Source organism: Dama dama, chromosome 14 (assembly GCF_033118175.1).
Source record: "Dama dama isolate Ldn47 chromosome 14, ASM3311817v1, whole genome shotgun sequence".
NCBI lineage: Eukaryota > Metazoa > Chordata > Mammalia > Artiodactyla > Cervidae > Dama > Dama dama.
In genome coordinates this window covers 75177646-75238593 of record NC_083694.1, presented here as the reverse complement: position 1 = coordinate 75238593, position 60948 = coordinate 75177646, and the positions used below count along the sequence as shown (strand labels likewise).

Genomic DNA, 60948 nt, shown 5'->3' with positions numbered 1-60948 from the left:
ACCCTGACCAGGCACCATGGTAACCACCTGCATGAGTGATCTAACAACAGGAGGGCCTGGGAAGGAACTTGGAACCAACAAGCCCTCACCAACCAGAAGAATTTGGAAAAGGTCACCAGTCCATACATCCTACCACCTCCCAGAATCCTCCTGGCTGGAGTCCCTCTTGGCCGAATGATGCCCGCCCCCAGGAAGCACCCTGAGTCAGAATGATCGGCCAGAGACAACCCAGAAACTAACTCCATCAGCATAAAACCCGAGCCTGCGAGCCACAGGCCAGAGCGGTTCTCCTGGGCTCCCTCACCCTCCTGCTCTCCGCCCGGGCGCCCCTTCCCAATAAAGCCTCTTGCTTTGTCAGCACATGTATCTCCTCGGATGGTTCATTTCCGAGTGTTAGACAACAGTCTGCTCTTGGGCCCTGGAAGGGGTCCCCCCACAACATTAGCGCAGGTGTGTCCTGACACCCCCTCCATGACCACTCCTTGCCAGGTGACGGCCAGTGGTGCGGAAAGGCCCTGGGGTTTTCCTAATTGCTTTTCTGAGTGGTTCCTGAGGATGCCTGCCCCCTTCTACCTGCCAGCAGGGCTCAACGTAGCCTGGAGGCCAGAACCCCAAAGTGGTGTCTGTGGGTCTGCGTGAAGAGCTAGAGTCCTGAGAGACTGTGGGCCCGGGGCGTCTTTCCAGACCAGATGCCACTCTGCGCCTTCTAGGGACGTCGGTACAGGTTGGGGGGGCGCTGCCCAGGTAACACACCAGCTCGTAGTCTCAGCAGCTCCTCACAATGAAAGTTCATTGCTTGCGGATACCCTAAACCATGTGCAATTGTGTGTGGTGCCCGGGTGTGCAAAGCATCCATCTACAAGGGATACTTGTGCATTCTGCTCGCATTTCATTGGTCAAAGGAAGTCACGGGGCCACAGCTCACACCAGAGTGAGGACACGCCGGCCTGCCCTGTGCCAGAGGCAGCGAGCCGGAAATACTTGCTGGAGACACTAATGACCAGACACTAGCCAAGTGACCTCTGAGCCCATTTCCTCTTCTGCAAAATGAGGACAATGAGTGTTTGCCTCACAGACCATGAGGAGTGAAAGAGAAAGTGCATTAACACCTTCCACAGGGGTAGCCCTGGGGCAGGTAAAATAAAGTGGAGACGCCCTCCAGGTGGCACCTGGGGAGGCTGAACCTGGGGCATCCGTGCTCTGCAGGGGTCTGGCGTGCCCAGGGGCCCTCCCGCCCTGCAGACACCTACCTGACTCCTGGCCCCTCCACCAACGGAGGCTGGAGATCCTCCCCACCCCCAGCGATGAGGACCGCTTGGGCAGGCAACCGCAGCACACCCCCTGCACCCAGCCTCACACACATTCATCTCCCACTTCCTGTCCATCTTACGACAGGTTGGTTCTCTGTCCAATCAGAGGATGGGGGCTCGTAGAAGGAGAGATGGGAAATGAAGGAAATTCATCTCCATTCTGTGCGGAGCCTTGTGCGGGGTGCTCCGCCCAGGTCACCCCATTTCCAGCTCATGACAGTCCACGATGAGGGAGAGGACTGTCCCCATTCTGGGGCGGGGGGACGGACGATGGGCACAGCTCCCTAACTTGCCTGGGTCACTCAGCCCAAGTGGTCTAGCCGCATCTCTGTGACTCTGGCTTCCGGCTGTCTTCTGTTCCTTTGTGCAGACTCGACTCTTCTGCAAACCATGAGCTCACACTGGCAGTCTGGTGTTCAGCCTGTGGGTCCCACCACGCTGTGGGGGGCACTGCCCCCTCTGGGGTTTCGGGTGCCAGTTCAGCAGCTTGCTGCGTGACCCTGGACTCATCTCTTCACCTCCCTGGGCCTCAGTCTCCTCACCTGAAAAGGGCTCTTGCTGAACTAGATGACCTTAGGGCTGAAGGCTGAGGTTGCCCACACCTGCTCTGTCTTAGAAAGCACTGCAGAGAAGGGATGAAGCTCCTGTGTTTGAGGTTATGTGGTGCATTAAACCCTCATCTACATCTGAAACCAAAAATAGTGTGTGTGTGTGTGTGTGTGATTTTTTTTAATTTGTAATCCACAGCACTTCTCTCTCTTCCTTGCTATTTATAACAAATTCTGGTTTCCTCTATGGCCGAATCTGTCTTTCTCTGTAACAGGGGAAGTCAGGCTGGGCCCTCCCTAAGCGGAGGTCCCCATATCTGTACACTAGTAGGCCATGTCTGGGGTTCACAGCTCCTGTGGGCAGGCAGGACTGGGCTCTGTCTCCAGGTGGGCTCAGGAGGTGCGGTGGGCCCACCACCAGCAGGGTGGGCTAGGGCCTGTTCTCCCAGGAGCCCAGCTGGGCAGGGCGGGGGGCGGGGGCGGGGGGGCGCTGTGGCCGGAGGCCGACCACCCCCACCCCTAGAACTCCAGAGCAAGGCTCACACTTCCTCCCACAGCCAGGGCCTGGTGCTCGCCTAAGGAAGAATCACAGAGCAGACTCAAGGGCAGGCCACCCCTGGGGAGCCTTCTAGGGCCTGTTACTGTCGGGCTGCTATGGAGAGCAGGGTTGGGCAGGAGAGATCTGGGCCAGATGGCTGCCCCCGTCGCTGCCCGAGTCTAGTACTATCACCACAGTAGCGTGGGAGACTCCTGCCACGGACAGGCCCCCAGGGTTCCATCTGCCCAGACGCCCACCACTCCTGTCAGAAGAGATAATGGAGCCCAAGATGTCCAGTGGGGGGTGGGGGTCTTGGATTGGGCCCAGAACTGAGGCTCACACTGCAGTCCAGTGTGTGTATGTGTGCGCACGCATGCATGCACATTGTGCGCATGCATGTGCACGTGTGTGCCTCGTGTGCCTGAGTGTGCACACATGTGTGTGCGTGACTAGTGCACATGTATGCGCCTGTGTGCAGGCACCCGTGCATTGTGTGCATGTGTGAGACTGTGTGCATGCACGTATGTGCACACACATGTGTGCATGTGTGCGGGTGTATGCACACACATGTGCATGTGTGAGTGTATGCACGGGTGTGTGCACACACGTGTGCATGTGTGTGAGTGTATGCACGTATGTGCACATACCTGTGTGCACGCACATGTGTGCACATGTAGGGTGTGTGCACGTGTGGGTGTGTGCGCATATGTGCACATACATGTGCATGTGTGAGTGTGTGCATGTGTGGGGTGTGTGCGTGCATAAGTGTGTGCGTGTGTGTGCATTGTGTGGGTGTATGCACGTGTGTGCATGTGTGTGGGTGTGTGCATGTGGGGGGGTGCGGGGGGAGATGTGCACAGGCAGCTGAGGCAGAGCAGCCCTGGGGGTGGGAAGGAGGGAAGGGAGAAGAGCAGTGGGAGGCGGGGGGGGGGGGGGGGGGGGGGGAGGGGAGAACACACCCAGGGAAGGAGCGGGGCTGAGCTGAGGCTTGGGGGCACGGAGGAATGCCAGCGCCATCCCAGGCTTCCGCCGACCCTCTAACCAGATCTGCCCAGGCTGTAGTTTAAGCTTCCTGACCACCCCTTGGATCCCCATCTGACCTCCTTGCCTCAGACCGGCAGCTCCAGGAGGCAAGATCTGGTCAGCAGGCTGCCCTGCGGCCCCCTGGTGGCCCAGGAGGGAGCCACCCTGAGGTCCTGACCTCTAGAAAGCCCTAGCATCAGACTGGGCGCTTCCTGGATACTCCAGGCTCAGTACGGTGTGCCCTGGAGGGATGGGGGAGGGGAAAGCGCAGGGTTCTGGCGCCGTTTCCCAGCAGTGAAGCAGTGAAGCTATGAGTCAGAAGGTCACCTACTCTCGGAAGTCTGAGGGGACCTCCAGGAGGCAGGAAACCAGAGCCAGCCCCTGGAGAAGCCGACTCTGCTGGTCAGGAGAGCAGCCTCGCAAAATGCAACGTTGCTGTCTGGGGAGCAGAATTCTCGAGCCCGGCTGCCCAGATCATTTCTCTGGGCATCTGTTTGGAGGTGGCCTGGTGAGTCTGGATGCACTTCACAGTCCTGCATCTGTTGCTTATATGCTGGGTGACACTCAGGGCCCCTTTAGCAAAATTGAAACGAATAAAGATCTTCCTGGTGGCTCAGATGGTAAAGAAACTACCTGCAACAGAAGAGACTCGGGTTTGATTCCTGGGTCAGGAAGATCTCCTGAAGGAAGACATGGCACCCTCCAGTACTCTTGACTGGGAAATCCCGTGGACAAAGGAGCCTGGCAGGCCCCAGTCCCTGTGGTCACAGAGTTGGACTTGACTGAGCAACTAACAGTGCTCTGCTACTAAAGCCAGCTCACAGGTGATGAGCGTGACGTGAGGACATGCGTGTAAAGTGCCTTGTTCATGTAGATGGTCCATAAATGTCAGTGTCCTCCCCAGTTCTCATCTTGGTTGGAAGAGCGTGTCCAGGGTCTGACTCCTCAGCACTCTGCTGGTCTCCTGCTCCGGGATGGGGGAAACACTGGCCCCAGAGAGCTCTTCCTCTTGGTTCAAATGCTAGTGAGATGTGCTGGGTCCTGCCAAGCCCTCCCCCACCCCTGCCCCTCCTACCCAAGGACACCCGAGGTGGTGCTGCTGTTTTCCATCAGATTGGGGTAGAGGGTGTTGATTTGCCCTTGAAATCTGCCCTTGAAATTATCTTTTGCTTTTTGGTCTGACCAAACCAAACTGGGATGTGGGCTATGGTGGAGCAGTTATTTTGGTTGGGTGGGGGAGGGGAAGGGAGGAGGATGGCACCAAAGATGCGCCCTCCACCCCTAGCCTGCGCCCTTTTCTAAATCTCTGACGTGGTTTCATCATACGAGGGTGATGCAAGAGGCTGGGAGTCAGACTCCCCTTCTTCCCCTCCCCCAGCATGCGCCTTCCACATCTGGAGCTGCAGCTGGGTCCTCCTCTTGGGCTTGGTCCAGCAGAGGGAGCTGGTTGAAGTGAGGGGAGGGCGGGCAGCTGGTGAGGGGCCCCGTGAATAGGCCCAATGTTGGGAGCTGGCGGGCAGGGAGAAGGGGCTGGTCTCCGAGGCGGGAGAGGGACTGGAAAGGCAAACGTGATTTCTTCTCCACCACCACCCAGTGCTTCAAGGCCTCAGGGATCCCTTGTCTTTTGTACCCAAATGAAGGCAGCTGCCCTCCCCACCTCCTCCCCCTCCCACCTCCTCCCATCTCCCCCCAGCCTCTACCCAGGTGCCTGGAGCTCAGGGCTCCCTTTGTTCCCTGTCTCCCTGGGGCAGCTCAGGCCTCCCACGCCGACCCTCTGCCCCCACAGCCACAATTGGCAGTGTGAGCAGGGATAAGGGGGTGGGGGGCTGGGGGTGGGAGTCATCTGTAGGTCATAAAGGTCACTGGAGCCCTCGTGGTCTCCAAGAACGGAGGAGCCATCTAGGCTAGGAGCCTGGCCAGGAACCAACCCAAAGATGAACTTAAAAACGCTGCAGGGTTGTAGGGACAGGGGATTTTAGTTAGACACTAGCGAGAATCCCCCCTCAGTAAAGGTTGGCAAGTTCACCGGAATAAAAGCAGAAGAGAGGCTTTCCCGGAGCTTTCGGAACACAAACCATCAGGCTCTGTGGGACGCTCTGCAGGGAAGCGCCGGGCCGGGACACCCGGGTGCTTACCCTCGCTTGGCCACTAACTCCTGCGTGACCTTGGTAGTTCCCCTCCCTGCGCCCGGCTTCCGTATTTACGGGCGGGCGGGGGGGGGGGGGTCACACCGAGGCCGAGGGTCTGCGGCTCTGGGGTCGAGGCACCGGTGTGATCAGCTCTTGGGGCTATGTCCCTCCGAAGACCCAAGCAACCTCTCCAGGCCCCCAGCGAGCTTGTGGACCCGGATCATCGAGGGGTCTCTTTAAAGGCTTCCGCGGCGCCCCTGCTGCCGGGTCGGGCCTTCGATTGGCGCAACGGCCTCGGGGGCGGAGATCGGGGCGGGGCCTGGGCGTCAGGGGCGGGGCCTCCGCCGGGCCGGCCCCCGCCCCCTTTGTTCGCTCGGCGGCAGGAGGCTCGGCGCGGCCCGAGGTGCGCGCGCGGGAGCCGCGCGGTGGGGAGACCGTCGCTCCCCGGCTGTCCACTGGCCCAGCGTCGCCGCCCGATGGCGCGAGGGGGCGCGCGGGCCCGGCCCCGGGGGCCCTCAGCCGGCCGCGGGTGAGCCCTCCGCGGGCCGCCCGCGAGCATGTCACCTCCAGGAGCTGCAGCTCCCGCCCGCAGCGCCCGCGCCCCCGCCCTCTGCAGCCGCGGCCGCCGCCGTCGCCCCGGGCATCGGCCCCCAGGCCCCCGACCCTGATCGACGCGGGCCCCGGCACTGCAGTGCCATGGCCGGCCAGGGGGACTGCTGCGTCAAGGTGGCCGTCAGGTAGGACGGGTGGCCGGGGCGCGTGCGCGGAGGGCTCGGCTTTGTCTTGCGTGGGCGCGGGGCGGGGGTTCGGGGGTCCAGGGACCGCCGCTCCACCGGCAGTCCGCGCCCGCGGAAGGCCAGCCGGCCGCGCTGGAGGGCGCCGCGCGCTGGCCGGGCCCCCGGGGGAGCGGCGTCCCCGCGGGCGACAGGAGGGGCTTTGTTTGGGTGGTGATTCCGGGCCCCTCTCGGGAGCCCTTAATGATCAGAAAATCGAATAAACAAGGAAATCCGGTATTTCACACCCAGCTCGGGCCCAGGCGGGAGCGTCTGTGTGTTTCCTCTTTGCCCCCCCACGGGCTGCAGTCTCACGCGGGGACACTGGGTGGGGGACATTTCCCCGCATCCACCCAGCCCGCTGATCCTGCGCTCTCCGCACTGCCGGGAAGGCAGCACGCCGCCCCGGCCGGCTCCGCAGACAAAGATCGTGGAAGGGCTGGGATGGGGCCTTGGCCGGTAGGGAGGCGGAGGCTCTGGAGAGATCCCTGCCGGCCCTGCCCCTAGAGCGGCTGGGCTGGGGACGGAGGAGGGGTGTCAGGGGTTCTCCTCTCAGAGGGCAGGCCGCCGTGACCCTGATGCCCCATCCTCAGGCCCTCAGACAGAATTGAGCAGGGGGGAGGGCCACGTGGACCTGCCTGGGACTTTGAGGGACATCCTGGCGGAAGCGAGGTGGGCAGAGAACAGGGCATGGTGGAGGTGTGTTCTTTGTGTTGGGTGGGGGCGCTCCGTACCATGTCACCCTCCTTGTTCTTGATTTGGGTTTAGTTCTTTGAGACACTCTGTTGGTGGGAGAGTGCCAGCCTGAGACCCGTCACCAACACGGGGAGGGTGGAGAGCATCACCCAGCCCTGCGTGATGAGGGTGCGAGCCTGAGTCTGGGTCTAGGGTGGGTCTGAGAAAGGTCTCTGACTTCCCTGGGTTGTAGGTGACCCAGATTCCAGAATTCCAGGGCAGTCACTCTGAGATGACTGTACCCACCCCCCAGCCCCAGCCACCTGGCTATCCCTCTGCAGTGGAGAGGGCCAGGGGACCGCTGATCACAGTCTGGAGTGGAGGGAGGGAGACCAGCGTGCCCTCCCCCTGGACCGCTGGCTGCTCTCGGAGCATCACTGGCACAGACTTCCTGGCCCTGGACAGCCCGAGACAAAGAGGAGCCCCAAAGATGCCTGGTGGGCTGGCAGGGCGGGGCTCTTGGCAGCAGGATCCTATGGGGGGGTGAGGGTGAGGGCCAGGGGTATGGTGGGGGGGGGAGTGGCAATGTCAATAAGACAGCTGCAGCGGAGTGGGAGTCTGGGCGCGTCGTGAAAGGAAACTGGACCAGGGCTGGGAAGGAGGCAGCTTTCCTTTGGACTCAATCTCACCCAAAAGAGCCAAACCGAGCCCCTGGCCCCACCTCGTCAGGGCCCCCAGGCTAGACCAGGGGTGCGGAGGTGTGGCCAAGCCCGTGGCCTTGGCACCCGTTCGGCTGGGGAAGACCTGGTATTCTCTCCCCACCGCTGCCAGTGGCAGGAGCTTCCCGGGACCCTTCCCACCCGGAGCATCTTCCAGCCCATGCTCCCCTCCTGTGACCGGCATCGTCTCTGCCTCCACTGAGACTGCCTGCTGGGGTCTGGGTGTCCCCGCTCCTTGCCTCTGCCACTGGCCTGGAGGGAGGGTGGGGTTGGAACACCTCCAGAGCCAGACCTTCAGGGCCCCCTGGACGGGGAGGGGCCCCCTGGACGGGGAGGAGCCCCCTGGAGGAGGAGGGCCCACCCACTCCTCCTCTCCCACCCCAGCCCCAGCGCACACGCCAGACCTCAGTGGGCAGCTGGCCGCGGAGGGCAGACAATGCCTGGACAGAGCCCAGCTTATAATCAGAGAGCTGAGGACGGGACTGGACTGGGACTGAGGCTGGAGGGGGAGCAGGTGGCACCACTGGGGGGCTGCAGGGAGAGTTCTCCATTCTTTGGGGTCTCCTTCAACCCCCCAAGCCCACCCTCAGAAATCTCTGGTCCCACTTGATGGACTGGGTGGCAGGCTGGAGCAGTTGTAGACCATTGCTGGGATGAGCCAAGGATCTGGAACTGCCAGGGGCCTAGCCTGGTTGCCCTTTCTTATATCTAACTGTGTCCCCGTGAGAATGACTTATGGCAAGTCCAGGGTCCAACTCTTGAGACAGGGAGGCCAGGAATGGGGCAGACATGGTCTGACATGTGTGCATGCGCGTGTGTCTGTGTGTGTAAGGGCCCAGGGGCCACTAGATTAGGTAAGAAGTGCCAGGCCTGGGGCTCTTGGCATGGTAATCTCCAGATAAGGATCAAAGCTGGCTTGTCTGCAGAGCTGCAGGGAAGGCCATGGAAGGGTCAGACCATAGGGGGCAGCTTTCAGGACCCGCAGCTGTGGGTGAAGGGAGAAGGTCTAGATGTGAGCAGAACCCCAACCCCTGCCCCCAGCCCTGGGCCACCCTGGGAGCCGGCCCTCTGCCCCTGCGCTCTGCCCCGAGACTCCTGGTCCAGCCCTTCCAGCATGCCCTGTGATCCATTTATCCTTTAATCCCCTTGTCCGATAAGGACTCTCTCAGCTCTGAGGCTGGTTAAGGCCAGTCTCTACCTGGGAGGGGGGTGATGGGGAGCGCAGACCTGCTCCAGGTTGCAGAAATGCAGGCCTAACTAGTGGGGGGAGAAGGGGAAGGGGCGGCTATTAAGAAATGCTGGTTGGCAAAGCTGAGATTGGGGAAGGAAGCCGAGTCACGGGGTGCATTTATTTAAGACCCTTTTAAGCCCCCAGGTCTGAGCCCCCAGCACGAGGGGAGGCCTAACCACCCTCTTCTCCTTGCCTGCTTTCCTTAAGCTTCGGTCCTTAGTCTGCTGGGGCGGGGCCGGGAGCTCCGTGGGTTCCCTGGGCATCCATCCCTAGACACTGCAGGGTCAAACCTGAGCTGGAAAGGGGCTGGGGAGCAGCAGCCAGGCGCCCAGGGACAGTCCGAGGGCAGCCCTGCCCTGTCCTCGGGTCCTCTAGCTGCAGTTACTCCCCTGGTTCCAGGCTCCGCTGAAGTCTTAGTGTGTCTAAAATTTTGAATCAAGAGAAATTGGTGGTTTGGGACAAAGATAAGACAGAAAAAACTTAGTGGGGGTGGGGAGGCGGTGTCTTCAGCATCTCCCCCCCCCCGCCCCCCTCCCCCGACAGAGTCCGAGGCCGGCCAGGACCAACTGGTGCCCGCTTGGCGCCTGCTGTCCGGTTCCCAGACCTGGGAGAGGGCCCAGGCAGGGCCTCCCGGGGGTGGTGGAGACCCGAGAGTCTTGGTGGCGGTCTCGTGCAGCAGAAATAGGGCTTATGTCATCACCAGGAAGTGCAGTGTAGTAACCGCAGGCCCCGGAAGCGTGCCCCCCACCCTCTGCCCTAGCCAGCTCGCCTGATTGGCTGTCAGCTTTTGAAGACCGCGCTGGGGTTGGGGGGGGCAGGGGCTGAGGAAGTGACAGAAGTGACATGTGCCTGGCACCCTCCTTCCCTCAGCTCCGGGGACAGAGGGCCGGGCTGGGGCCCCGCTTCTGTTTCTCCTTCTGGGCCTCAGTTTTCCCTCCCTGTACAATGGGATCAGCGGTCTGTTCTGGCATGTCCTTTTGTGAGGAGCAGTGGTCTGGGTGCAGCGGAAGGTGGACAGTCCTTAAAGGCTGACTCTGGAGGAGCTGAGCGTGAAGAAAATGTGAACACAAATAAGCACTTGCTGAATGCGTACCTAGGAGGTGTCTTGCTGGGTTAAGCCTCAGTGACTGTTAGGTAAAAACAATTCACCCGGAGCCCTGGGACTGGTGGCCGACGGACTGCAGGCAGCAGGCGGCGATGGAAGCACTGGGCTGGGGGGCCTGGGCGCGGTCACTTCCTGCGCACTCGCTGGGTGCCAGGCATCACGCCTTCTCGTCCCACACAGGCCCTCGGGAGCCAGGTGCCACCCCACCATGGAGACGGGCTCAGGCTCACCGCGGTGAACAAAGGCCTCTGACTGTGCGCCCAGGGCAGCCTTGCTCCCGACACCCTGCTCCACGCAGCCTGCTCGGGCCGCTAACTGCCTCCGTTTGCTCTGATGCTGCGGGCAGTCACGGCTGTGACTGTGAATGTGGGAGGGCATGCGGGGAGGCGCTCAGGGCTGGGCACAAGCCGCCTGTCTCCACGTGCTCCTGGATGTGGGGCTCCCTCCCCGCCCCCACTGGTGGGAGCCGCCCTCATGCCTTTCCTGAGCTCCACGCAGCCGCCTCTGGAGCCTGCTTTCCTGCCCGAGGGCCGCCTCGCTGCCCTGCAGGGCAGCTCCCCGACAGCCACGTCCCCGCCCGCCTCCTCGCGGGCCCCCTCCACCTTGGGCTCCTTGCTTGCTTGTTTCACCCCCTAGACAAGCAGCCCCCAGGAGCAATGGGGGCCCTGAGAGGCTGTGGGCTGGGGAGGGGAGGCGCCCTCCCTGCTGGAGCGGGGACCGCGCAGGGTTGGCGGCCTGGGCCCGGGGGCTGCTCCTCTGCCTGGGGGTGGGCGGTGGAGCTTGGACGGGTCTGTGGGGCCCGCGGCAGGTGTCCCGTCCCCAGCAGCACCGCCGCCCCACCCTCGCTGCTCTGGGTGTGGAAGGGATGCAGGGCCGTGGTTCACCATTGCCGGACCCCCGCACGCCCGAGCCCCTGTCCCTCCGCCATGGGGGGTGGAAGCCCCCTGTTACCGGGCTCGAGCCGGGCAGGGCCCCTGGGGACCGGGGTCGGGGGCTGGTGGGAGCGCAGGCCTACGCCTGTTGCTGTGCATTCCCAAGCAGGCGAGCGTCCCCAGGGCCCAGTCCCTGCCGAGCGGCCCCCCAGACCCGGATGCCAGCACAGCTCCGGGCTCTGTAGCGTCTCCCGGGAGGTCATGGGAAACCCCTGCCAGATGCCCCAGGACGGGGTGGGGGTGGGGCAGGCCAGCCGGCAAGGCTGGGGCGCAGCTGCGCGGGCTTCCCTGGGCTGGGGACGCCCCCTCCCAGGCCCCACAGCTGGGCCTGCAGGGTGGACCGCAGAGGGGGGAGCGGGCAGCTCAGGACAGGGGTTGCCCCCCCCCCCCCGCCCCGCTCCTCGCACCCGCGTTCCAGCTTCTCCCCCGCCCCGCCTCCTCCCCCAGGCAGGCCTCCTTCAGCCTTTCTGGGGGAGCGGGCCCAGCTGAGACCCTGAGGCCTTGGGGTTGTGCATTAGATGCCTCACGCCCTCCCCCACTGGACAGCCTGCCCGGGAATTCCGCAGAAGTCAGTGGCCAGGACCCAGGGATGAGCTGAGAAAGTGAGAGGTGACGGACATCCCCAGGAGCTACAGGGTCAGAGTCCTGAACCCCAGGCTTCCTGTGGGTCCCCTTGAGTGTCTGCGGCCCTCCCTGGGCCCCTGGGAATGTGTGCAGGGGCAGAAATCAGGCAGAGGGGGCTGTGGACCCCTTTCCCCAGGCCTGGCCTCGTAAACCCATGTCCTTTGACCCCACCGTACAAAGCCTTCTTGTTTGGGGGTGCAGGCCAGTGTTTTCCCTGAGGCAGCCTCAGGAGGACTGGGCTGGGGGAGGGCCTGGGAAGTCACAGGGCTCCGCACGCCACAGCTCTGCAGCTGAGAGGGGCAGCACCCCACACTGGACCTGCCACCCTGCTTCAGGGCGGACTGCCCCTCGCATCCCCCTGCAGGACACGCTAAGTCAGCTGAAGCCCCAGGGTGTCTGGGAGCCAGACTCCCCTGAGACAGCAGGGATGTCAATTCCAGCCGACTTCCTGGAGCTGGCAGGCTGCCCGGGAGGGGGTGGGGGAGGAGGAGAGGATGCCCGCGAACGAACGTGGGTGCAGACCTCCTCCCTCTGCCTCGGAGGCAGGCACCATGCTCTTGCGAGGAAGCAGCCTCCTGGGTCCCTGGCCCCCACTTCCCCTGCCCCAGCCTCGGCTATCTTCACTGTGAATGTGAAAATGCTCCCCTAGCAGACGGCTCTGGCCCTCTGGCAGCTGTCGGCAGGATCATCTTTCCCCGGCCCACCTCTCTCTGGGCTGGGGCTGCTTAGAGGATGCGGCAGGCCAGGCCACAGCCAGGCTGGGTTTGGATTTCAGCTCCAGCATTAGGAGAGTGTGACTTCAGGCTTGTTCAGATTCTCCCTTATGAGCCTCAGGAAGGAGACAGTCCTTACACACGACGTGTGTTCCTGCATGTAAAGGAGCTCCATGCATCGGCTCTCAAAAGATACTGGGTCCGGTCCTGACAGGCGGCTCAGGCGGCGTCAGTGACCATGACTCCAGGGGAGGAGGACTGCAGACCCCCGTTCCCTTCCGAGGGCTCTGCAGCCTCTGCAGGCAGGAGGCTCTCGCTGCTAGCCAGTCTGAATCCCTCGCGCTGTGGCTCAGTTCCCCTCTGGTCCAGCTCCTTCAGTGATGGGGCCAAGCTGGCCCCTGGCCGGTCAGGGCACGGCTGAGTGCCTCGCTGTGCCAGGGAGACAGGGGGTCCTGCAGCTCCTCTGTGTCCCCCACCACAGACACATACGCCTCCACATCGGAGGTCGCGAGAGCCCAGTGCCAGACAGAGCCAGGCGTGGCGTGAGGAGCGGGTCACGGGATCTGGGCAGCCCTCCCCGGGACGGGGTGCTGGGCGTTCTCACTTCTCCAGGCACCCCTGGGCTGTCCCAGTCCCCCAGGCTCCTATTCAGGGTTCCAGAAAGACGTTAGGGTGTCCGGGAGGGACTTACACCCCTGGGCTGTTTCTGAAGGGACTGGTTACAAGGTGGTCTTGGGGGGCTGCGGTTCTTCTCAAAGCCCTGGACGTGGGGCCTGCAGGGTGTCTTGCAGCCTGGAAGACCCTGGAGTGATATGACTCACCTGCCGGCTGGCTCTTCCGGGTCCTCCTCCCGCTCTGACCCTTCAGTCCCGTGGCCAGGAAAGATGGGCTTCCTAGAAGACCTAGTCACTGATTAGCTCTGTGACCTGGAGCTGAGTTTATTTCTCTCTGAGCCCTCATCTGTAAATTGTGGGGGAACCTCCACCTTAGAATGTGTGCAAAGTGTGGTAAGAATCTCCCCCTTAGAACACGTGGTAAGTGTGGTAGGAGTCCCGCTGAGAGTGTGTGCAAAGTGTGGCAGGAATCCACCTTAGAATGTGTGCAAAGTGTGGTAGGAACCACCCCTTAGAATGTGTGCAAAACATGGTAGGTGCTCCCTTGAGAATGTGTGCAAAATGTGGTGGGAATCCCTTGCTTAGAATGTGTGCAAAGTGTGGTAGGAACGCCCTTAGAACGTGTGCAGAGTGTGGTAGGTACAATGACCAGTGACCAGCAGAGGCGTGTTGCTCCTTAAGTGCAGGGTTATTTACTCCTGAGGAATTGAGTCTATAGGGTTCCAGGTACCAGCAAAAAGGGATGTCAGGAATCACAGACCACGCCCCACAAACATAAGAATTTTCTGGGACTTTGGAGCAGTTCTTAGTTATTTTAATATCACAGCCTGATCCTGGCATGGGGTCGCAAGAGTGGGACACGACCTAGCAACTAAACCACGACCTCTTGGAGAAAAGAAAGACTTCTTCAAGTGGAAAGAACCTGGGGGCCACACCCCCGGGAGCCTGGGATAAAGATGCGGGGGCGGTCGGTTAGGGACCGACGGAGGGGCTGGAGCCGGCTCACCGGGAGGACTGGGGTTCACCTGGGGCGGAGCCACACCCACGCGCCCTGCCCCAGCGCCCGGCGGGGCGGAGCCCTGCGGGGTGGTTGGCGGCTTTGTGCGGCGTCACCGAAGCCGGTCGGGAGGGGGCCGCCGCTGGCCAGGCTTTGGGGGAGGTCCCTCCCGCCTTGGCAGTCAGCATCCCCGGGCCTGCCTCTTCGCTGGCTCCGCCGTCCTCTGCTTCCGCCCTGTCCTGGCTCCCGAAGAGCCGGGGAAGTGCTGAGCTCAGCGCTTCCTGCAGCCCCGGGCTCGGGCTTGCCGCCTTTGTGCCCCGCCTGGGGGAACACGAGCCGGTGTGGGGTGCGGCCCGGGCGCCCGCAGCCCTCCGCCGCGAGTGTACAGACGGCTGTTAGAATCCCCAGCCCCGGGGACCCCCGGCGCCGCTAGGCAGTGCGCGGAGGCAGCCGCGCGGGTCCCGGGCTGGACCCCTCTGCTGGAGAGTCCGGGCCTTTTCTGAGCCCCTCCCCGCCCTCTGCGGGTTGCCAAGTGGCAGATAGTCCGGGCTATGTTCTGGGAGGTTCCAGGCCTTTCTCAGTGGGGCCCTGCGCCGCCCTTCCCATGCAGGGCCAGGAGAAAGGATGGAGGGGTTGGGGGAGGGCCCAGGGGAGGCTTCCGGGACTGGGGGGGATCTTCTGCTCAGAAATGACCCCCGCCGTTTGGGTTTGACGAAAATAGGCAGCACAGTTTGCCAGTTTGTTTTCCAAATAGTGCAGTAAATCATAATTTATCTTGATCACTGAGTTTTTTCATTCCCCCTTAAATTTTGCATCTGAGGCGCGAACGCCTCACTCGCCTCACCCTTGCTCCTGGTTGGGCCCACAGCGCCCTGCACCCCTGGTTCCCTTGGAAGACCCTGGAGCCTGGTTCCCACCCCTGCCCACCCCCCCTGCGTCCCGAGGGAGGAACGGCGCTGGCAGGGGTGCCATCCTGCTGCCCTGTGTAGCTGGAGCTGTCTCCTTCCCTCATCTGGGGCTCCAGGGCCACTGCAGAAGTGACCTCGCCCTGGGTGGGGCCAGGCTGGTCAGGAGCTGCCGCAGGCGAGGGCTGCAAAGTTCCTAGAAAGCTGAAGCTGGGAAGAGAGGGCCGGGTGATGCAGGGAAGCAGGGCTGGCTGACCCGCTGGGTGGGGCAGGCACTTGCCAAGGGCCCGTCTTTATCTCCTGGACACGGCCTGGGTTCAGACTCTCCGCCGGGCGGGGTGTGGGAGGAAGGAGCCACAAGGTGACTGTGTCCGCTGGACTGGGGGCCCCCGAAAGCCCAGCACTCGGGTCCACCCTGCCCCACCCAGCTGCCTCCTGCTCCCTCGGTGGTGATGGCAGGGAGCTTATACGTCCGTCTAGGTGCTGAGTGTCCCAGGCAGCTGGAGAAGTGGAGAAGCCTCAGGCTTCGGACTCCCGGCTTGCCTGTACTGACTGGGACTCAGCGGCTTCACGCCTTAGCTTCCCTCTCTGGACAGTGGGTTGAAGTCGCCAGCGCATCACCTCCCTTAAGTGAGATGGTCTGAGGCAGGTGCCCCGCCCAGCACCAGCGCATGAAAGCATGCATGCTTCGTCCCACGAAGCTGCCACGTCCAGTTACTTGTTCACGGCTCGTTCCTAGGATGAACACTCCCCCATGCCCCGTCCGGGTCGGTGGCCTTGGGAATTAGTGACTCATCCTGGGCCGGTGTTCCCTGGATCCCAGCTGGTACCCCATTCTCTGGATGGGAGCACTCACCCATCCGCACCTGCCAAGGACATTGGTGCCTAGAATGGGCCAGCGTGGGGCTGGCTGGCTCTCTGACCCCAGAGGACCCCGCACCAAAATGTGCTGGACCGGGGAAGGTCCCAGGGTGAGTGCCTGCTGACCTTGCAATGCCTGGACCCTCACACCCTGGAGCCCTCACCTCTACGCCCTGACTCCTGATGTCCTTCCAGCTGCCCTCTTGGGCTGGGGGCCTGGTGGGCAGAGCAGAAGCTGGCCTCTTGTTGATGGGCTCCGCCAGGCAGGGCAACAGCTCCCCCTCCGCGGCTCCTCCTGTCTCCAGGGACCCTGATTCGATTTCCTCCAATCACCAACATTGCCATCTGCCTGTGGTAATTAAATGGTATTTGAACCGGATCCAGAAATCCCATCGCAAGCAGCCCATGTGGCAGGGAGCTGGCGCTGGCCAACGAAACTGCAGGGGCCTCAGAGGTGGCCGGGTCCCCCTGGGAGCCCCGGACACCCTGGGCCCCCAGGCCTGAGCTCCCAGTGCCCTCTGAGCTAGCTGTCTGCTCTCCCCTGGGCACACTGGGCCCTGCCCCTCAGCTGCACAAAACACAGGAACGGGGGTGGGGGGGGTGGAGCCCGCCCTGCCCAGGCTTGGACCCCGCCGCCCCTGGTGCCCTTCCTGCCCACCCTCGGACCCCACCACCCCTGGCCGGCACCGTCTGTTTCCTTGTCCGCCACAGGGACCGAAGTGTCCCGCTCGGGCGTGGTTGTGTCAGCCACGGCCACCAGCGGTCCAGGTGGGAGTGCCACGGCCCGGGCGTCTTACTGGCGGGTCCAGTGTCTGGTCTGTAGGTCCAGAAAGGATGGGTGGGGTTCCCAGCGCCCCTCCCAGCCAGAAGTTGGCCTGGGGAGACGGGAGCTGAGCTCTCACTTCAGCCTGGCCCGCAGCGGCAGGGAGCGGGGTGGTCATCTCCATGGGTGTCCGGCCCCTGCAGCCTCGGTGGTGTGAGGACCAGTCCTGGAGAAAGGCCAGGTCACCACCCCGCCCCCATCCTCTTATCCCCCCTCACAGCTGAACGCAGGCCGCATGCCCTGGGGCTTCTCACCGGGCCCTGAGGGGGCTCAGGGCTGGGCAGCCTGAGGCGGAGACAGGATGGCCCTTGGGGGCCAGCTCTGCGGGGAGGCGCCCCGGGCTGGCCCTCACATGCTTTCTTCTCTCCGTAAATGTTGGCTTAGGGTGGGGGTTGCTGACAAGTAGCTCATTGTGAGAGTCTGGCTGAGGGGCTGGCTGTGTGAGCCCACGAGCACCCCCCGCCCGGAGATTCAGGCATCAGGAGGTGCTCTCTGCCAATCCACGCACATGCTCACTGACTCTCTCTCGGTTGCCATGGGGACCTCCTCCAGCAGTGGCTGCTTGCAAGAGGGGCAGGGGCAGGGGCTGGTAACGGCCCTGCCCACTGTCCACGCTGCGCCCCACTTCGCCCTGGGGCCCCTTCTCTTCCTCTCTGCTGGGGAGCCCCCAGGGCCTGGGATGGAGGCCCCTCCTGTGGTGGACGCCCCTGCTGGGGGTCCCTGCCCTTCTCTGACTTTTGCCTCCACCCACCCTGCAGGGTCCTGCCTGGTCCGGCCCTCTTGGCTCCAAGAAAGGAACCAGAGCTTGTGCCTGAGACTGATCCCCTGGCATCAGGGGCGGGCCTTCCGGAGCTGGGGGTACCCCCTGCAGCCCCCGCAGAGCTGGGCAGAGGCACTGGTCTCCTCCGGAACGTAGCCGCCACCGCCCCCTACTCCCCCCACCCCGCCCCCCTCCCGCCGACCCCAGGGAGCAGCCAGGCCTGGCCCTTCCTTCCCTCGCTGTCATTGGACTTTGCCTCCAGGAGGGGCCAGCTGTCTTCACCCCACCCCCGTCTCTACGGACCTGGACTCTGGGACTCCTTGACCAGTCAGGAGCGAGTGTTTTGATGTCAGTCAGACCTGTCATGTTCTGTTCTTGCTCAATCTTGGGAAAGTCAAACTCTCCCAGCCTCTGTTTTCTCAGTAAAAATCCAGCAAATAATACATACCTCACAGGTTTATGGTGAAGAATACGTGAATTCGTGTTAGGTAAAATACCTTTAACGTAGATTCAATACCCAGGGTGCTTATGAAACGTTAGCAGCTGCTGGACTTCCTTGATGGTCCAGTGTTAGGACTCCACCTGCCAATGCGGGGACATGTTTCAATCCCTGCTCCGGCGAGATTCCACATGCCATGGGGCAGCTGAGCCCGTGCGTCACAGCTATGGTGCCCTCGGGCCCCAACTTCTGAGCCCATGGGCTGCAATCCTGAAGCCCCATGCCTAGAGCCCATGCTCCGCCACAAGAGAAGCCCCTGCAGTGAGAAGCCCGCGCTCCGCATCTAGGAAAAGCCCATGTGCAGCCACGAAGACCCAGTGCAGCCAGAATGCATACTTACATAAATAAGAGCGCCAGCAGCTGCTGCTGTGAGCGGTGTGGACATTATCATCACTTATCGTCAGGGAGGCCCCACACAGCCGCCCCCGTGCTGTGCTTCCTTCCCTCTCCCACTCCTGGGAGAGGAGGGGCCTGGGGGCAGACGCTGGCCAGCCGGCCGGGCAGCAGGGTGGCTGCATTCCCACCCTCCAGCCCGTCTGACCCAGGACTCCCTCCCGCCCCCCACTCCCCGCCCCGGGCAGGATCCGGCCCCAGCTGTCGAAAGAGAAGATTGAGGGCTGTCACATCTGCACGTCGGTCACCCCCGGGGAGCCGCAGGTCCTCCTGGGGAAGGACAAGGCCTTCACCTATGACTTTGTCTTCGACTTGGACACCTGGCAGGAGCAGATCTACTCCACCTGCGTCAGCAAGCTCGTGGAGGGCTGCTTCGAGGGCTACAATGCCACCGTGCTGGCCTACGGGCAGGTGAGCGCCTTCTCCGCCTGCGGTCCCTCTGGCCCGGCCCCGTCTGAGGGCGGAGAGCTGCCCGCGGGGCAGCTGGGACGCAGCCGGGGTCTCGTCCGTGGTCCGGGGGGTGCTGGGGCCTGCTGGCTGAGACTTGGGATCTGGCGGAGAGGACAGGCTGGGAGGGTCCTGGGCTCGCCGCCCCGCCTCCCAGAGTGCTGGGTAACGCCCTTCTAACTTTGCCGACACAGACGGGGGCCGGGAAGACATACACGATGGGCACCGGCTTCGACGTGGCCACGGCGGAGGAGGAGCAGGGCATCATCCCGCGGGCCATCGCGCACCTCTTCGGGGGCATCGCGGAGCGCAAGCGGCGGGCTCAGGAGCAGGGCGTGGCCGGGCCCGAGTTCAAAGTCAGCGCCCAGTTCCTGGAGGTCCGTGGCCTTGCGGATAGGTGGGGGTGGGGGGGGGGCAGCAGATGGCGCCGCGGAGGCGTTGCAGGTATGAGGTCCCCGCTGCGGGGGAGGGCCCCTTGCTCTGCGGTGCTGGCGGTCCGCCCGCGGGACCCTGAAGGGGCTCCCTGCCCCCGACGGAGCTCGAGTCAGGGAGGACCTGTGCGCTCCCCGCAAACACGGACGGGTCACAGCTCTGCCGCCTGGTGGGAGCGGTGGCGCCCAATCCTGGGGGCCCTAGGTTGGCCTGGCTCGTGGTGAGGACTCGGGCTCTCATCCCTTCTGGCCTCCGCTGGGCCCTCCCTTCCCTTTCCGGCTGAGGTCCTTCCTGACCCTCCCGGTCTTCTCTGACCCCAGGGCAGGAGGGTCCTCCAGAGGGGGCCTTTCTGGCCTCTGCCCCGCCCCTCTCTGGGAGGGGGTCATGGTGCTGAGCCCCGGGGAGGCAGCTGAGGGCTCTGGGTCCGAGGAGGGGACGCCCGGCCCGCCCAGAGGCCTCTCAGAAGTGGCCCAGGAGGGCCGTGGGCTCAGTGCCTCCCACGAGGCCGGGCGTGGCGAGGCTCCTGCTCTCGGCCTCCTGGCGCAGGCGGCGTCAGTCCCAGGGGTCCCGGCCCTGCGGGGCCGCCGGGTGTGGGGTCACCCTGGGCTCTGACCGTGTCCAGGGTGTCCTCGGAGGGAAGGGTGTGGCCCCAGCCTTCTCCGGGTCTCCCTGTCCACCTCTGCCTCCCCAGCACTGCACCCTCCTGGGCACATGTGCACTGCTGTCCCCTTGGGGGGGCCTGTGCTTTAGGCTTGGATGTTGCTCTTTCTCCTTCTGGACTTTTGCTTTTGATAGAGTCTGCCTGTGTGTGTGTGTGTGTGTGTGTGTGTGTGTGTGTGTACACATGTGTGTAGGTATGTGTGTATGTGCATGTATATGTCTATATATGTATGTATTTATATGTGTGTAGGCATGTGTATGTGTGTGTCTGTATACATATATGTGTGTGTATGTGTGTGTTTGTGTGTACATGTGTAGGTATGTATGTACATGTATATTTCTGTATGTATGGGCTTCCCAGGTGGCTCAGTGGTAAAGAATTTGCCTGCAATGCAGGAGACACAGGAGACCCGGGTTTGATCCCTGGGTCAAGAAGATCCCTCGGAGGAGGAAATGGCAACCCACTCCAGTATCCTTGCCTGGAGAATCCCATGGACAGAGGAGCCTGGCGGGCTATGGTCCATGGGGCTGCAGAGTCGTGCACAGCTGAGTGACTGATCACACACACTGTATATGTCTCTGTGTGTGTGTATACGTGTATATCTGTGTGTTTGTGTGTATGCATATGTGTATGTTTGTGTGTATGTGTGTCCCACACTGTGTATTTCTATAAACTTCTCTTTGTTTTTTCCTTTCTCCATCCTTTTGGCATAGAGAGCCCCAAAGAGCAGTTAAGCACCTAGAAAGCCCACGCCCAAGGGTGACCCACAGGGATTAAATGTTGCCGTGCATCTGTCCTGACAGACAGACAGACACCAAGGCCCCACATCTGCACCAGGGCCTTCCGTTTCCTCTTCCCCTTCCTGTGGGGTATTTCTGTCCCTTGAAGGCCATCAAAGCCTCGGATGTCCGCGGGCTGGGACCTGCCCCCGCCCCACACAGGCCCCTGTTGGCCGCTGGCCACTTGCTAGTCTCTCCTGCTCCCCGCCCCAGCTCCCTGCCTGGTGACAATTCCAGCAGGTGAAACTTGCCCGGCCAGCTGTTCCAAGCACAGGCGTCTCCAAAGCTGAGACCATCTGAAAAGGGGGGACACTCCTGGCCAGGCCGCCTCCCAGAGTGGTGTCCCCAGGCTCACCGGGAGCCAGGTCACAGGCGGCTCTCCATCCCTCACCCCCCCAGCTCAGCTCAGCTCTCCACGAGCCCCACCTCCCCGCTTGGAACCCGTCCCTGCCCCCTCTCCCCCATCACATCACATCCTCTGTCTGCGGGAGGACTCAGTCCTCTTGTTCCCACCAGGTCCTCAGCCCCCGGGGCGGGGCACTCATTGCTGCCTCCGTGGGCTCTGCCCAGGATCCAGCTGCCCCCGCCCTGTGCAGGGGAAAGAGCCCAGAACCGAAGCCCCAGGAGAACCGCGGTGGCCCGGGAGCCTCCCAGGGCCAGTCTCCACGCTTGCAGAGCAGAGCTGGCGTGTGGCTGGAGAGAGCCCCAGGGGCCCCGGCCATGCCCACGTACACCCAGCCCCATCTCCTGCCCACACAGCTCTACAATGAGGAGATCCTCGACCTCTTCGATAGCGCCCGTGACCCCGACGCCCGCCACCGCAAGTCCAACATCAAGATCCACGAGGACGCCAGCGGCAGCATCTACACCACAGGCGTCACCTCGCGCCTCATCAGCTCACAGGAGGAGGTAAGCGACTGCGGAGCCGCGGGGGGCTGGGGGGGGGTGGCCCCGGGCCGCATGGCTGCAGGCCCTGATGTCTGCCCCTCCGCAGCTGATCCAGTGCCTGAAGCAGGGCGCCCTGTCCCGCACCACGGCCAGCACCCAGATGAACGTGCAGAGCTCTCGCTCCCACGCCATCTTCACCATCCACCTGTGTCAGATGCGCGTGTGCGCCCGGCCGGACCTGGTGAGGAGCCCGAGTCAGACATCCGCGGGCGGGAGCCCAGGCTCTGGGCCAGCAGACCCGGACTCAGGCTCACCCTGCCACTTGAGGACTCGCCTTCCTCTCGGTGGGGGAGAAGCAGGCAGTGCACGTGGTCTGATGCTCTGTGTGCCCGAGGCCCCCCAGCCACGCTGCCCCCCAGGGCCTGAGGGCAGGGGCTGGGAGCAGAGAGGCCCATGCTGGCTGGCTTCCCTGCAGGTGAATGAGGCTGTGAGCAGGCTTCCTGATGGCGCCCCTCCTGCGAGCGAGTATGAGACACTCACTGCCAAGTTTCACTTCGTGGACCTGGCCGGCTCTGAGCGGCTGAAGCGGACGGGGGCCACGGGCGAGCGGGCCAAGGAGGGCATCTCCATCAACTGTGGGCTGGTAGGCACGTGGCGGCCAGCACGGCTCAGCCTCGGACCCTCCCCAGGCCCGCCTTGGGCCAGCTGCTGGCCAGGGCATGCCGCTGCCCTGACCCTGACTGCCCGCTGTCACCAGCTCTCACATCTGCCTCTCAACCCTCGGGGAGCCTGCGGGCTGCTGGGGTGAGCGGGCCAGGTCCCCCCTCGGGGCTCACTGGTCCTCCCCCAGTGCCTCTCGAGCACCGGTCTGTCTCTGCAGCTGGCCTTGGGCAACGTGATCAGCGCCCTGGGGGACCAGAGCAAGAAGGTGGTGCACGTGCCCTACAGGGACTCCAAGCTCACCCGGCTCCTCCAGGACTCACTGGGCGGCAACAGGTACCCGCCGACACCCTGGGCCGGGCAGGGGAGCGCAGGGGCCTGCCGGAGGCCGGGTTGGAGCGGGCGGCTCAGTGGACAGGGCCCCGCCCAGCCCTGTGGGCTGCAGGCCTCGAGGTGCCCCCCCAGCCACTACGGTCGGACCGGGCTTCGTCGTCTGCACGGCAGGGAGGGGTGTTCTGAAGGAGGTGCTAGAGCCTGAAGGAGACGCTGAGGCCGCATCACAGCATCACGGCGGTCACCACTGCTGGAGTGGAGACCCAGGCCAGGAGGTGTGGAGCCCCAGCTCCAGGCTCTGCCCAGGTCCTGAGGGCCCCCTGCCTGGAGCATGATCTGCTCCGAAGTGATGCCCCCGCCCCCCGGGCCGGCCCGTGCCCTCGACCTTCATTCCACACCCCCGCACTCCCCAGCCAGACCATCATGATCGCCTGCGTGAGCCCCTCGGACCGCGACTTCATGGAGACGCTAAACACGCTCAAATACGCCAACCGGGCCCGCAACATCAAGAACAAGGTGGTGGTGAACCAGGACAAGACCAGTCAGCAGATCAGCGCGCTGCGGGCCGAGATCGCGCGCCTGCAGATGGAGCTGATGGAGTACAAGGCGGTGAGTAGGCCCCGCCCTCCCAGGCCCCGCCCCCACCCCACGGCCCCGCCCTCCACGGCCCCGCCCCCACCCCTCCACGGCCCCGCCCTCCCAGGCCCCGCCCCCACCCCTCCACGGCCCCGCCCCCTCCCACCCGCCTCACGCACCGCCTGCCAGTCTTGGTGGCCAGGGCCGGGCTCGCCGAGTGACCGAGTGACCGAGCACCGTCGGGGCTCTCAGCACTTACAGTGTCAGACAAAGAGAAACACATCCCGGCTGCAGGGTCTCACGCGTAGGACCGGCGCTCTGCGGGGTTTTACTCTGCTGCGTGCAGTGTGTTGGACCCGAGGAGACTCGGGCTACAGCACAGTAGCGTGAGGACAATTGACGGGACCCCACGAGTGGCCCAGCGTGCCCGGGGGTGCTGCGGGGGAGAGGGCTGGCCCCCCATTCAGGTGGTCAGGGAGGGCCTCAGGGAAGAGGGGCCTTCATTATGGGAACAAGTGAGATCCCAGCAAAAGGAAGTGGGGCGGGCGTCCTCGGGTGCCAACAGGCTAGGAGCAAAGGAACAGAGAAGGGAAAACGAAGCGCTCTGGGGAAGCATCCCATTCTATGTGACTGAGGCAGAAGTCACCAGCAGCGGCCCCTGGCCCGAACCTGCACACAAGTGGGTTTTGGTTTGACTGGCCCTTTGCTTGAAAAGAATGCAAGGGTAGTTGCCACTTTTCTGAAAATTAGGGAGTTTCTGTTTTCTTTAATACTCTGAAGCTCTAACAGGGTGGCACCGGGCTGGCTGGAGTGGCCCGGGGGTGGCCCCTTTCAGACTGAGTGCAGTTCTGTTTGCCGCAGTCCCCCCGCCCGGCCGTCTTACACCTGCCCTCCTCCTTCATGCCCACCCCTGGCTCTGGGTTTTGGCCCTTGGGTTAGTGTTTGTGGAGACAGGAAGCTGAGCAGTGGAGAGGGAGGTGGAGTGAGATTGTGAAGGTCTGGAATGGCTAGTCACGAAATGTGGACTTTCTGTTGTCATGGGAGCCCTGGAAGGGGTCTGAGCCCTGGGAGATGAGAGCTGGCAGGGCTGCCGTGCGGGAGGAGAGGCGGGGGTGGTTGGGAAGAGCATCGTCACCCCCCCACCCCCCACCCCATCCCTGACTGCCCCCCCACCCCACCCGCCACTCCCAGGGCAAGAGAGTGATTGGGGAGGATGGTGCTGAGGGCTACAGCGACCTGTTCCGGGAGAATGCCTTGCTGCAGAAGGAGAACGGGGCACTGCGCCTGCGGGTGAAGGCCATGCAGGAGGCCATCGACGCCATCAACAACCGCGTCACCCAGCTCATGAGCCAGGAGGCCAACCTGCTCCTGGCCAAGGCCGGTGAGTCGGGTGCACCAGGCAGGCTCAGAGCACCGGCAGGCGGGCTCTGCCCCCACACCAGCCCGGGACATGGGGCTCACAGGGCAGCCAGCTTTTCCTTTCTCTGTAAACGCAATCTCACGTGCTGTGATGCTCCACTTCGCATGATGCTGTGTTAAACACACAAGCCCACTTAATTCTCTTAAGCCGTGTAGTGTTCCATATGTGGTGGTGGTGAGTGATTTACTGTAACAGCCTCTGTTGATGGACATTTGCTTGTTTCCAATCTCGCTGTTACCAGCAGCGCCCGGGTCTCTGTGCCCGCAGACAAGCTCCTCTCTGATAGAGACTCCTTGGACAAGGGCGTGTGCCCTGCCCTGTTGGGGGCACTGATAGGAGACCACAGCCTGGAGCTGAAGGGCCTCCCTGCACTTACCTTCTTAACTGTCCCTGCCCCCTGTGTCCCCGCATCCCCGCAGGAGACGGCAACGAGGCCATCGGTGCTCTGATCCAGAACTACATCCGGGAGATCGAGGAGCTGCGGTGAGTGGGCGCCCGCACGCCTGGGAGCCCGGGACCGAGGCGGAGCCGCTCACCTCCACCCCCACCCCGCAGGACCAAGCTCCTGGAGAGCGAGGCCATGAACGAGTCCCTGCGTCGCAGCCTCTCTCGGGCTTCGGCCCGGAGCCCCTACTCCCTGGGCGCGTCCCCAGTCACCCCGGCCAGCTCCATGGAGGATGCCTCTGAGGTCATCCGCCGAGCCAAGCAGGACCTGGAGCGGCTCAAGAAGAAGGAGGTCAGGCAGCGGAGAAAGAGGTGAGGGGAGGCGCTCCCCGGGCAGCCCGAGGGCCCCGTGCTCAGGGACCGTGCGCACCCTGGTGGCCTGGGGACTCACCGAACGAGGCCGCTGTGGACAGAAGCCCCCACTGCCGAGTGCTGGGCATCCCCCGAGGAGGAGGAGGAGGGGGGGGGATCCCACCTGGCTTAATTCTGGGCTGGGGGCTAGGGAAGAGCAGTGGACCCCTGCGGAGCAGGAGCCCAGCCCCACCCAGTGCCTGAAGCTCTTGCCCCCCCAGCCCGCACCCCTGCAATCACTCAGGGCAGGTTAGTCCCCTGACCTGTCCACCTTTCACTCCTGGGCAGCCCAGAGAAAGAGGCCTTCAAAAAGAGGGCAAAACTCCAACAAGAGAACAGCGAGGAGACGGATGACAATGATGCCGAGGAGGTGAGGGACCCCCGCCCCCCCAAGCTGCCCCCATGTCCCTGCCCAGGTGAGGGTCCCCACAGACACGCTCGTGCAGGGTGGGAGAGGGCTCAGGCTGGCCTCTAGTGGGTCCGTGTGCCTCCTGGTATCTGACTGGCCGCCGTGGTGACGTCCCTCCCTCAGCCCCGCATCCCAGTTAGGTGATTCAGGCAGGAGCTGCTCTGGAGGGGCTCTGCCAAGGCTGTTGGGAGGAGTGGGTGGGACTCTCCCAGGAGTGAGGGTGGGGAGGGAGCCCCCCCAGTCACGGCCCACCCCACTCCCCACCCTCCTGACGGTGCCTGGCGCCCAGGAGGACGAGGAGCGAGAAGAGAGCGGCTGTGAGGAGGAGGAGGGCCGCGAGGATGAGGACGAGGACTCGGGCAGCGAGGAGAGCCTGGTGGACTCCGACTCTGACCCAGAGGAGAAGGGTGCGTGCTCCCGGGCGGGGGAACCCCGAGGCGGGGCTGCCTTCCATGGGGACCCAGAGAAACTGCTCAGGGCAGTGGATGTCCGACGTCCAGGCAGGAACTCAGACATGCAACCCATCATAGCAGAAACTTACTAAGCACGCGTTGGTGCCGGGCTCTGAGCTGAACTTACCCCTTCACGTGCCCGGCCTCGCTGTCCACATGACCACCCTGGAGGGACATGTTAGGACCCCCTCCCTTCGTCACCACTGAAGAGCAGTCCCACGAAAGTTGGTGGCCCACCCCTGGGTGTGGGGGATGCAGAGCTGGGCCTTGGACCGAGGCCTGGCTGTTCCAAAGCCCACTCCTCTAAGCAGGCCGTGTGTCCCTCAGTTCTGACCCAGAGTCCTGCCGACTGCTCTGCGTCCTCCCCCCCTGCAGCCCGCCGCCTCCCGGGTCGTCCACAGCGAGTGGACATCAGCCTCTGGGGCTCAGCAGGGGCGGGTGAGACGCCGGGCTCCCGCAGGTCCTGGGCCCAGCACAGCACTTCCAGGCTGCTCTTTCAGGGTGTCCCCACCAGGCAGCCCCTGCCCACCGTGGGATGAGTTATTTCCTCTCGCTGCTGGTCACTGAGTGGTCACGGCTGGCCAGAGGAAGGCCCTGTCCCCATCCGCTCACCCCGGGCCCCAAGCACCCCAGCCAGCCTGTCTCTGCGCCCACAGAGGTGAACTATCAGGCGGACCTGGCCGACCTGACGTGCGAGATAGAAATCAAGCAGAAGCTGATTGACGAGCTGGAGAACAGCCAGCGGCGGCTGCAAACCCTGAAGCACCAGTACGAGGAGAAGCTGATCCTGCTGCAGAACAAGATCCGGGACACCCAGCTGGAGCGTGACCGCGTGCTGCAGAACCTCAGTGAGGCCCCGCCCTGCCCTGCGAGGCCCCGCCCACCACGAACCCCGCCCCACCCACCGCGAGGCCCCCGCCCCACCATACATATTAGAATCCTTTCTATCGCCAGGTACATGAAGGTGACACCCCTCAGTCTTTTTTTTCCTTAATTCTCTCCTAGGATGTTTCCTTTGGTTCCGTTTACAAATCTGCTTCTCACAATGTGTCTTACGTACATCACTCTCAGCCTGTTCACCCTGTTACTATTCATTCATTCACTCACTCACACATTCACTTACTCAGCAAGCGTCCGTGGAATAGTCCTGCAGAGTGGCCCTTGTTCTAGGTGCCAGAGATGTTGGAGTGAGCGCTCTAGTGGGGAGAGGCAGACGGCAGGAAGTGGCGGACTCTACAGCGTGTCAGGGGTGACAAGTGCCATGGGAGGAAGCAGCAGGGAAGGAGGCAGGGCGTGCTGGGGAGGGGGTGGACGTGTTGTAAAGGGTGGTCGTGGGAGACTCGCTGAGAAGCTGGCGTCTGAGAATGAGGGAGGGGAAGAGCACTGCAGGCAGAGGGAACAGAACATGCTGAGGCCCTGGGGGCACCCCGATGACTGGGCACAGTGGGAGGCACGGCAGCAGCAGAGGAGGTCAGAAGAGAGATGTGGCCGGATGTGCCGCTCGTTTTAAGGACTTCTGTCTTATTCTCTGAGGGACAAGGGAAGCTGGGGCTCTGAGAGAGGTGATGTAGATTTTGAAAGCATTCTGACGAGATCGCTCCAGCTGCTGTGCAGGGAAACACAAGTGGAAGCTTGAGGCCTGCTGGGCAACTGTTACAGAGGTTCTGGTGAGCGGTGTGTGGGCAGGAGGCCATGAGAAGCCGTCAAATCTTAGATACATTTTGAGGATGCCGACAAAGGGCTTTGTTGGTTGATTGGTGGGAGATTAGGAGAGGGGAGCCAAGGATGCCTCCAGGTACCAGTATGATGGTAGATACTGAGATGAGGAAGACTGCTGGGTGAAGGGGTGGGTTTGCACTTGTTAATCTGCCATGTCTGTTGGCAGATCAGGTCAAGGGTGGAGAAGGCTTGTTTCTTCTGCCGGAGCCCCTGTCACTCTGCCTTCTCTTACTAACCCTTCCCCTCCCCGCTGGTCCAGCCCTCTCCTCCAATCATGGGTCAGAAGTGGGCCAGCGGACCTGGTCCTCAGGCCCCTCCTGGGAAGCTGGAGAGCTCGGCTCAGAGATCTCAGGGTGAATCACTTCTTCAAGGCCCCTAGAATATCCTTGGGTGTCTCCTAGTCCGAGCCCCTCCTTGTTCACCAGACGGAACAGGCTGAGGAGGGTGTGACTCACCAACATCGCCCAGTGAGACCTCCCCCGCGCCCGGTCCGAGCCCAGGGCACCGGGGCCGGGGACCTGCGCCAACGCTGCCCGCCTGCACGCAGGTACCATGGAGTGCTACACGGAGGAGAAGGCCAACAAGATCAAGGCGGACTACGAGAAGAGGCTGCGGGAGATGAACCGGGACCTGCAGAAGCTGCAGGCCGCCCAGAAGGAGCACGCGCGGCTGCTCAAGAACCAGTCTCGCTATGAGAGGGAGCTCAAGAAGCTGCAGGCCGAGGTGGCCGAGATGAAGAAGGCCAAAGTAAGGGCCGGGGGCGGGGCCTGGGTGGGGCTGGGGGCGGGGCCGAGATGAAGGCCACGGGGGGCGGGGCGGGGCCGAAAGGAAGAAGGCTAAAAGGGGCGGGCTGAGGGCATGGGAGGCGGGGTGTAGTCTCAAAATCCATTTGAAAGTGAAGAAAATGTTAGCTGCTTAGTCGAGTCCGACTCTTTGCAACTCCATGGGCTGTATAGCCCGCTAGGCCCCTCTGTCTATAGGGATTCTCCAGGCAAGGATACTGGAGTGGGATGCCATTTCCTCCTCCAGGAGATCTTCCCGACCCAGGGATCAAATCCAGGTCTCCTGCATCGCAGACAGGTTCTTTACTGTCTGAGCCTCAGGGAAGCCCTAAAAATCCATTTACCGTGTTAAAAATAGCCATCACTGTCAGCGTGGATGCTCGTCTTGACACTTGACGTTGCCTGTTTCAACTGTCCTGCTCCTGGACCTTGTCCTCTTAGCTCGAGCGTTGTCCAGAGTGAAAGCACCTTTCCCAGTAGAGGGTCCGGAGAGGACCCCCAGGGACCCCGCCCAGTGCAGTGGTCTCCAGTCCGCGCGCAGTGCACGAGTCCTCGGGTCTGGGCCGCCTCCACCTGCGGACGCCGACCAGGGTTCCGAGGATGCGGGGGACTTGGTCAGCGGGCGCCCTCTGGCGGCAAGAGGGAGGCCCTGGGCCTTGGTTGTCGCCCTTCAGGACTCGAACTGGAGCTCATGGAGCGGATCGCCCGGGAAGTCGGTGTGCGCCCTCTCTCTGTCCGCTTGCAGGTCCCCTGGTTAAGCCTCTCCAGGTGCCCTGGCATCATCTCAGGGGAGGTGACGCCACTGTAGACCTCTAGGAGGGAGGATCCTCCTGTGGCTCTGAAGCCTGGAAAAATAATACTAATGTAATAATGCCCACGACATGTGGGAAGTACAGAGGATCCCTGCGTGTTCCTGGGCTTCAATCTCAGCTTGTTTGGCCCTCCAGCGGGGACCCCCCTGCTCTGCTCACCTCACTTAGCTCTTGTGAGCCTGGGGGAGAGGCTGAGAAAAGCACCCTTGGGCCGTTCCCGCAGGGGGATGTACCCAGGAGTAGTGTTCCTGCAGGGAGCATGCCCAGGAGGAGTGCAGGGTTTCGTCAGAAGGACCCGGGGCAGCAGGCATGGACTCTGACCAGATGCCGCAAGCGCGGTGGCCAGGACCCTCCCACTGCAGCTGAGGGGCGCCCGTGCTCACGGAGGTGCCCTCGGGAGCGGGGAAGCCCAGAGCGGGGCCGCCGGGGGCCCTGATGACGCATGCCTGGAGTCTCCCCGCCGCTCTGAGACCGCCACCCCGTGACGACCTGTGTGGGGCTCAGCCACACAGGCGGAGTTGGGCAGATGGCCCTTGTCCCGGAAGACACATTCCTCTGAAGGAAGCCTCGGGCTCTGACTCCGGCCCCAGAAGGGGGCCGCCACGTTGGGGTGTATGCTGCACCCCCACATTCGGGTTCGCTTCCAGCCGAGGCTTGGCTCGCTCTAGCCAGCCCCAGCCCTTTGGGGCAGCATTCACTCCGGACCCACAGGCCCAGCACCAGGGAGGCCCCCCCACCTGCAGCTCCCCCGACACAGCCACCGGCCCCCGTCCAGCTTCCCTCCCTGCCGGGCCGGGTCCTCTCCTGACTGTCCTCGGGGCAGGCTGGTGATGTTCCTGGGGTGCCCGAGGCGTCAGTGGTAGCGGAGGGACCGCCCGGCCCGGTTCTCATGGCCCGCCTCGTGGGAGGGGTCTGAGCCTGTGCACCAGAGGGAGACGAGCCTCCGGGTGCCCCGTCATGCGGGTCATCGCTGCCCTGACAGTGCCCTCTGTGCCGGGAACTCAGCTCCAGACTCTGTGCTTGGGGGCTGCCCTGCCCTGACCCACGGCCGTGGTAAGAGCTGGATTTCGAAGCAAAATGACCCCGACCACAAGCCTAGCCACCCATTGCTGAATTTCTGACTTTAAGCCGTTTGGTCTCTCTGAGGTTCACATCCTGTTTATGAAATAGGAGTGGTGCCGCCGCTCTCATCTGACTGTTACGAGGGTCTGGGCATGCAGTGTGGGCTCCATCCATGCTCCTGGTTTTTATGGTCACCATGAGCCTGGCCTAAGGACTCACTCCACAGCAGCTCAGCTCCATTCAGGCAGGAGTGCCTGCCTCCGGCCACGCAGGCTGGGCCCACACCGGCCGGGCCCTGGCGGTGGCTACAAGTGGGGGCCGCCAGGGGCCAGGGCCAGAGCCGCAGGGGTCGCGCTGCACCTGCCGCGTGGTGACGCCTGCACGGCCAGGCTGGCAGAAAGGCCGTTCCTGTTGGGAGCTTGGCCAGGGGGCGGGTCAGCTTCAAGCTCTGCGGAGAGTAGGGGACAGGCCCCGAGGCACTGCCCCCCACCTCACAGCCACTGCCCACCCCCCCCCCCTCCCCACAGGTGGCCCTGATGAAGCAGATGCGGGAGGAGCAGCAGCGGCGGCGGCTGGTGGAAACCAAGCGGACCCGGGAGATCGCGCAGCTCCGGAAGGAGCAGCGGCGGCAGGAGGTGAGGGCGCTTCTGGGCCCCGGCCCCTCTCCCCGTGCACTGGCGCCCTTGCTGACCACCCAGGCCCCGGCAGGCCGTCCTCGGCGGAGAGGAGGTGCCTGGAGGCAAGTGCGGCCCCACGCGGGAGGGCAAGACGGCTGCGGGCACCCAGCCTGGTCCCTGTGTGGTTCCGAGCCAGGCCTGGAGCCCCACGCCGGCCAGGACCCAGCATGCCAGCCCCAGCGTCCAGCCTGCAGAGAGGCCTGTGGGGCCCAGCCCTTTGCCTCAGGCTCCTCGCCTCCGCCCTGGTGGGGAGAAGAGGCTGAGAGACGTGCCCTCCAAATGCTGGGTCCCCTTTCCCTGTGAGTTCTGGCAGCACAAGGCTGCCCTCCGGAGCCGGCCGGGGGCGGGGAACCAGGCTCAGTGCCTGAGCGAGGGGCTCCACCCCCTTCTCACCCCCAGTTTCAGATCCGAGCTCTGGAGTCCCAGAAGAGGCAGCAGGAAATAGTCTTGAGGAGGAAGACTCAGGAGGTGAGTGCAGTCCCCTGCCCGGCCCCCAGACCCCCCCCCCCCCGCCCCCGCTGAGTGCTGACCCAGGGTTATCCCGTGGGGGCGCTGAAGCGGGGGGAGCAGGGGTTCCGGTCCGGATGCCCGAGATGTTAGTTTTTAAAAAGAGAAGTCTCTTTTTTGTTCATTTCACATCAAAGACCCCTTGGCCCTTTCTCCATCCCAAACCCAGGCCAGGACGGAGCGGCCCCTGTATTCTCCCCGCCTAGCACCCCCAGGCTGGGCCTTTGCGTGGGCCTGGGGGCACCCCGCCCAGTGGGCCCCTCTCCTCTGGACCCCCAGGTTTCTGCACTGAGGCGTCTGGCCAAGCCCATGTCTGAGCGGGTGGCAGGGCGAGTAGGACTGAAGTCACCCGTGCTGGACTCAGGGGCCGAGGTGTCGGCCAGCACCACCTCGTCTGAGGCCGAATCGGGGGCCCGCTGCGTCTCCAGCATCGTGCGCCAGTGGGACCGCAAGATCAACCACTTCCTGGGGGGCCACCCCGCGCCCACTGTGCCTGGCGCCCGCCCTGCCAGGTGAGGAGGCCCGGCGCCTGAGCTTTGGGGGCTGCAGGGCGGGGCCTCGGAGGCTCCAGGTGAGAGGCTCCGCACAGTGCAGAGGCTGAGAGTGGTCCCGCCCTGGCCCTTCGCCTGTGCCCCCCCAGGAAGAAGTTCCAGAAGAAGGGGGCCAGCCAGAGCTTCAGCAAGGCCGCCAGGCTCAAGTGGCAGTCGCTGGAGCGGAGGATCCTGGACATCGTCATGCAGAGGATGACCATCGTCAATCTGGAGGCCGACATGGAGCGGCTCATCAAGGTGGGCCCACCCCTCCGTCCCCCCTCCACTCCCCGGGCGCGGGGGGCAGCAGCCTGAGGCCTCGCCCGCCTCCCCAGAAAAGGGAGGAGCTCTCCCTCCTGCAGGAGGCGCTGCGCAGGAAGCGGGAGCGGCTGCAGGCGGAGAGCCCCGAGGAGGAGAAGGGGCTTCAGGAGCTGGCGGAGGAGATCGAGGTGCTGGCGGCCAACATCGACTACATCAACGACAGCATCGGCGACTGCCAGGCCACCATCGTGCAGCTGGAGGAGACCAAGGTGCCCGGGGGCCGGGCGGGCCGGGCGGGCGCGGGTGGGCGGCGGGGCAGCCGGGTGACCCGCCCTCTGCCTCCCCGCCAGGAGGAGCTGGACTCCACGGACACGTCGGTGGTCATCAGCTCCTGCTCCCTGGCCGAAGCCCGCCTCCTGCTGGACAACTTCCTCAAGGCGTCTATCGATAAGGTGGGTGGGTCGCTGGCCTCCTGCCCCAACCCAGGGGACGGGCGCCTCTGGGGCCTGCCTGGGCTGGAGCACTCACAGCCGGCTGCCCAGCTGCGTCACTCATGGGGGGACGCTATAAAGCGGGGGTGACGGCTGGCTGTGCGGCTTTAACGAGGTGATGTGGCCAGGGGCTTGGTGCGGTCACCACACACACAGCAGGGCCTGAGCCTCTGGAGGGGGAGGCAGCAGCTTGTGTGTGTGTGTGTGCGTATGTGTGTGTGTGTTTGTCTGTGTGTGTGTGTGTGTCTCCGTGTCTCTGTGTGTGTCTGTCTACGTGTGTCTGTGTGTGTGTCTCTGTGTGTCTGTGTGTGTCTCTGTGTGCGTGCATCTGTGTGTGTGTGTGTGTGTGTCTGTGTGTGTGTCTGTGTCTCTGTGTGCATGTGTGTGTGTGTCTGTGTGTCTGTGTGTGTATCTGTGTGTCTGTCTACGTGTGTCTGTGTGTGTGTCTGTCTACGTGTGTCTGTGTGTGTGTCTCTGTGTCTCTGTGTGCATGTGTGTGTGAGGTGGGGCAGCCGGAGCAGACAGATGGACATGCTCCTCCCAGGGGTGGGGTTGGTGCTGGAACAGCAGGTGCGTCTCAGTTCCCAGGCCCGCTCCGATGGAGCCCAGGCTGCGGGTGGCTTCCTTCCCCTGGGGCTGTGCCTGCCGGGCAGCTCCGGGCCGGGGCAGGAGACTGCCCTCCCCCACCCTCCCCTCCCCGTTCCCCAGGGAGCTCTCTCAGCTCTGCTCTCGGGAGGGTGTTCCTCTGCTGGGCTGTCACGACCAGCATCACTGGTCGGGGGCCTAAATGCACACCTTCCTCCTCCCAGTCCTGGAGGCTGGAGGCCAGAGACCAGGTGCGAGGTGCAGGCAGGGCCGGCTTCCTCGGAGCCTGTCTCCACGCCTTGCAGGCGCAGCCTTCCCCCTCCCGTGGTCGCCCCTCTGTGTATCTGTGTCATGATCTCCTCTTATAAAGGACAGTAGTCACGGGGATTAGGGCCCCTAGAGACTTCATTTTCAGTTGATCACCTCTTTCCTGCGTGTGTGCCAACTTAGCTTCAGTCCTGTCCGCCAGGCTCCTCTGTCTTTGGGATTCTCCAGGCAAGAATACTGGGTACACACACAGGAGGTAGCCCTCCTCCTGGGGATCTTCCCAATCCAGGGATCGAACCCACGTCCTTTACCTCTTCTGCACCGGCAGGCGGGTTCTTTGCCACTAGCACCACCTGGGAAGCCCTGATCATCTCCTGAAGCCCCTCATTTCCACATGCAGTCCCCTTCTGAGGTCCTGGGGTTACATCTGCGTATGTGTCTGGGGACACAGTTCAGGCCACACGGGGAGCATGCCCCTAGCGTGGATGTGGGGGAAGCCAAGGGCCCGGGGTGTGTCTTGGGTCTGTGATCGGGGCAGGGTGAGGGCTGCAAGCCCTCCGAGCTCTTATGAGGCGCAGATACTGGGAGGGCACGGATGGGGGTCCCCATGGCACCAGGCCAGGAAGGGTGACCCCAGGCCTTGCTGCCCATCCTCAGGGGCTGCAGGTGGCACAGAAGGAGGCACAGATCCGGCTGCTGGAGGGGCGGCTGCGGCAGACGGACATAGCGGGCTCCTCCCAGAACCACGTGCTCCTGGAGGCGCTGCGGGACAAGGCCGAGGCCCGCCCCGAGCTGCAGGCCCTCATCCACAACGTGCAGCAGGGTATGGGCCCCCCAGGCACCCCCAGACACCCGGGGCTCCCTCCCCCCACCCCAGAGGCCCTCGCTTCCCCGTGCTCCCCAGAAGCCCCAGTCTGACCCCCAGGAACGGTGGGAGGGAGGCCACCTTCCCCGCACTCCGTGGGTTGGGGTCTCACCCCCAGCTCCCTCCTTCCCCACAGAGAATGGCTATGCCAGCACGGATGAGGAGGTGTCCGAGTTCTCTGAGGGGAGGTGAGTTTCCAGGTCGGGAGGGGGCATGTGCCCCGGGCTGGGCCGAGGGCTGAACCAGGGCCCGGGGATTCCCAGGGACCCACGAGTCTAAGTCCCCAGGAGCCAGAATCCCAGCTGTCAGCACCCTGACCCTCATCGGCTTCTCCCTTAGCTTCTCCCAGTCATTCACCATGAAAGGCTCCACCAGCCACGATGACTTCAAGTTCAAGGTGAGCCCACTGGCAGGCAGACAGGCTGCTCCCCACAGCCTGGTCCCCGCCTTCCCGTGGTACGGCCCCCGCCCCCAGCCCCAACCCAGTACTGCCTCCAGCTGGGGTGCAGGGGCCAAGACGGGTCTCAGCTGGAACCGGGGTGGGGGTGGGGCGGGTGTGTGACCTCTGACAGCCCCTTCCTTCTGAAGCGGGTGGAGTGACATCACCACAGCCCAAGGCCCCGCCTTCAGAAATCCCCCTCTTCCTCACCAAACCGCCTCCAGCTCTGATCAGAGCCTCGCCCCGGATGTTCAGTCACTGTGCATGAGGGTCTGCAGTCAGGGAGCGGTTTCTAGGCTAGACTGAACCCCCAGCGGGACGCATTATAGAGGGAAGGCAGAGTGCTGGGACCCAGGAGCAGAGATGTGAGCGCAGCCTCTGGGTGTACTGAGGACCTGGGGACACTGGTCCGCCTGCTTGCAAAGTCTAGGGCGGGAAGGGCATTCCTGTTGGTTCGGCCTCTCCAGACGCCTGGGAAGACGTGCCTGGGTGACGTCTGCCGGGCCCTTCTGTCCACTGCTCTGCCTCTGGCAGCACCATCTGCCCTGTGGAATTCCGCCTCCTCCCCCTCCTGCACCATCCTGTCCGGGCAGGTGGGTCCACCCAACCCTTCCTGTGGCAGGGCGAGCCCAAGCTGTCCGCCCAGATGAAGGCTGTGTCGGCCGAGTGCCTGGGCCCCCCGCTGGACGTCTCCACCAAGAACATCACCAAGTCCCTGGCGTCCCTCGTGGAGATCAAAGAGGACGGTGTGGGCTTCTCAGTCCGAGATCCCTACTACCGGGACAAGGTCTCGCGGACCATCAGCCTCCCCACCAGAGGGAGCACTTTGTAAGGAGGGAGTGAGCGGTGGGGGGTGGTGGGAGGCTGGGGCTGGGAGGTGGGTGCAGGCCTCACGGGGCCCTGTGTTCCAGTCCCCGACAGTCTCGCGGTGCAGAGACGTCCCCTCTGACCCGGAGGAAGTCCTACGACCGAGGGCAGCCCATCAGGTGAGGGTGTGCTCTGAACCCTGCAGCAGTGTCTGGTCCCGTCGTGTACACTTCCGTCAGCACCACCCCCAACACCCCCCCCACCCCCCGCCGTGGCCCCTTCCCCCCTTTGTCAGCTGTGGCTCAGAAAACAACCTCCGTGAGTGCCTGAGGTGGTGGCCAAGGCCAAGGCTAAAAACCGCCAACTGCCGTGAGCTCAGTGTGGACGGCTTCGCAGGGGCCTGGGCTGGTCACGGGACCAACGTGCCTCAGCCCCGCTCAGGGCCGTGGGCTCTTGGGGGGCCTCGGAGGTCTTGTCCTGTGGGCGGGGGGGGGTGGGGGCTGGCGGAGCATGAGAGAATAAGGACAGTCCAAGAAGGGGAAGGGGCACAGCACAGTGGAGGGTCCCCTACTGCTCAGCCGCTCCTGGGGCCCCCAGGGCTTCTGCAGGTTGCTGGACGCCTCTCTAGGTCGTCCTAATTCTCAGAGATGTTTGGTGGCCTTTGCGGTCACTTGTGAAGCAGTGGAGGGCAGGGTGACCTCGTGCACCTGCCTTGAGGGGAGGAAGACGTGCTCCAGTCTCTCCCTCTGGTCCAGGCCCCCTCCGCCGCCCCACCCCGTGGCCTTTGGTGGGAGGAGTTGCAGGACATCCGTGCACCTGGGACCCCAGAAACCATCCCGCCCCCGTGACTGAGTCAACACACTGGAGCCGCCATGGGGTGGGGGTGGGGGGTGCAGGCTGGACTCTCTGGCAGGACTCTCCAGAGGGAGAGTCCCCTCTGCAGAGGATGAGCTGCACCCGAGGGCCACCTTCCGAAGAGAGAGGTCGTGGGTGTCTTGTTATCACCTCACTGTGAACCCGACTTAGTGATTCCTGAGCCATTGTTCCCATAAAGTACAGGGCAGAGTACTTGAGGGCCTCAGGTCACAGCATTTCCATCACCCCGGCATGTGAGTTTCTGCTGAAAGACACTTTATCTGATATATACTACTGACTCATTTTCCCCGGGTCAGGATGATCCCCTGGAGAAGGAAATGTAATCCACCCCAGTACTCTTGCCTGGAAAATCCCTATGGACGGAAGCGCCTGGTAGGCTACAGTCCACAGGGTCACAAAGAGTCTGAAACGACTGAGCAATTAAACTTTCACTTTCGTTAGCACTGACCTGGGGGCCAGCAGCCCTCTATAGAGCTCACACCTGAACGAAAGCTCATCTAACGGGCTTTCTCCATCAATCACGCCCCAGCTTCCTTGAACTCCACACAGACAGGCCTGCAGCAGCTTTGGGGCCGTTTTAATCAGTGACATCACCAGCAAAAGCACAGAAATATGAAAATCACGACACGACGTAGGCTTTTGAAAGGACCCTTGTGTGCAGGGTGAGGAGGGCAGGGCCGCCTCTTCCGACCTCAGCTGGGGACATGTGCGCTTGGGTCCTCATGTCTGCAAATGATGGGGAGGCCCGCACGTCTTGTTCGGGGCTGACACACGCGCCACGATGAGCAGGGGATTCCCAGCCCTGGAACCAGGTGGCCACCAGGCCAAAGGTGGTAGGTGGCCCACGGGCAACGGTGTGGCTCCTGACGGCGGTACTCTGTCCTACTCGCCTGCCAGGTCCACAGACGTGGGGTTCACGCCTCCCTCGTCCCCTCCCACCCGGCCCCGCAACGACCGAAACGTCTTCTCTCGTCTCACCAGTAACCAGAGCCAAGGGTCCGCGCTGGACAAGTAAGGGCGGGGGCGGGGCGAGGAGTCTGAGGATGGACCGGGGGCGGGGCGGGGCGGGGCGGGGCGGGGCGGGGCGAGGGGGATGGGGCGGGGAGACGAGTCTGCGGGCGGGCCGGAGGCGTAGCCGGGGCGGGGCGAGGAGTCTACGGGCTGGCTGGAGGTGGGGCCGGCCGGGTGTGGAGTCTGCGGGGGGGGGTGGGGGGGGGGGGGAACGGGGGCGGGGCGAGGCCAGGGCCAGGCGATGAGTCCGCGGACGAGGCGAGGAGTCTGGGGGAGGGGCCGGGTGAGGAGTCTGGGGGCGGGGCGAGGAGTCTGTGGGCGGGGCCGGGTGAGGAGTCTGAGGGCGGGGCGGGGCCAGGTGATGAGTCTGCAGGCGGGGGCGAGGAGCCTGGGGGAGGGGCCGGGTGAGGAGTCTGGGGGCGGGGCGAGGAGTCTGTGGGCGGGGCCGGGTGAGGAGTCTGTGGGCGGGGCCGGGTGAGGAGTGTGAGGGCGGGGCGGGGCGGAGGCCTGGCCAGGCGATGAGTCTGCAGGCGGGGCCGAGGGCGGGGCGAGGAGTCTGTGGGCGGGGCCGGGTGAGGAGTCTGAGGGCGGGGCGAGGAGTCTGTGGGCGGGGCCGGGTGAGGAGTCTGAGGGCGGGGCGAGGAGTCTGTGGGCGGGCCCTCGCCGCGGGCGGGCGGGGAGCAGGAGACCCTGCACACGCCGTGCTGGCCCCTCCGTGCTGAGCCGGGGCCCCTCCCGTCCCCGAGTGTTCGGGGGCCGCGGTAGAGGGCAGGAAGGAGGCCGTGGGGCTGCGGCCGTGCACCCCGGGGCCTGCCCAGAACTGCCCGCCTGCCCCTTGTGCCTCCGATTCTTCTGAGGCCCCTCCCCCAGCTTCAGTCGCGCCCCCTCCCCACCGCTCCTGCTCAGGCCCCTAGGGGACTGTCCCCACAGAAGGAGACCCTGTTACGGTCACACGGAGGGGCAGCGCCCGCCGCTGACCGCCCCTGCTGGACGCTCACCTCCCAGTGTGAGGGCCCCTAAGCTGCACCCCGCTTGCACACACGCGACCCTGAGCCGTGAACCAGCCGTGAGGACCGTCTTCCCTGTATTACAAAGAGGAGATGAGGCTCACAGACGTCAAGCTGGGCCCAGACCCGGGGCCTCTGACACGTGGGGGTCTGCCCTGGGGAAGGGGGAGGCCTGGGCCTCCCGCGCTCTCCTCTGTGCCCCCAACACTCCCGGGCACCCCCAACTCTGCGGCCCCAGTGGGCTCCTCTTGGCTCTAACAGCTCCTCTATCCCTTTAGATGGTGGTGGGGGCTGCTGTCCTCTGGGGAAGCTCAGGCTACCAAGTGCTAGTCCTTGCCTGCATCCACCCCTCCCCACAGAAATGCCCCTTCCTAGGGCAAAATACTGCTCTTCCCCTGAACCCACTTTGTCTTCCCTTGTGGGAGGAGGGCACTGGCATGCCAGCCAGGGTGCCTCCCACATACCAGACAGTGTCTCCCCCCTGTAACAGCCAGGACACCCCCCCACACACAAACCAGGGAGCTGCACCCACCAACCAGGACACCCCTGTGCCAGCCAGGGCACCTTCACACCCACCAGCATGCCACCCACACCAACCAGGGTGCCACCCACACCAGGCAGTGTGACCCCACATAACAGCCAGGGCACCCCCACACGAGTCAGGGAGCTGCACATACCAGCCAGGGTACCCTTGCCAGCGAGGTGCCCCCCACATTCCATCCAGGGTACCGCCACATACCAGCTAGGGTGCCCCCACACCAGCCAAGGTGCCCCCACACTAGCCAGTGCACCCCCACACGAGTCAGGGAGCTGCACATACCAGCCAGGGTACCCTTGCCAACGAGGTGCCCCCCACATTCCATCCTGGGTACCCCCACGTGCCAGCGAGGGTGCCCACACACCAGCCAGCGCACCCCCCACATAACAGCCAGGGCACCCCCACGTGAGTCAGGGAGCTGCCCATACCAGCCAGGGTACCCTTGCCAGCGAGGTGCCCCCCACATTCCATCCTGGGTACCCTTGCATACCAGTTAGGTGCTCCCCACATACCATCCAGGGTGCCCCCACACAGCCAGTACACCCCCTACATAACATCCAGGGCACCCCGACATGAGTCAGGGGGCTGCACATACCAGCCAGGCTGCCCTTGCTGGCGAGGTGCCCCCCATATTCCATCCAGGGTACCCCCACATGCCAGCTAGGGTGCCCCCACACCAGCCAAGGTGCCCCCACACCAGCCAAGGTGCCCCCACACTAGCCAGTGCACCCCCACATAACAACCAGGGCACCTCCACATGAGTCAGGGAGCTGCAAATACCAGCCAGGGTGCCCCCCCACCAGCCAGACACGTCCACATCATCCAGGGCGGGAAGCCCTCATACCCTGACGGTCACAGGTCCTTCTCAGCAGCTCTGGGTGGACCTGGCATCCCAGCCCTGTCCTGTCCTGTCTGGTGGCCCTGGTGTTGGGCCCATGCATGTACAGAGCCGGCTCCCGGGCACTGTCCAGGCTCCGGGGACAGCGGGTTTGGGGGTCAGCAGGTCCCTGCTGGGAGAGGGCAGCTCCTGGGAGGGGTGAGAGCAGTCACCGCGTCGCTCCGGGGGGCAAGGGGCCCCCAGCTTGTGAGGCAGCCAAGAGCCTGGGACCAGCAAGGCCCGTCTCTCCGAAGCCCCTCCCCACCCCCACCCCGTTAGCTGGGGGCGCCCCTGGCCCCCTCCCCGCTGCCCTCAGCACCCTCCTCCTCTCCTCCCGCCCCCTCCGCGGAGAATAACCGCCCTCTGACTGCCCCACGCTGCTGCCGCTCACTCCCTCGTGTGTGTCCCCTCCCCCCTAATCCAGCTAATTTTCTGCCCCCAGGTCTGATGACAGCGACTCCTCTTTGTCGGAGGTCCTGAGGTACACACAGATGGCTCACTGCTCCCTCTTATCCCCCCCCACACCCTGGCCTCAGCATGCAGCCCCTCCCCTCCATGACTCCCCCAGACCCCTCCTGCCTTCTCACCCTGGCTCCTCCCTCGTGGGTGCTTCGTGGCCTCTGACTGTGCCAGGCTGGAGCTGGGGGCTCGGGGAGGGCGTGGCTGCTGGTGCCTCATCACTGGGTCGGAGGGGCGGGCACGGGAGCCTGGGGCGCTGGACCCCCGAGAAAGGCCTGGTGGTGCTGGAAGGGTCGGATCTTTTCCACAAAGTCAAGGGCTCGCTCGTGACCTTGGCCCTGAGCCGGGAGGGCCCCTGCCCACGTCTCCTGGCCTGAGGACCAGGCATACCAGGAGACTGTCCCCCAGCCAGCCCCGTGCAGCCCCCCCCACAGCAGAGTAGGCCCCTGGACCCGGTGGGCCTGAGCCCCTGCTGGGGAAGGGCCCCCCTCCCCGGGACTGAGGCTCCCCTGCCCTTCCTGGGTGACTGCTGCTCTCTGCACCTCCCACACAGGGGGATGCCTCTGTAACCCGCCCCCAGGCCTCGCTCCTGGAAGGAGCGTTATGCTTTCACTTTATGGTTTCCCATAAGCTGGCTGCCTGGGGCTCCTTCCCTGGCCACGCAGCTGGGCCTGTAAAACAGAAGCAGCGAGCTGGGGTGGGGCGAGGCGGGGGCCATTCGTGCGTATGTGACACCTGGGGCGGCCGGGCCTGGCTGACCGCTGTCCTCGGGGTGGGCCGGCGGAGCCCGGGGTTTCGTCAGCAGCTGCAGGCAGGGCAGGACGTGGGTCCCGTCGGATGTTCTCGGACACAGCGTCCCTGTCGCGGGGGCGCTCTCTTTGGAGAGGACAGACTTAGGACAGGCGTGCTTTCAGACGTGCACCTAATGGGGCTGGGGGCCTGTTCCCAGAGACTCCCGCTGAGAACAAGCTCTTCCTCCTCAGGGCCTCCGCAGGCTGGGGTGTAGCCGGGTCCCTGGGCCCGCTCAAGACAGGCCTCTTCCGTCGGCTTGCGGGCAGGCAGGGTCGCTCTAGCCCGGAGTAGCTACTTGCAGCGGGGCCGGGGCGTCCTTCCCGCGGCGCTGAGCAGGCTGTGCGAATGGCACTCGCCGGCCTGATCGTGCTGGTCCCCCCGGGCGTGTGTGCACCCCTGCACACGCATCCATCTCTGCAAGGGCCGGGCAGCCTGCCCCCCCATCTGCACCCCCCTACCCTCCCTGGGGTCGCTGAGGTGGCAGAGGAGCCCCCCAGCTCTGGGGCCTCTCCCACCCGGCTCTGGCCTGGGGGCGTCTGCGCCTTGGGTTCTGGGTCAGGCAGGGTCAGAGGGGACCCCCTGCAGGCAGGGCCCGTCTGTTCTGACCCCCGGCTGTGCCTGGCTGGTCTGGCTGCCTGGAAGCGTTCAGGATGGTGACTGAGAGGCCGCACCACGGGCCCTTGCCTTTGTGGCTCTTGGGCCCCAGGGGCGGTGCCTGGGGCCCCGGAGACCCTTCGTGTGCCCCGAACCCCGGAGCCTCGCTTGGCCTGGCCGCGGCCCCGGACTGACGGGCGCCTCTCTCCCTCTCTCCCGGGAAGGGGCATCATCACCCCGGTCGGAGGAGCCAAGGGCGCCAGGACGGCCCCGCTGCAGTGCGTCTCCATGGCCGAGGGCCACACCAAGCCCGTGCTCTGTGTGGACGCCACGGACGAGCTGCTCTTCACGGGCTCCAAAGGTGGGTGGGACCCAGACCCGCCCCGTGGACTCAGGGTCTCCCAGCCGCCTGCTTCCTCCTCCTGAGACCGCGGCCCAGGAGATGGGAACCTGCTCCTGTTGGCGCTCAGGGCTCCCCACCCCGGGCCTCCCCTCCTAGCTGGCCCCGGGGGCTCCACCCAGACCTGCCTCCGGAACGCCCAGAAGCGTGTCAGCATCGTTCACGTCAGCAGCCTCCTCCACACCCACCCCAGCACTTGGGGCCTCGCGTTTCCCACGCTGACTTAGTGCCAGCAGGAAGCAGCTGTGTGTACCCACAGACCTGCATGGCAGGAGGGAGAGCTGCGAGTCCAGTGAGGCCGGCTGAGCCCAGGGTTTTTCCCCTGAGGTTCGCTTGCCCTAGTTGGCTCACTGGTCCGTGGATAGCACATGTCGAGCTTTGCTGTAGGCCCGGCACCTCCACAGTGCCCGCTGGGCCCCCGTCAGGAGCAACGCGCCCGTCTGTGCTCGGGGGCAGGCGTGAGCCCGTGTTGGCCCCCCCAGACCCGGAGCGCCTCCTCTGGGCATGCCTGGACACCTTCCCCAGCCTTGGCGGCCCTGCGGGGTGTGGGGATGTGACAGGGCGGTCCCTGCTTCCCCTTAGATCGCAGCTGTAAGATGTGGAACCTGGTAACGGGGCAGGAGATCGCGGCTCTGAAGGGCCACCCCAACAACGTGGTCTCCATCAAGTACTGTGGCCACTCGGGGCTCGTGTTCTCCGTGTCCGCCTCCTACATCAAGGTGTGGGACATCCGAGACTCAGCCAAGTGCGTCCGGACTCTCACGTGAGTTTTCCCCGCCAGGCTGTCGGGGCTGGGGTGGGGGCCAGGGCCCAGCCCGCCCGGCAGGCGCACCCCCGACCCCACCTGTCTCCCTCGCCGGCAGATCCTCGGGCCAGGTGTTCTCGGGGGACGCCTGCGCGGCCGCGTCCACCCGCACAGTCACCAGCGGACAGGGGGAGCACCAGATCAACCAGATCGCCCTCAGCCCCGCGGGCAGCACGCTCTACGCCGCCTCGGGGAACGCCGTCCGTGTCTGGGAGCTCAGCAGGTGGGATGCCCGGGGAGTGCGGGGGGGCTGGCAGGTGACCCCCGGGCGGCAGGACCTCATTGCTCCCCCCAGTCCCCAGGACCCTGGCCAGCGTGTTCACCTGGAGCCAACCCCCGTCCCACCCCAGGGTCCCCCCCGGTTCACTCCCTCCAGCTGGACGTCTCTGCCCCCACAGGTTCCAGCCCGTTGGCAAGCTGACCGGCCACATTGGCCCTGTGATGTGCCTGACGGTCACCCAGACGGCCAGCCAGCATGACCTGGTGGTGACCGGCTCCAAGGACCACTACGTTAAGGTACGGAGACAGCCTTGACCTCCAAGCCGGGTTCGGAGGATGGGCCCTCTCTGGCGCTCCCCACCTTCGCTGCCTTGGGACTCAACGAAAAATAACGTGACTCCTGGCACTTGGTACTGAAAAGTCCCTCCCAGGGAGCAAGGTCTGTGCAGGAGGTCGAGATCGCAGCGTGATTTTGTAAATGGTGAAACATCAGAAAGAACCTAAGTGTCTGCGGGTGGAATGACGGTGAAGTAGGGGAAACCAGCAGGGCTGGGAGCCGGGCTACCACCGGCCTGAGGAACATGAGAAAGCCCCAAGTCTTTGCTCCTTGGTTGTGTGGCTGCAAACAGGTTCAAAGTCAGAAACTGAGAAGCAGAGGAAAAAAAAGTTATGGTGAATATTTTTATTTCAAGTACAGATAGTACTATATCTATTTATTAAAAAGTAAAAAACCTTAACAGGAGACTCACCCCCAGACCCGTGTTGAGTCAGTCTCCCAGCCCCCAGTCCCCATCCCCCGGGAGCCCCCTCTCCCGGGGGACCTCGCGCTGGCCCCGAGGGGGCCGGGGGTGGCCCAGGACTCCCTCCGGCCCTTCCTCTGCAGATGTTCGAGCTGGGTGAGGGTGTGACAGGCACCGTTGGGCCCACCCACAACTTCGAGCCCCCGCACTACGACGGCATTGAGTGTCTGGCCATCCAGGGGGACGTCCTGTTCAGTGGCTCCCGGGACAACGGCGTCAAGAAGTGGGACCTGGAGCGGCAGGAGCTCGTGCAGGTGCTGGGGGCGGGAGAGCCGGCCCCGGGAGGGCTTGGGGCCTTTCCACCCGGAGCCAGAGCCCCCCACGCCGGCTGGGCCTGCACCCTCTTCCCCCTCTAAGGAAGGGTCTGCCCTCAGCCCCGTCCGGCCAGCCACCCCCTTTTCAGCCGACCCTTCTGAGGACAGGAGGACTCTTCAGCGGTGCGGGGCTGAAGGCCCTGTGATGCTGCCCGCCCCACGCCCCCGCCCCCCGGGGGCTCTAGCGTCCCCGGGTCAGGGTCCCCACTCCCCGCCCTCACGGCCCACTCCTTCCCTAGCAAATCCCCACTGCACACAAGGACTGGGTGTGCGCACTGGCCTTCGTCCCGGGCCGCCCCATGCTGCTGAGCGCCTGCCGTGCGGGCGTCATCAAGGTCTGGAACGTGGACAACTTCACGCCCATCGGCGAGATCAAAGGCCACGACAGCCCCATCAACGCCATTTGCACCAACAGCAGGCACATTTTCACCGCCTCCAGGTGGGTGCCGGGCGGGGGGCACTCCACTCCTGCTCCCAGCCTCCCCGGGGCGGGTGGGGGGGTGGGCGAGGGCCAGCCCCCAGCACAGACCCCACAGCACCCCTGCCCCCTGCCTTCCTTCCCAGGGCACCGCCCAGGGGTGGGGCCGGGCGTGCTGGGCCCCAGACGGGACTGCCCGCTTGTCTCCCAGACCGCCCTGTCCAGGTTCCTCAGCCCCTGGAGCACCCGCCCCAGCGCTGGCCCCATCCGGGGATGCCCAGCCCTGTCCCGCGGGCAGCCGCTCAGACGGCCTCTTCTTTCTCCTTCCTGTTCCGACCTCGTCTCTTCTCTCCACCTCCCCCTTCCTGCCCGACAGTGACTGCCGGGTAAAGTTGTGGAATTACGTCCCTGGACTCACCCCCTGCCTTCCGCGCCGAGTCCTGGCCATAAAGGGCCGCGCCACCACCATGCCTTGACCCCCGCTCCCCTCCCCTCCTCTGTCTCCCCTCCCTCATCTCCTCTCTCATCCTTCCCTCTCTCCTCTCCCCTCTTTCTCCACTTCGATCTGAGCTGCTTCTTAACGGTATGAGATTGGTTTTCTCTAGCCCCATACCCTGCCTGCCCGAGATTGCCACGCCCGCCCCCCTTCCTTCCTTCCGAGCATGGACGGGGCACAGACCCCCAGGAGAGGGGTGCCAGGCGGCAGAGAGCAGAGGGGGTCCGTCAGGCCCAGACAGGACAAAACACAACAGCGACAAGAGAGCCTCCTGTTGGGCCACGGTGGCCACAGGCCCCTCTCCTTGCCCAGTGCCCGCCCCCCACCCCCGCAGTCACCCTCGCCCTGGGTGACACCCGGCCCTGGGTCCCGGCCACACCTGGAGAGCTGGGGACTCCAGCCCGTCCTTCATGCGGGGGTGGCCGGCCAGGCCCACGGCAAGAATTGACTGCCCTCTCTCACTCCACCCAGTGACCTGACCGTGAAGTTCTGGAGTGCCCGGCGCCTGCCCAGCCGCCCCCGCTAGCAGAGAGGTCAGAGGACGCCCACCCCTCGGCCCAGCGGCCTGGACACAGGAGGGGACAGAGGGTGTGGCCGATGGGCATGGCCCCTCATGCCCCCTCCCCACCTTCCCACGAGATACTGTCCCCCACATCCCCCACCTCTTTGGCACCGGGCGGTCCGGGAGGAAATCAAGCTGTGAAGCCAAAGGGCGATTCCTCCTATTTCTTCCTCCTCCTGGCCCCGAGTTCTGCTGCCCAGCTGGCCACCCCCTTCTTCCAGCCTTTGGCCTGGGGGGCTCCTGTCGGAGAGGTGAGGCAGCCCCCACTGACCAGGCCTCCCCTCCGTCCCCTGGCCTAGCCACTGCACCTGCCTCTGAGCCCAGAAAGACAGCCCTCAGGTAACCACGCGAACCAGGTGCGGGCAGCTGGCCCTGCAGCTGACCTCTGCCCTCGGCCACCAGTGGCCTCTCCCCGCAGACCCCGGCGATTCCTTGGGTCCCTTTCTGACAGTCTCGGCGGAGCTGCTGGAAAGATTCCTTTGGGGAGATGGTCAGAATGCTTCAGTTATTTATGTTGTTTTTTATTTTTGCTGTTGCCTCCTGGAAAACTGACTTGAAGTTCCTCCCCACATGTTCGTTCCCGCAGCTCTCGGGGGCCGGGATTCCCGAGTCCTGCAGGGCCACCTCTCCACGTGCTCCGCATGCTCTGCAGAGGAGGGCGGCGCCTGGGGACTCTGCAGCCCGGGCCTGTCCCCACCTCACCGGGGGGCTGCTCTCGGGACCCGCCTCCGGCCACTGGGCGCGCAGTGCCTTCCTCCGCGGGGCCTGGCGCCCACCCGCGCAGCCTTACACCAGCCGCGCCCACAGGGGTCTCCTCGCCCGTGGGGTCTCCCGCCTGCGGCCCCCACTCCCCGAGCCCCACGCGGGCCACACAGAAGCAGCTCGGAAGACTGTCTGCCAGGAAGGGGCTGGACGTGTGCCTGGCCCCCCCAGCCCCCCGCCCCCGCGCGTCCCCCCAGCCTGGCAGCGCCCAGCGACCTTCTCTGCTTGTCCAAGCCTTAGCTGGCGCAGCCGGGGCTCCCCGCCCCAAGGGGCCAGCAGAGAGGCAGAGTCTGCCGAGCTGCTCTTTCCTGGAGGGCTGCCCCCCCACCCCACCCTGCTCCGAGGTGTTCCTCTTTTCTTTTTCCTTTTTCCGCGCATTTTTCTGACGCTGACCTGGCCGTGTGCTTCCCGGCCTCGGTCTGAGGGGCCGGGAGCCCCAGCTCTGTCCAGAGAACACGGTGACCTCTGGGTCTTCGGGAGGCGGCCCTCGGCCCCCCTCCCCACGCGGCCAGGGCCCCGGCACTCGGGGCGGAGGGAAGGAGGACGGGGCCTCTCCCCCTGCGCAGAGCCTCCCCCCAGCTAAGAAAGCCGTCCCGCCGTGAGCGGCCCCGGCTGGACTCGGGGCGGACGTCGGGGAGCAGTCGTGCAGAGGGACCTGCGCAGAGCCGGGACAGCGCCTTCAGGACCGGAAGCCCCTCCTGCTGGGCGCCCCCAGGGGCGCTGGAGCCCCCTCCGCCGCGGAGAAGTGGGAGCGAGTCTCCCCGCGCCCCGCCCCTCCGTCTCCCCCCGGCCCCGCCCCTCCGGCTACCCGCTCAGCAGAAAGCTCAACCTTGCGACCTGTACGCAAGAATCTGCATGACTGTTTACAAACTAGAAACACAAGAGACTGGCTGCTCTGGCCTGGGGCCTGGGCCGTGGCTGCAAGCCTGTCCTTGCTCGAGGGGGGCCTTGGCCCACTAGAGGTGCTCGGCATCCCTGCCCGCCCTGTCCCGCTGTTTCCGAGTCCGCTACCTCATGGCGGGCTGGCTCTGCCGTCCTGGCGGGAAGCCCTGACTCCGGGGTTTCGGGAGCGGTTCCCAGCGGCGCCCCGGAGCTCTGAAGTCGGCACACGCCGTCGGGGTTGTCGGGGTGCCCGGTGGGGCCCTGTGCCCCTCCTTGCACGAGCTTTCTAGGTGTGGAAGCACACAGTGGTTGAGATGAGAGCACAAGGCGTGGCTGGCGGCCGGCGACCTGGGCGAGCCTCCCGGGAGGTTCCGCCCCAGGGGCTGCCACGGAGGCCCGCGCCCACGGGGCTTGGGCACAGCCTGTCCCCCTCCCAGGGCTCATCCCGCACTGCTGCCCCTCTGAGCCACCCCAAGGCTTGAGGCCGGCCCTGCAGGCAGGCCGCATCAGAGGGCTGGGGCCCAGAATGGCACCCTCTTTTCCCCATGTCCCGAATTTTTGAATGCCTGACCCCAGCCCTCCTGACGAGCTTGGACACCCCACCCCCGCCCCCCGGGCCGAGCCCTGGAACAGCTTTAGCAGCTGGTGGGCGAGCTCCCCGAACGGGCCGCCTTCCGGCCTTCTCAGCCGGGTCCCGAGCCCAGACCTCGGCTCTCAGCGTCCTCAGGCCAGCATCTCTTCCGTCAGTGGGGCTGGCTCCTCCGAGGCGGCCAGAAGCCCCCAGGCAGCACCTGGCATCGCGTCCGGAGCTTGCCTGGGGGAGGGAGGCTGAGAGCCAAGGCCAGCACAGGCGGGCCTCTCAGGCGGTTAGGGAGCCGCCATTTGGGAAGGGCCGCCTTCAGGTCTGGGGGGTCTGGCCCTGCTGCCTGCCCGGGAGTTGAAAGCACAAATCGCTGGAGGGAGGACCATCCCTGGAGCCTCCTTGTGCCGCCAGGCCGGGGAGGTGCCCCGGGCGGCCGCTGTGAAGTCAGGGATTCCTGACCTCTCCTGCCCTTTGGGGGAGCCCAGGCTGCCGGCGCCCTCTGAATCGGTCTGGGCCGGGTGCGGGCACACATCCTGGCCTTTGAGCTTCGCCTCACCCGCTGTGCCGGAGGCTCAAGCTCCTTCCCACCAAAGTGGCCCAAAGCCAGCGCCTCCGACCCTTCCCCCCCATGCAGGGAACAATGCTGAGCTCAGCTGGGCATGGCCTCCAGGCCTGGGCTCAGGAGCCAGGGCTTGGCTGGTTCTCGCCAGCAGCCCTCCTCTCCTGCTCCCAGGCCCTCCCCTGCCTTCTGATGTGCAGGCACAGAGCCCACGGGGAAAGTTCTCACTTCTGAAGCGTCTTTGCTCTCCTTCCCCCTCCCCGGGACTCAGGGCGCTCCAGCCCCACCACTCCCTGGTCTGACCCTCTGAACAACCGTTCTGAGGGCCCTGCGGGGCAGCAGGGACCGCTCCGAGGGAGCCGAGGGTCAGAGAAGACCCCTGCCCTGCACACCAGCTCTTTTCTAGCCATCCCCTGCCGGGGCGTGGGGCTGTGTTTGGCTCAGCTCCTCTGCTGGGTGGTCGCACAGGTGTATATATGTTTTGTACGTTGGCTAATGACTGTACATAGTGTATGAAAGTTATTTAAGCTCATGTTGTACATTTCTGTTCCCAGACAGGATGTGAGTGTTCTAAGAAGCTGTCATGAATAAAATGCGAATGGCCGTTGTCCATGGTGTGATCCTGAGGGCTGTGGACACTGAGTGGGTGGTCATTCCCCAGGTTAGGGGGCGGGGGCTGGCCTCTGGCCAGGCCCAGCATGAGGGTCGCCATACAGGTGGTGGGCTGGGGGCCCACCAAGGGAGCTGCACACACCCCCAGCCTCCCCGGATCCCCTCCTGGGACGGGTGTGGAGCTGGAGTGAGGCCGTGTGGTTCTGAAGGGCGCCTGCTCTGTTCCTGGCATCGTCCATCGGACGGGCACGACCTGTGTGACGGGCGCTGTTGGCGCTTTCTGAAGTGAGAAGAGCCTCAGCAGAGGTGGCTTGGCGGCGTCCGGCTGTGAGGAGCAGGCAGGGCTGGCGTGCGACCCGTCCCTGGGGTGGAAGGTGACCCCACACTCGGACGGAACAAGGATGAGACGGAAACAAACGTCAGGCTCGAGAACGGCTCCCTCGGGCTGACGTTGGCCTCCAGATCAGTGCTTCTCAGTCTCACCTTCCCTTTTCTCCCCCGACTACCTTCAAGCTCCGCTGTGCAGGTGCACAAGCTATTCCTGTAAAACCGAGGTGCCCCCGAGCCTGGAGCTCGCCAGGACCTGTCCGTCGCCAGGGTTCCCAGCCTCCGTGGCGCTCGCGTAGCCCAGGCCTGTGTGTACTTCAGAGTCCACGGCCCCCGCTGCCCTGCCCCCGCTCTGGGTATGATTCTCTACTTTGTCAGGCTCAGCTCTAGTGAAAACATTTCAATAATAGTTTTATTGAGATGTAATTCCCGGACCACAAAATTTACCCTCTTTGCAGGGAAGGGTACTGACTTCAGTTGGTTTCTCTCTGTATTCCCTCTTGGAGGCTTGTGGCCACAGATGCTGAGCAACCATTTAAAGAGTGAGCGTGGGAACAAGTGAAAGAAAGAATAGCAATCTTGGCGGGTGGCGTGATGAGATGTCACAAACCACCTAAACCTACCTTTCGCTTTTGAAAACCCCACATCACCACACCAACCCCCAACCCCCCAGGCCCACCGGCTGGGAGGCCAGGGCTTACCTGCAGCTTCCTCACTCCTGGACTATCTCAAAGCTTTCCTTTCTGATGTCTGTATTAAGAAGACAAGGGTGTCTCTTTACTTTGTTTTGCAAATACAAATCCAAGCTGCGCTGTCAGCCTGCACAGGCCCTGCTGCTGATCCAGACCTGCGGCTGGTGGCGGGCTGGCGGCGGGGCTGTGCGTCTGCAGGAGGCAAAGATGCTGTGGTCAGAAGGAGGTTGCCCCTGGGAGGCTTCTGGTCCTCATGCAGAAGGGGCCTGGCAAGCCAGGGGAACCCTGAGCCAGTGATAGAGACGCATGCCCCCAGCCCCGGGGGCAGGGGGCGGGGGGCGGGTGCACTGGCTTCTGGCTGGTTGATGGAGCCCCACCCAGGCCACCTCCCACCGTTGCTCCCCACAGACCGTCTTTCACAGAGGATCTGGCCTTGGGGACAGAGCCTCTGACACACGGAAGGCGGTGACTAGGCGTCGCCAGCTGTGGGCCAGCCGAGCGGGGTGTGGGCAAAACCAGAGGAGGCGGCCCTGGCACTGCTGAACTTGTCAGCAGAGGCCTGGAGCTGACTGCAGCCATACGCTGGCCACAAAAGATGGTTTTTCCAAACTCAAGTCTTCAAGATGCCAAGGCACTTGAGGTGGGAGGCAGGAACAGCCAATTAAGGGACGGCCATTTTTATTCCTTTCACGTGGGATTCTTCTTTCCAGATTGTAAAAGTAACAACTGCTTGTTATAGAAAACTTGGGAAACCAGCCAGTCTCAAGAAGAGAAACGCTGTGTGGGATGTAAGTTACCAGGTGGCTTTCCAGACAAGCAAGTGTCACTTCTCAAAATCTGATACCAGCCCAGGTAAAAGGAGCCTATCTGCCAATGCAGGAGACTCTAGTTCAATCCCTGGGTTGGAAAGATGCCCTGGAGGAAGAAATGGCAACCCACTCCAGTATTCTTGCCTGGAGAATCCCATGGGCAGAGTCTGCAGCCTACAGATCATGGGGTCACAGAGTCAGACATGACTTAGCAACTAAGCACAAACACATTCATTGCCAGGGCTAAGTGGCATCTTAAAAAATCGCCTTTCCCAACACTCTCAATTTACAGATGAAGGGAAGTGAGGCCCAGAAGCCAACAGACTTGGTCCAGACCATCCCGGGACAAGAGGGCCTTAGAGTCCATTTACTGCCCCGCTGGTCTCTGCCCACGGGGCCCCTTCACTTGGCGTGCCCCAGGCGAGGGGGCTGATGGTCTCGGAAGCAGGTCCTGTAGCAGTGAGCGCGACCTGCTGATGGGTTTGAACAAGATCTGCCCTCCGTCTCTGCTTGTCACAAAGCAGTGACCTCAGAGCCGCTTTGGAGAGTGAGGCGGGACGGCACGTGCTCCCCGAGTCTTGTGGGGTTCCCCTCGCACCTCCACCTGCAACGGGTGCAGCCGGTAAGGCCCCCAGCGCCAGCTGGTGACAAAGGCCGTGGATGGAAGAGGCTTCTGGCCATGGTTAGTGCGGGCTTTAGCTCTGCCTCTGAGGTCACCATGACAGAGACTCCAGCCACTGCCCAGGCTCAGACAAGGTGGGGAGCACGGTCACCGCTGAGACAGAAGTGTGGGTGCTCTGCGTGTCCCCGGGGGCTCAGGTGCAGGTCACAGAGGTCATTGTGCACCTAGAGCTCTGTCCAGGGTCAGCTGATTGAGCTTGGGGGTAACAGGCGAACCCCTGGCTCCTTGTTGGGCAGGCGGAGCAGCCAGGGACTCCGTGTGGACACAGAGCCGCCCCGGGGACGGTGGGATGGTCCCAGGCAGGGCCGGTTCCAGCAGGAGCAGCGGGAGACGGCGGGCGCTCACCCGGCTGACCTCTCAGGTGGCAGGGGGAATAGGCTTTCTGGATCTGGGCCTGAGGACTGTCACCAGGCTGGTCTGGCTGGGTCAAGGACAGCGGGGTGGCATTCTGTGGCGCCGCCCTGGGTTTGGAGCACAGTGTCCAGATCTCTGACCTCCCGGGATGTTTCAGGAGCTGACTCACACCCTCCCATAAGCTGTCCTCCCGCTTAAGTCAACCAGGGAGGCTGCTGTCACCTACAGCCAGGAGCCCTGCCCACACCCCCTGAATCCCATCATCGCTTTCCTCCAGTTTTCCCATCAGCAGTTCAAGCTGATGCTCAAAGAGCCCCCTCGCCCTGGCGGCCAGGCCCTGGGCGGTGCAGGCAGGGCGGGGAGAGCCACCTAGACCTGGAGGGGGGGGAGTGGGCGGGAGTGGGCTCCAGGGAAGACAAAGCAACACCCCAGCTGGAAGTCTCCGCGTCTCCTTTTATTACAGAAGCTCTGCGGGGACACTCCACGTCTAGAGCAGGGCTTAGGAGCCAGGCCACGGTCTCTTGCCGCTGCAGTCTTGTCTGACGAGCCACGGGCTCAGAAGCAGGCCTTCCGTGGCCGCCTGGGGCAGAAGCAGGAGGTGGAGCTGGCGACCCACGTCTCCTCCTTGGCCGCCAGGACGTAGGAGGTCTGCGTGGCGAGGCAGCTGACCGTGGGGTCCAGGTCTGCCCGCATGTGTCTCAGGGCTGTGACAGACACTCAGGCTCAGCAAGAGGGCCTGGGGTGCGGGGCTCATGGGGGCGGGTAGGTGCGGTGCAGGAAGGGGAGGGCGGTGGGTGGGGGCCAGCGGCTCGTGAAAGGGGAGCCAGAGTATTTGTGGGCCTGGGACTGGGCACCGCCGGGGCTCCGGGAGGCGTGGCTGGGGCCCGTCCAGTCCAGGACCAGCCCGGGGGGGCTCCTGCCCACTTCCCCCGGCCTGGTTCCGTCCTCCTCTCCCCAGAGCACCGCGGGAGCCAAAGCCTCCGGCTAGGGCTGCAGCCGGACTCGCAGGCACCAGGGAAGCCAGCCAGGCAGGAGTGCGGGCTTGGGAGAGGGAAGGGCAGGTGGAGGGGTGGGGGACACGGGGCAGCCACCCTGGCAGAAAGAAGGTGCCAGGAGCCCCCGTGTGCCCCCAAATGAGAAAACGCTGGTGTCCCCATTGTGAAGAGGTTTAGGACCCCCTCCCACCCGCCTGCTGAAGACTGGCTGTAGCTCAGCAGGGAGGGGCCGAGAGTGAACGCGGGGGACGGGGGACCCTGAGCAGAGCCCCAAAGCTGAACCCTTGCCGTTGAGCCTCCCTGTCACCGCCCCCCCCCACTTGCCCTCATTTCCGAGCCCCACCAGCCACGACCGAGGGACAGGCCGCAGGCCAGGCTCACACTGACCTGCGCGGGCCTCCTCAGCCTCCCCGGCCTCCTCCGCGCCCAGGGTCTGGATGATCTGGCCTGCGGGGGGCACGGAGCGCCTCACTGGCCCACAGAGGACCAGGGGGCCCTGCTGCTCCTGCTCTGCGCCTCTTCCCTGAACACCCACCATGCCCCCCTCTGTCTGTCCGTCCCTCCCACACCCGGCCAGGGCTCCAGACTTTCTCCTTGAAGCCAGGATGACGTCCCCACTTCTCTGAAGGGTCTCAAGCAAATGGGGCATCGCCTCTGCTGGGCGGTGCTTTGTTTGGGGACGTTGATGGAGCAGGCCACTCCAGCCTCTGAGCTGCCCGCCCAGGACGCGTCTTGTTTCGCGGGAGAAGGCCACCCAGCCCAGGCAGGGGCTCCCCGCGGGGTGGGGGTGAGGGGGCAGGTGCGGACAGCGCTCCGCCCTGCTCGGCCACTACCCCAGGCTGTCTGCCCGCTGTCCCCAGCTCCCTGGGGTGTGTGAAGGGGGCCACGGCGCCCCGGACAGAGGTGAGGCCCGCCGTACCTGCGAACCACACGGCGGCCCGGCGGATGGGGACCTGCGGGCTCCTGAAGAGCAGCACGCTCTGCTTCAGGAACCAGAGGGCTCGGCCCGCCTCCTGCTGCAGCTGTGGGAGAGGCGCCGCTGCTCCTGCCGCCCCGACCCGACCCGGACAGGCCCGGCCCCGCCCCGGTCCCGCTCCACTCCCGGTCCAGGCCCCGCCCAGCCTAGCCCCGCTACGCCCCGGCCACGCCCCTCCCCGGCCACGCCCCGTCTCTCGTCGTGCCACGCCCCCGCCCCGTCCCGCCCCGCAGTCAGCCCCCAGGGAAGCCCGCACATCCGCAACCCGCCCCGCAGCTCCTGCTCCACGAAAGCCCCCCAGACTGCCCGGGCTCCGGGGCCCACTTTCCCTGGACTCGCTACTGTGCCGCTGTGGCCGCACGGAGAGGAACCCGACAGCTGGGCGCCCCAGCCACCCCCACAAGAGCAGGAGGCGCGTGGCCGCGACCCACCAGGGCGCTGAGGACGGTCCACACGTCTTTCTCAGCGAAAGTCGCCCTGAGCTTTGACCAGCCCAGCAAGGTGGCCAGGTGGCAGAGGGTGGGCCGGGCGATCTGGAGAGACAGGGAAGCCCAGCCGGAGGAGTCAGGGTGCAGGCTGGGCAGAGATCCCGGGGGCACAGGGGTGAAGACAGGCGGCCGTGAGCTCAGCCCTGCAGGGCCGGGGCTCAGTGGACCCGGGGCCTCCGGCGGGGGGAGGCCCGTCGGTCCTTCGACTGTTCCTGAGCCCCTCCTCCCGCTGACGAGAAGCTGAACAATCCTGGTGGTGATTTGCCCCGTTGCTATGTTACCCCAGCAAGACCCACCTCCTCACTTACCCCGCCAGCCCACAGCCCCCAAGCCCCCAAAACTGCCTCTCGGAGATTGCCCGGAAGCCCGGATCCTCCAGCTGGGAGGTCACTTCTCTCATCAAGGTCGGATCCACCAGAAAGGTGGCCACCCAGCTGACTGGGGTGGACCCACCCTGAAAGAGGACATCCCAGCTGCCCAGGATGGTCCAGGGCGTCCTGACCTGTGCCCATGAGAACCTCACTGGGCGAAGGAGCCTGGTGTGTGCAGGCTGGCCGCCGCGCTTCTCAGCGGCTAGGCTCAGAGCCCAGCCCGCCCACTCCAGAACCTGGGCCAGCCCCCTCTGCCCCCAGTGGGTGCCTCCCCATCCTAGGACCCCGTCTCCGGTCAGCCTCTTCAGCCCCTGGCCAAGTGCTCACTAACAGCCCGTGGCCTCTCACCTGGGCCACTCTGCCGTCTGCATCCTCCAGGTGGAGTATGAGGGGGATGAGCAGGTTGAGCACCTGGTGCCTCAAGGGGAAGACAAAGACCCCCCTCCTGACCTTGGCCAGGAGGGCCCCGTAGATCTCAAAGGCCATCACGCGCAGATGCTCGGCCTCCTGGGGGGACACACACGTGCACCTGCGCGAGGACCTCCCAGACGGCGGCCCTGAGCCCCCCACCGTCTGCAGGGCCCCCCGGCATCATGACCCCACTGCGACTGCCCTCTGCCCTCTGGACCATCCAGAGGCCGGGCCCATGGCTCTCAGCCCCATCGCAGGCGTCGCCGTCTGGCCGGAGGGCCTCTGAGACGGTTCTGGCCACCCCGTCACCGGCAGACGCCCCAAGAGGGAGACAGGCCTCGGGGGACGCACCTCCTCCAGGAAGGGCGCAAGGGTGAATGTGAGCTGGATGAGGAAGGCGGCCGAGTGCTGCCAGGGCAGCTGGTCCACCAGGTCCCTGAGCACCTGGAAGGTCTCGGCCACGACGCTGCCGTCCGTGGAGTAGCAGCAGCTGAGCACGTAGGGCTGCAGAGCACGGAGCTGCTTCCCCTGCGGACCGGGTGACGGGGACAGTCCCACCTGCCGGGGAGCTGCCCCCAACCCCCACCGCACACAGGCTGGGTGGGGGCACACCCTCCTGTCCCTGGACCCAGGGTGCCGGCAGGGTTGTGCTGGCAAAGGGGGTGCCGGCAGGGGTGCCAGCAAAGGGGGTGCCGGCAGGGACGTGCCGGCAGGGGGGAAGCCTCACGGGGGAGGGAGGAGACACCCCTCACCCCCCAGCCCACAGCACCCTCCCCTCCGCCTCCTCATCCCTGGTGAGGACGCTGGCTCCAGGAGACTCGGCGGGTCGGTACCTGGGGCCCTTGTGGGAAGCCTCGCCCTCTTTCCCCGGGATGGTGAGAGCAGCAGGGGCTCGAGCCCCCAGCCCCGTCCTCAGTGGGCTGGCTTCACGGGGACTGCCTCGGTCTGACCCTGCGAGAGGGGTCCGCCCCGTCCGCCCGTGGGCCCTCTGGGCCTGCAGGTCCAGGCCCGCGATGCGGCCAGCTCACCGTGTTCTCATGCCTGGAGAGGATCTCCACCGCCCGCAGCAGCAGCTTCACAACGGCCGGCTCCTCGCGCTGGAACCAGTCGGCCACGGTCCTGATCATCTCCTCGTCGGCCGCGGCCGCCACGTCCGGGCACTGCAGCAGCTGCACAAGGACACGGACAGAGTCGGAAAAGGCGGGCCCGGGGAGGTGTCCTCGGCGACCTGGAGTCCAGGCTCCTGCGCGAGAGTGAGGAAACACTCCTCAGGATTTGGAAGAACTTCTACAGGGGCCAATGGCCAGCTGGAGGGTCATGTCACAGGCTGTCGTTCCGGAAGCCGTCCCTCCAGCCTGCAAGTCTCCCTGGGGGGGCCTTTGACAAGGGGAACCCCAGGGGATCAAGGTAAGAAACACTGGTGCCTACACATGGAAGGAAGCATGTTTGGTTGCTTGCCTATGAGAAGTATGGGTGCAGGACTGATGTGGTTGGAGGGAGATGGAAAAATGGGAAAGAAAAAAGGCGACAGTTTAAAGAAAATCGCAAATGATTTAGAAAATAGAATATAATTAAAAGAAATTCAGAATTTGGAAAATAGAATACAGTTAAATTTAGAAAATAGATTCTAGTTTCAATAGAATGTACGTTCAATTTAGAAAACAAAATACAATGAAAAGAAAATAGCAAACATGATTTGTATATTTATGTAAATTATACATGTATCTATATTATTTAAAATAAAAGTGAGCAAGACAAAAGCTAATCCGATACATTTAACCAACATGAGCTTGTTTTATGTGCACGTACATGTGATGTATGTCTGTCTGGGTCCCCACGTGTGGTCCTGGTGATGGGGATGTTTTTGTGGACAGCTACTATCTCTGACTGGCAGGCAGACAGACCCACCTCTTAGACTTACTAGCTGAGCAATTTTCTTAGATTCTTTGAACCTGTTTCATCCTCTGCAAAACAGAGGTAATAACACCTTTTTTTCAGAGTTACAGCAAGAGTTAAAATGACTGAGCTCCCTGAGAACCCTGGACAAAAGCTCACGGCCCTGACGGTTTTACATATTTCTACTATGATCCTGCCCAGGAAACAGATGAGGATGACCAGACAATAAACAGGGCAGGTGAAAAACACATGGATTATCAGGAGTTTTCATAGCCATTCTCTCCCCTTAACAGACCTTGATCTACTTCTTCAGCTGGTACCAAAGCCCCACTGGTTTTCCACCTTAAAACTGACGGGACCACTCTTCAATGGCTGGTAGTGAAGTTCACCCCCCTCAACCCTATGGGTGTCCAGCTTTCCCCCCAGATGCTGACTCTTCCTTCCTTGCTTCCCAGCCCAGAAGTGCAAGAAGGGTGGGAGATGCAAAGACCCATCTCCACTGTTTTCAGCAGACATTATGCATTTGGGGGAACTTCTAGAGAGGTTCTCAGTCCTAGCTGTATTTCTAGAAGACAGCTCTAAGCTTGGGGTCTTCTCAAGCAAACGCCCACCGGGACCCCACCCCAGACCACCAGCAGAGAGGACGTGTAGGCACGACGGGTGGCGCAGTGGTCAGCCCTTGGTGTATTTAAAAGCTGCCCAGAGGATTCCCAGGCGCAGCCTGAGTCCAGAACTCCTCCATGCGGGGGTCCGCCTGCCACCCCGACGTGTGCCTCGTACTGCTTCCCGAAGCTGGGTGCCAGGGCCACCAGCAACACAACCACCACTGGAGTATATCCAGAAAACGAAGACCTCCCCCGGGCCCTCGAAGTCCAGGCCTCTGCCGACGGGGCCCAGGGGTCTGGCGTGGGCAAGCTCCCAAAAGATGAGGGGCACTCGTGCTGGCAGGTCACCCGCAAGGAGCCCCCTTCTGGCCAGGGGCCCGGGCGTGCCTGTCCACACGCTCCATCCTCAGCAGGGGGTCTGACAACACCGCCACGTCTCCCTGTCTGCCTGGGTCAGAGCCCCGCCCCCCGTGCATAAATCAACCCAGGTTCATGGGTGGGGGAGCTCCACAGACACTGATGCCCACAACCTGCCCAAAACACAGTGCGGCCCACCAGGTTCTACCCGTCTAGGTTCTAGGACGAGCACCGTGTAATCTGCTATCTGTTATTTCAGAAGAAACCCACTCCTACTGAAAAAAACTCAGTGGCTTCAAATTACAAAAGGAGCTTATTTAAAGCTGTGGTGAGTCAGAAATCCTGAACTCCCTTTAAACACCGCCGGTGGGAGTGTAAATTGGTACAACTTTATTGGAGGGCATTAGTCTAATTAGACAAATCAGACTAACTTGGCACTTGTCTCAAGAGTCAGAGAAGACATTCATATTTTTTGAACCAAGTCTTCCACTTATTATGATTCGTAGTTAAGAAAATAATCTAGAATATGGACAAAACTTTCACATAGAGATGTTCACTATAGTGTTATTATAATAGTGTAAAATTACAAACTGAATGTCAGATCAATCATAAAATACCTTTGTGATGAGATATTACAGCCCCATTAAAATTTATGTATAGCCGCCCCCCCAAAAAAACACACATAATGATGAAGAAGATGCTCTAAGACAACAGGATAGAGAATGTGAACAGTGATTTCAACCATGACAAACACACCCACGGTGGCGGCTAAGTCGCTTAGTCGAGTCTGACCCTGCGACCCCATGGACTGCAGCCCGCCAGGCTCCTCTGTCCATGGGATTCTCCAGGCAACAACACTGGAGTGGGCTGCCATTTCCTCCTCCAGGAAAACCCGCCTTCCCATTCAGACCAAAATCTAGAAGTGGTTTCTTCCGAGCATCACCATTATTCATGGTTTTGTTGCTTTTAAGATTGTTTTCCATAACTTCCAAATTTCTATACCTTTTTTTCTGCCAGGTGACCAGAATACACTGAGCCAACCAGAGAGCTGAGCAGAGAGTGACTCTAAGGCAGAAGTGGCTGCGGGGGGCCGCGTTGTTTTATGAAATCAGAGCCGAGATTCAGTTGCACCAGGAAAACTCAAGGCCTGAGACTCCAGGTGACCACCCAGGGGCCCTGAGCAACGTCTCCCAGCCTGATGTGAGTCAGGCCACGGCCCCCCGGAGTAACTGCTCCCGGAGGGGCAGCCCCCCGCCCCCCAGCCCCGGCCACTCGCCTCGGTGAAGAACACGAGAGCCGTCATGTGGTTCTCGTGGTCGGGGTCCTGGAGGACGCGGACGGTGAGGCGGAAGACCGGGCGGGCGTGCCAGCAGTTGCGGACGACCATGGCCCTGTCGGGGGGACAGGCGCCCGGGTCAGGCCTGCGTGCAGGGGGCCCTGGGGCGGGGCGGGGCTCCACCCGGGGGGGTGGGTCCCCCGCCAGGCGTGGCCCAGGCTCACCTGCCCAGCAGGGCCACCCCCTCGTGGTGTCTCTCCGGACTGGTGAGCAGCTCCCAGCCCTGCAGTTTCTGAACGTAGGACACGTAGTTGGTGTACCCCGCGCTCCTCATCAAGGTCTGCAGCGCCTCCACGGAGCAGCTGGTGGGGGCGGGGGGGCAGAGAGCAGAGGAAGGTCGTCCTCTCCTCACCCGGGAACCTCCTGTCCACCCAGCCTCCCGCACAGCCGCCGCCTACTGGCGGCAGGACAGCCCTCAGGGACCCTGGCGACGTTCCACAAACGAGGCACCCGAGGCTAAGACAGCTGGGGCACCGGGGAGGGGGCGGGGGACTCGGGAGGCGGGCAGGGTCTGCAGACTCTGGTGCCCGTGTCAGCTTCTCCACCCATGTCACGGAGGGACTGGATCCCTGCATCCGCCCAGAAAGCCAGACATACAGAGAGTCTTTCTAGGAAGCCTGGCAAGGGGCTTCCCTGGTGGTCCAGTGGTTAAGACTCCGAGCTCCCGGGGCAGGGGGCCCAGGTTCCATCCCTGGTTGGGGAACTAAGATTCCGCATACCGCACGACATGGCCAAAAATAAGAAAGAAAAAAATCATCAATAAAAAGCCTTGGCAAGAGCTGTTGGAGGGTGCGTGGGGAGCACTCCCGGGCCTGGCGGAGGTGAAAAACAGCAGAGAAAGTCCCCGAGCGACAGCGGAGAGGGGGTACCTGACGGGGTCCGTCCCCTGGCTCACAGGGGGCTGGGCAGCCCCCGCCCGCAGGAGGGAGGAGATGCGGAACAGCAGGGCCAGGAACAGGTGCGGGAAGAAGGCCTGTACCTCCACCCTCCGGCCGGGCTCCAGCAGCAGCTCGCGCAGGGCTCTGGTGGCCTGCAGGGCAGGGGGCATTGTCAGCCCAACCCCGGGCCCCAACACAACCCACGCCAGCCCCCGGGGCCCCCCCGCCACCAAGCCCGGGGAAGCGGAGGGCCGTTTAACGCCCTCTGGGGGCTCTACTGGTGGCTCGCTTCTCTTGCCATCCTTGGGGGATCAGGGGACTGAGGTGCTGGTCTCACTCTGTCCTGCCCAGGAGAACGAGGAGCCGGTTCTCCGGCA

At 63.8% G+C, this 60948-nt stretch overlaps 1 protein-coding gene across 4 annotated transcripts; it reads left to right on the top strand.

The window, feature by feature from the left end:
* The first annotated feature begins 6034 nt into the window (after positions 1 to 6034).
* KIF21B (kinesin family member 21B) lies at positions 6035 to 49392 on the top strand. Of its 4 annotated transcripts, none has more exons than XM_061161114.1 (35): positions 6035 to 6285; positions 18361 to 18583; positions 18814 to 18996; positions 21251 to 21400; positions 21486 to 21620; positions 21855 to 22022; positions 22260 to 22375; positions 22786 to 22981; positions 24140 to 24329; positions 24788 to 24851; positions 24924 to 25124; positions 25452 to 25533; positions 25865 to 25979; positions 26681 to 26872; positions 28291 to 28490; positions 30927 to 31034; positions 31476 to 31544; positions 31863 to 32095; positions 32224 to 32371; positions 32449 to 32643; positions 32725 to 32826; positions 34375 to 34540; positions 34719 to 34770; positions 34922 to 34979; positions 35644 to 35849; positions 35933 to 36007; positions 37602 to 37715; positions 40580 to 40618; positions 42207 to 42343; positions 42965 to 43145; positions 43246 to 43410; positions 43586 to 43703; positions 44290 to 44460; positions 44760 to 44959; positions 45906 to 49392. In XM_061161114.1, the coding sequence occupies exons 1-35, from the start codon at positions 6245 to 6247 to the stop codon at positions 45958 to 45960; spliced, it is 4848 nt and encodes a 1615-aa protein (XP_061017097.1). In that variant the 5' UTR covers positions 6035 to 6244; the 3' UTR covers positions 45961 to 49392. The 4 variants fall into 4 exon arrangements, with proteins under 4 accessions (XP_061017097.1, XP_061017096.1, XP_061017098.1 ...); XM_061161113.1 differs by having other exon boundaries at positions 25862 to 25979; XM_061161115.1 differs by lacking the exon at positions 40580 to 40618 and having other exon boundaries at positions 25862 to 25979.
* Positions 49393 to 60948: the final 11556 nt, after the last annotated feature.

Excerpts from the sequence above, each read along its gene's own strand:
- KIF21B (XM_061161113.1), top strand. The coding sequence starts at position 6,245 with ATGGCCGGCCAGGGGGACTGCTGCGTCAAGGTGGCCGTCAG. Across the intron at positions 22,982-24,139 it reads AGCTGATGGAGTACAAGGCG|GGCAAGAGAGTGATTGGGGA; the intron begins GTGAGTAGGCCC and ends CGCCACTCCCAG. Across the intron at positions 31,035-31,475 it reads AGGAGCAGCGGCGGCAGGAG|TTTCAGATCCGAGCTCTGGA; the intron begins GTGAGGGCGCTT and ends TCTCACCCCCAG.